Source organism: Numenius arquata, chromosome 10, assembly GCF_964106895.1.
Source record: "Numenius arquata chromosome 10, bNumArq3.hap1.1, whole genome shotgun sequence".
NCBI lineage: Eukaryota > Metazoa > Chordata > Aves > Charadriiformes > Scolopacidae > Numenius > Numenius arquata.
The window spans coordinates 11,983,138-12,055,226 of NC_133585.1; the positions used below are offsets into that span (position 1 = coordinate 11,983,138).

At 43.1% G+C, this 72,089-nt stretch overlaps 3 protein-coding genes across 7 annotated transcripts in view; 2 read left to right on the forward strand and 1 right to left on the reverse strand.

The window, feature by feature from the left end:
• The first annotated feature begins 12,760 nt into the window (after positions 1–12,760).
• On the forward strand, positions 12,761–14,350 carry SLC18A3 (solute carrier family 18 member A3). The gene has a single exon (XM_074155156.1). It carries the CDS (start codon positions 12,761–12,763, stop codon positions 14,348–14,350), a length of 1,590 nt encoding a protein of 529 aa, XP_074011257.1.
• A 5,221-nt stretch (positions 14,351–19,571) lies between these two features.
• On the forward strand, positions 19,572–51,747 carry CHAT (choline O-acetyltransferase). Its single transcript, XM_074155014.1, has 14 exons — positions 19,572–19,634; positions 22,486–22,677; positions 24,880–24,998; positions 26,439–26,492; positions 29,226–29,406; positions 30,396–30,573; positions 35,301–35,470; positions 37,552–37,652; positions 37,843–37,971; positions 39,160–39,282; positions 40,788–40,929; positions 44,070–44,132; positions 49,632–49,769; positions 51,481–51,747. The coding sequence occupies exons 1-14, from the start codon at positions 19,572–19,574 to the stop codon at positions 51,745–51,747; spliced, it is 1,920 nt and encodes a 639-aa protein (XP_074011115.1).
• A 19,328-nt stretch (positions 51,748–71,075) lies between these two features.
• OGDHL (oxoglutarate dehydrogenase L) overlaps positions 71,076–72,089 on the reverse strand; it is a 51,067-nt gene continuing 50,053 nt past the window's right edge. For all 5 annotated transcript variants that reach the window (XM_074154358.1, XM_074154361.1, XM_074154360.1 and 2 more), the window contains 2 exons: positions 71,922–72,076; positions 71,076–71,199 (listed from right to left, as the gene is read on the reverse strand). In XM_074154358.1, the coding sequence (XP_074010459.1) occupies positions 71,076–71,199; positions 71,922–72,076 (279 nt within the window). The remainder of the gene's footprint in view (positions 71,200–71,921; positions 72,077–72,089) is intronic.

The following is a 72,089-nucleotide window of genomic DNA, read 5'->3' on the forward strand; positions in this document are numbered from 1 at the left end:
AAGTCTTCTCTTATTTTGTTCTAGTGTTACTCCACCCCACCAAAAAGAACACATTTGGGAGAAGAAATTGCTATTTGCTAAAAAGTACAACAGAAAAAAATAACTAGGCATCCAAAATTGCAAAACAGAAGGATCAACACTGAGGGTATTTCAACTCTAATGCAGGATAAGGTGACAAGGTGAATAATGGGACTTCCTTCGTTCTGCGATCACTTCCACAAAAACACAAAAGGAGACTCCAGCAAGGAAGAATCCAGGTGTTGGGATTACACTGTATTTACACAGAATGGGTAGTAATTCTCTCAGTAAGTTTTGAGATAAAGACAAAGCTCATTTGTAGCTCTGCTTGGGAAAGAAATAAAGAGAAAAATAGGATATTTTTTCCCTATTTCTTTCAGATAACTAATTCAGAGGTTTCTGAGTGTTTGAGGGGTTTTTTTGTTTTCAAGAGAAGGAAGGGGCTTCAGTGACAGACATTTAAAGAAGAAATCAGCTTTCCAACACCCCTGTGGCAGCCCAGACGTGTATGCAGAGGGGAAGGAAAGAAAATTCAGGGTTGGAAGAAGCATTACCATTTGAGTTGCCAGTCTTCTGGATCAGCACAGCCTCCCAACAGCCCACAAATCTGCATTTCCTTTGCATGGGACTTGGTGGTAGAGGGACAGAGAGGACAGACTGAGACCGACTCCCAGCATGATATGAATTAGATGTGGTCAAGAGCCATACCTGGACCTGCAATGTAAACATGGAGTGAGGGAGTATTTATGTATGAGCCCCGAGAAAACGTAAGGCAGGGAAAGGTTTGAAGTGAACAGGTAGTGGCAGGGAGCTCTGATCAAAAGCACAGTAATGCTCAGTCCGTAGCACGTGAAACTACAGAAAGATTGAGTGCTCAGAGAGACTGAGGGAAATGCAAACGGAGCCCTGGAGGGGAACCATATTTCAGCAGGTCATGAGCAAGCCAATAACGATTTCCACTTCATTTGTATGTGTGCTAAACACACTTGGCATTACTTCAGAGACCGGGGTCAAAAGTTCGATGATTATAGATCTTTGCTAAAGGCATTGTGCTAGAAGACACATCTGGATTGCTGCTAGGGGAGGGTCAGAGCTGGGTTTGCACTAATCCTTACCCCTGTCCTGGTAGGGTTTCCCAGCTGAGATCCATTATCTATGTAACTGGCACACTGAAAAGCATCACAAAGCTTATCTTGCATGTTACCTCCCCACCAGGATACTTCAAAACAGCAAACAGAGAGCAGAGCAAGCAAGGGAGCAAGCATTCATTTTGCATCTCCCAATAGCCTTTCCATGCTGCCAGTCTCCTCAGCCAACAAGAACCTTCTTTTGCTCCAGCATGTCCTCCAAAAACATATCTAAGTATGGCACATACAAAAATTAAGTCATGCATATATGAGCGAGGGGGGAGGATAGCCCTCTTCCCTATCAGCTGGCAGGGAAAGGTAGGTAATTACAAAAGGGCAAACTTGAGCACTTTGAATTAGCCGGGGCCTAACACAGAGAATGCTCCCCCTCGCAATAAGTCAGCGTACAGAATCTTGCTGCCTCCACACTGATGCCTGCACTGCAGTTGTGGCCCTTTTACACATTTCAACACCCACTGCTTTCTCACCACACAGTAGGACACACATTTTCCAGGTACAAACACAGCACCTGGTCTGGAGGATGTCCTTCTGGGGCTTAAACTGTCTGCTGCTAAGGAAATCTTTGGACCACACTCATTCCCCCAGGGGAAGTAGTAGCAGATGCCTATTCCCAACCCCCCAACCCCAGGGCAGCTCTGCAGCAAGCCAGCATCCCTCTGAGCACCCCAGCCCCCAGAGCAGCACCAGCAGGCAGCTCCCTCATGACTATTGCTGCAGCCTCTCTGGAAACGGAGACACCGCTCCCTCACTCCTTCGCTGCTTGCCTCCCCGTAATGCAGCAGCAGCCAAGCGAGTCCCAGCCCTACCCGATTTGCCTTGGCCCAAGCAAAACACTTAACAAACGAAGGGTTGGACATCCAGTAACTTAGTTTCTTGGCAACACTGATAGCATTTTAACCTTGCCCTTTAGGCTTCGGTGGTCTGGTGGACTCACAGTGTCAACCCCACACACTCCAAGATACAGTGGAGTTCCTCCCACGCCTCCAAAGAGGTGGCTCTTATGTCACCCCTTATGGCCCCAGTAGCACTTGGCTGTTGCTGCTTGGGGATAAGCTGAAGAGAAGGTGACCTGCAAGCACAGGTTTCTCTGCCTGAGGAAGATAAGAGATGTACAGCAAAAAAGAGGGTCAAGTACACAGCCACAATGCTGGGAGTGTCCTTTTGCACCAGCTATTGATGTCTTGGCTCTCTTGCCTTTCTCCAAAGCACACCTGTGTGACAGAGACTCTCACGACTTACTGAGTTTCAGCACACAGTTTGACTTTCTTTACATTGAACTGGCAGGAAAGGAGGAGATTTCTGTTGACTCCAGGGGTATTATACTGACTGCACTTTCCAGCTATGAGTATCCTCACAGAAAAAAAAAAATCTTCCAGGGAAACTTGAAGCGGATTCAAGGGAAATGGAGGACTAGAGGCTTTCATTAATTCGCACAGAGATTGATTGAACTGGATTCAGGTAATGAATACTGGTTGGGGAAGACATGGTCCATTTTTCAAGGACTCCTGTGCAATTCCCTTGAACTTTAACAGGAGCTTACAATGCATATTGTAAAGGTATAAGTCTGATCAGCACACATTGTCAATTTGACTTTTCACAGGTGGGAGAAAAAAACCCTAAGGAAAACAAACCAAATACTTTTCTTTAGAAACTTCCTCCCCCCCCCCTTTTTTTTTTGTAATTAAATTCACCATAATGACCCCTGCAATGTAAATCTAATAAGAAGTCAGAGTTTCTGTTTTCCATTGGTAGCCATTTGCACTGCTCGATTTAGGCAACTCACTAAAGCATAGAACGATATTGCAAGACAACCTTCTTGAGTCAGTGGGTAAGAAAAGCTTACCTCGACAGTATTAAATCACTAAAATTGATTGCACCCTATTGCTTATGCTCCGATTCCACTGGCAGGAAAGGTACAAGCTCACTTATTTACACACACACACTAGTAAACTCATTCACACACAGCTGCTTTCCATCTCAGAGCAATAAAAGTTAATAATAAAAATAATTAAACCTCATCAGCCTTCAAGCATTTGGAAGCCCCAGAGCCCCATCACCAGATCCTCTGAAAATGCGTCAGCCTCCTCATGAGAGAGATTGGGGCTTGGTTCCTGCAGGGACTGGCTGCCAGAATTATCACGGCGCCTGGTCGTCACACTCCAGCAACAGATTATTCCGGGGTATCGACCCTCCTGCTCTGGGTTAATTCTTTTAATTGTCTCGCCACATCTTTTCCCATTAGGCTGATGTAACTTGTTTAAGCATACACAGATTGATTTATGATAGCACTAGGGATGTTAATCAGATGCCTGCTCTCCAGTTAATGCATGCTCTGCAAGAGATGCGGGACAACAGTCTCCCATATGGGAGCTCTAGCCTTTTGCCTTGAAATCAAAGGCAGCCTCACAGCAAGAGCAGAATTACACCGTGCTAAGAATAGGCGGCTTCCACTGGCGTTGTGGGTAAGGCAAGGTCATTGCCTCCTGCTCTCAATTCTCAAGTGCCATCTTTTTTAAATACAGCTGCAATCAAGGAAATGGAAAATCTCTTTAAAAGTTCACTGCTAGGAACTTATTGGAGCCCACTGAAATTCTAAAACCTCATCAGGAGGTAAAAGGTTTCTTTCAAATGCAACCTCATTTGTCTCCATTTAAAGAGACGCTTTCCTTCACAGTTTATGTCCAACATCCTTTAGTTCACTGCTGCATGTTCCCTGCACTTCCCTTTTCACAGAATCACAGAATTGTATGGGTTGGAAGGGACCTTTGGAGATCATGTAGTCTACTCCCCCTGCCAAAGCAGGTTCACCTAGAGCAGGCTGGATAGGAATGCATCCAGGCAGGTTTTGAGTATCTCCAGAGAAGGAGACTCCACAACCTCTCTGGGCAGCCTGTTCCAGTGCTCTGTCACACTCAAAGTAAAGAAGTTTTTCCTCATGTTAAGAGCGAACTTCCTGTGTTCCAGCTTGTGTCTGTTGCCCCTTGTCCTGTCACTGGGCACCAGTGAGAAGAGCCTGACCCCATCCTCTTGACACCCATCCTTTAGATACTTACAAGTGTTGATAAGATCCCCTCTCAGTCTTCTCTTCTCCAGGCTAAACAGACCAAGGTCTTTCAGCCTTTCCTCATCAGAGAGGTGCTCCATTCCCTTGATCATCTTTGTAGCCCTCCACTGGGCTCTTTCTCATCATACACTGTCCTTGAACTGGGGAGCCCAAAACTGGACACAGTACTCCAGATGCGGCCTCACCAGGGCAGAGTAGAGGAGGGCCTCTACTGACTGACCTCCCTCGATCTGCTGGCCATGGTCTTTTTAATGCACTTTTACTGAAGTGATGTGCGTAGTGCAGAAGCCTGAATAAAACAGCCTTCTTTTCCATACATACAGTTTAGGTCATTGCATTAGGTCATGCAATGCACAGAAGACATAATGTTCAGATACTATGGAGATAGTAAAAAAAAAAAAAACAGAGTTCTCAATAATACCAATAAAAATTTGAAAACTCTTTAGATCCAAGGTACTTTTCATTCTATTGCTGTGTTCAAAATTAAATCAATTAGATACATTCAGTAAGAATGAAGTTCCTCTGCAGCTGCCACCATCTCACTGAAAGTCAAAGAAAATTTGTCCCCTACCTTTATGCTTCTAGAAAACAAACAAATAAATAAAGACTAACAAAACCCCACATCCACTTTGCCAAACTGCTAAAAAAACCTGAAGTTCTGATTCTGACTCTAACCTACATAACTAGACACTGTTTGGGATTACAACCAGGACACCACTAGTCCCATCACATTTTGACAGCAAGTCCCATGTATTTGCCCACTAGCAAGAGGGCTCAGAGCAGCAGCTCTCTCAGCTGATTCTCCCAGGTGCTCCTCCTGCTACCCAGCTGGTCCTGCCTTGGTTAGCAAACAGACTTCATCTCCTCAGATTTGCAAATCCTCCAGAGACCTTTCAGTACAATTTCTAGACCCAAAGTTACTGGATGTGCTGACAAATCTCAGTACTTCTTAAGAAATTTATTCTGCTTACAGCCTACTCTTCCCAGATTCAGAGGGGGGGGAGGGGGGTGTGAACTGGAGAAATGATCTCCTGAACTGAGTTCCAGACCCATCACAGACACTTTAAACACAGCAGAGAGGAAGCTGATTTGGATATAACCAAGAAAAGAGAAAGGCAAATACAACAAGGCCTAAAAGCGACCAAACTGATGTCAGCAGCAAAGGCTTTGGGGAGGAGAAACATTCACACAATCAGAGCAGGGACACACTTCCAAAACTAAATAACGATACATCTGCCCTTTCACAGTTTTCTTACCTCATGTGACTTTTTCTGCAGCCAGGCCATAGTCAGCAATGCCTCTCCATCAGTACTGTGCAGCCTGGTGTCTGCTAGCAGCGTCCGTGCAGCCCCTGAGCAGGGGCCAGGACCACCCTGGTCAGGGAGCAGGATACAGCCCCACAGCACCAGCCAGGCCAGCACTTCCTGCTGCTCCGCTGCCCAGCCCAGCTCTCATCCAGTAAGGGTCTTCGGAAGCATCAACCCCAAGAAAGGTTTCCCAAAGCTATGCATCAGGATAGACATGCTGAGGATGAGACACCAGGAAGGAGAGAGGAAACTGGCACTAACTCCCTCACTTCCAGCCCAGGCAGGGAGGCAATGTGAGGTGCACAGACCCTGAGAGCCAGTCAGTGCAGTCCAGGTTTCTAACGTCAGGTATCTTATATTTACAGCAAGTTCTTTGAGAACAACCTTCATGCTGAGAGCAACTCACAACAATTTCAAACAAAGTAAGTGAGACAATTGTAAAAGTACTTTCAGATGATTGATGAACAAAGACCCAAAAAACCTTATCTAATGTATTATTAATTATGGATTATTATTCAGCTCTATTCAAAAATACCAAGGGCTGCTTTGATAGATCTAAAAGCACCAGCAGGAGCCATTGCCCTTTGTACCTTGCTAAGAAGGGCACCCAGCTGACAAGGGCCACATGGACCATATGCTGCTCTGAAGCAGCACTAACAACAGAGATCCCAGAAAATACCCCAGGTGACAAAAAGCACTGTAAAATCACTACCTTCGCTCTTCTGCCTCTGCCCACAACCTATCCCAAGCCCTCACTCCAACAGCAGCTTCAAACCAGCACTGGTTTGTTCCAGCCCAGGATTGGCCTCACCTGTGGCCTGAGTCCATCGTCCCTAACAGGTTAAGATTCAGCCTTATACCTTCCTGAGGAACCAGCCCTGATGCACACCTAATGTCCCTTCCTAAATTTGTGTGGATACTAATTCTACACATTTGCAAGTACCTACAAGGTGGCTTTTCCATGCTGCAAAAGGGACCATTTTCTCTCCTTGTTCTCAAGGGTTTTCAATACTTTGAAATGCCAGAGCCATTCAAAATGTTAAGGCAAAGGATGAAAACTACAGAAATGTAACTTCTTATGAGCGAAAGAATGCAATGAGAAGAGATAGGCACGACCAGTGATAAATTCTGCCACAGCCACACCTAACATGCCTATAATGTATGCACACAAGTAAATATCTAAAGCACTATGTAATTATCTATGTTTATCTTTTCTGACTTTCATAAGTCACACGGAAAAGTAGGATACACTACAACATTGTTGTTTGTCTCCAGACACTAACGCCTATTTCACACTTTACTCAGAATTGTCTCCTTTGCAATAATTTTGTAGATAGGCATTACAAAATTGCCAGATGCCAGAGCTTTTCTTGACAGTGAAATTTCACGTAAATAGTATGAAGATACAGGCTGGCTATTTAAGTGAAATCCTGTCACTGGAATATGTCACATACAATATATCCTGCAAACACATTTTTAATTCTTTGCTGAGAGATTTGCCTCCCCATTTAAGTAAAACATTCATATTCAATTCATTCTGCTTGGGACAATGTTGATCGCTTTACAGATTACTAAACCAAAATATGTGACAGTATTTGAAATATCCTTCTTCTGTTGCCAGCATGAGGAGAATGCCCAGCATGATGGAAACCTACATTTAAACTGTCAGCAAATCAGATTGCCAATTTGATACTGCTTTTAAAGCCACAGAAACTATTTGTGAGTGTGTGGAAGATGTGTTTCCTGCTGTCTTAGTTCTGAGAGGCTGTTAAGCAAAGAAGAGCTAAAGAGGAATTTGGTTTGGGCTACAGCAAAGCCCCAAAAGGTGAGCCGACATGAAAGGCTAGCGGAGAAGCACGTTAAGAATCAGTAGCATCAAAACATTTCATCAGTTCCTGCTCTTTGCAAAATTGGATGAGAAATGAGTGCATGCACCAACTCGAGGGGTTTTGGAGCAAGGATGGATTGCGTACATTTACAATTGAAAAGCTGAAAAACAGGGTAACTTTGGAAAAAAGCAATATTTTTATCATTTGTTGGAGAACATTTTGACAGGCTTCCTCAAAAAAAAAACTAAGAAAGACATGATAGGACAAAAATGATGCTGAAGTACTAGGAAAAGAATCAGTCTTTGGGAGGAGCAGGATCTTCCCAGATCTTATAGCTGCTTCTTGCATCTCAAAGATGCAAGTCCTCGTCTAGTCTGGGACTGATGGAGCAAATGTTTGAAGGATGTAAAGAAGAGACAAGGGTGGCTTAAGGTGGCACACACAGTAGTTACAGGCATAGCAGGAAGAAAACAGGAAAAGAAATTTCAAACTGAACATCAGGAGACTACTCAAGCCGTTAATTTTATTGGACAGCTAAGTATTCTCCAAGGAGGGAAGTGGAAACTCCATTCGCTCAGCCATTTAAAAGTAGAGGCATGACTTTATTGTAAAGACTACCCTGTACTTCAGAGTTGGAAGACACGCTATAATTTAATAGCTCTTTTTAAGTCTAACTGCACAACTGTCTATTACAACTAACAAGAACGTCAACTATCGCTAGATCTAACATAAGCTTAGACACAAACCCTTGAATTACTTTCTCTTTTCTCTTTCTCATCTATTTTCCTGTCTCTCTCTAAACATTATTGCCAAAGAGTGAAGCAGCAAGAAGTATGGGTGCAACACTAAAAAAAACCACAAAACAAAAAACCCCAGATCATTTGCCATTCCTAAAAAAAAGGTTATGACAACCATTTTTAAAGAGCAGTTTTCCTTATTGAACACAGCTTTTACAGAAATAGGCACACTTTCATGTACAATCCCCATCCCTCGTCACACCTGTATCACACATGAAGCTTTGACAGAGAATTACAACAGTGTCTCCCCAGAAGTCTGTGCCTGGTGGCTATTCCCGCTAACGCCAAAAACTTGTACTGCCAGCCAGCCCTGCCCAGAGGGCACCCAAAGCAGGACCGAGCCCTGCCTGGCTTCCCTGCTTTCCCAGGGCCACTACATGCTCCCACCAGCCATGAGATTTGACAGCCCCTGGCAGGATTCCCTCTTTCCCTTGCTCTCCAAAGCTCCCATGTGTGCCTTTGTGTGCCTCTGCCTGCACCCATGTGTTTGCCTTGGGGACAAAGATTTTAGTGCCCAGCAGGAAGGGCAGGAAGTTCAACCACCACTGACATATGGGAATATGTTAATGACTAAGGCAAAAGAGCCAATGTTTTCTCAATAATTCCACTCATGGCAATAATTTATTGTTTTCTGCTTGACAGCCCCGCTATTTTGTGCACAAAAGTGATTTTGAAATTATGTTGTTGAAAATTGACTTTACCTTCTATCTCCTCCCTTTTCTTCCACCACACTTCTAAAGATTATAACATCCTTGTCAAACTAGGTGAGCCTCTCCTATTTGGCAGGATCAGATTAACGGGTCTTTTCATCAGAATTTAGATTAGAAAAGAAACACATAATTACTTTAGCACTAAGTGCTAAAAAGTATTGCCATATCCTTAAGAGGACAAGCTCTCTATTGCAGACATTAAGTACTTGGGCTATTAAGAAAATTAATATTTTGCAGACTTGAGGAACTCTAACTCTCTGACTCATTGTGTTTGGACTCCTCATAGCAAAAAGTTTTTCTCCTGTGGAAGAAAGACACCTAAGGATGCACTATTAACTTAAGTCCATTCCTGACAGCAGAGTGCATCACAGCAGTTGTTGCTTCTCTCTTTCCCTCTGTAAAATCACCCTCATACAGCATCAAAAACAACTGTCATTCCAAAGAGCAAGGACTATCAATTCAGTAGGTAGCAGGACAGGCAAGTGCAGATTGTACACAAGTCATTTTTTCTGTTTAACTACTCAGATATTTATTTTGATGTTTGGAAAGAAACCTGTCTCATTTTTCAAAAATTCCCAAGGTAGGTAGGTATTTCTTTTTAAACTAAAGTGAGCACTAGAACTGTGACCAACTGATCATACTAAACCCTACTTTCCCCTCATAGTCAACTTGAAGTGATACATACCATCACCAGATGTGCAGGTTTATATACTCATGTGTTACATATTTTCTGTTGTTTCTGAAATCTTGAAGACCCTAAATGCAATTCCCTTTCCTGGGCCCTGGGCTTTTTTTTTTGGACTCAAGAATAAATTCCTCTCTATGGCAAAACAGTCATCAGGAGCTGCATTTTCCTTCATCTACAGCCTCTAGAACAAAGTAAGTGGTAAGAAGTCCTGGCGCAGTCAACTCTTCTTTATACAGACCTAAAATCTTCTCCATCTCCTTGACATCAACAGTGGCTTTCCAAAACCGCGTGTTCTGCACTGGAGGACAAATGAAGTACATCACTTCCTCCGCATTCCTCCTCTCAAACCAAATAAGCGTCACATCTCCTGTGCTTTGGGATAAAAGTACAAAATTTTAAAAGTCGTCTCATCTCACACTGGAGTCCCTTCCCAAATATAATTATGAGTTTCTAAACCAAACACCGGGGAGACTTTTTTTTTTTAACTTTAATTTACTGTGGGTCCATCAACTTTGACCACATTTGAAGGTACATTTTCTCCCCATTAGTTCTGTCTAGTCAAAGAAGCTCACGTAGCGATGACGCATCTCTTGCAGATAAGGGTATCTGCTGATTTGATTTACTAAGAAGGCTAAATTTATTATGCAACATTTTACAAGTATAATTCTGCTTTCCCTTGATGGTAATAAATTCGATATCAGCTCCCCTGAGACGAGAAAACCAGTCCCTTTATTATCCAGACATGACCCCCAGAGCCAGATTCCATTTTAGAGACGGGAAATGGCCATATCTCTGATTAAAAGGGAAACTTTAATCAAATAAAGTGCCTCATCAAGCAAGAGCCAAGATTCCAATACTCCTGACTGCAGCACAGCAATGATCCAAAGTCATATCTGCCCCCAACCCATTACCGCTTACCGCAAACGTGATATCCATCCCAAACAGGAGGTACATCCTTCAGCAGCTTCCTTATCATCCTGGGAGCTGCTCCTCTTGTTCCCCTTGCCGAAGCAAGTTCTCAGGCTGCTACCCCACGGTCTGTTTGAGGATCCAGAGGAGAATGGGCTTTGTGAGGTTTGGGGATTTTTTTTTTCCGCCTTGCAGGTGACAAGTAGCCTGAACCATGCAGCTAAGTGCAGCAGCTATGGCCTTCAGTTCAATATTCTTTCAATAACACTCTTCTATTCTCTTAGACACCTTCCTTCTGCACTTTGAAGCATTTAGGATATGACCTTAATTTAGAGTCCCAGGTCATCAGCTTTGTCCCTATTGTCACTGGTGTATTTCTGCAATTTTACAGCGGGGTAGTAGATGAATAACAAATAATGATAACGATGACAATATGGATGTCTAGGGGTATTGTTATTTTAAGCGTGCTTTAAGACTCCACTTCTGTGTAAGCACAATTGGATCTGTATGCCACTCCATGCAGGGATCCATCTTAAAGTCTTTCTGGCCATCTAGACAGTTTTCTTGCTGTGGATTAACAGGATTGTGGAAGAAGCAAAGACCAGAAGAAGTAAAGACCAGAAGAAGGAATAGAATAAGCAGGAATACTGGCAGGGGACGGCCTGTGAGCAGCGCCTAACGACCCTACTGGTTGAGGGGAAATCTGCACATCCGGCAGTTGGGTGTTGCAAGGGGGTGTTGGCTGGGAAAGAAGATAACGCTGATGGACTTAGTGATCTGAAAGACTATATAAACTGAGTGTTTGTTGTAATAAACGATTCTGGTTGCAGCCCCGACCTGAGTCCGTGCTCTTCATATGCTACATCTTGCAACAGACCAAGATACAGCAACTGACAGATAAATCATCTCCCTTCCAGCCACAGAAGCCCAGCTACGCAAGCAAATGAAGGCGCCCAAACTCCACATCTACTCAGGAACCGCTCGGCTTAGAGATCCAGTAATTTCATACAGCCTTCTGCAGAGATCCTCCTTGATCAGCACACATCTCATTTCTGCTACAGGAAAAATGACATCTACTCTGTGCTTTATGCCAGGACTACCTTCCTAATACCAAAGCCTCTGCACCCAGTGAGGGCCCCTGCTCTGCAGAGCTTCCAGTTGCAGCACGGGCCCAGCAAAATGCGGGAAATATGCAATACCACCGCACTTCAAGATTATTTCCCTGCTATTTGTCTGCCTGCAGCACAGACACGCACGCACGCAGGAAGATGGTTACTGTGTTGCTCTCTGATTTCCAATGCACCTTCAGTGGCCTCCGAGGTGGGAGCGCTGTCCCTGGGGAGGAAACACCCCCGGGGAGGGGCAGGGCTCAGCCCCGTACCCGGTTAGCCCGAGCTCCCCCGGCCACCTCCACGCCTTGCCCTGGCCCGGCCACGCCGTCAGGGGGTGTACCAGGCGGCCGAGCGGCGCCGGTTGTTGGCGGCCTGCCCCCGGCGAGCAGCTCACGGGTTAGACGGGCTGCGCCGCGGAGGCACAGGGCGGCCGGGGAGGGGGCGGCGGTTCCCTGCGGTCCCGGCGCGGGGGCAGAATAGGCTTTTGCGGCCCGCACCGCTCAGGGTTTGAGCCGGTAATCGCTGACCGCCGCAGGCGAGCCGGGCACCGGACCGCCCCACCGGGGCAACGGCGGCGCAGGGCAGCTAAGACACGGGCGCTCAGCCCGTAGCACCGGCGGGCGCAAGTCGGACGCGGCCCGCTGTCCCGCGCCCTTCAGGCCCAGAGGGAAACGACGGAGCGAGGGCTCCGAGGGGCTGCCGGGGCAGCTGGTGCCGCTCCCAGCGCCGCCCGGGGGTCTGCGGGCAGCCGCACCGTCGGGGCGGCGAGGACTGCCGGCGGGCAGTCTGCCGGGGGGTGGGGCCGCCGCCCCCCCTTCCAGGCACCCCCCCAGGGCGGGCAGGCGACACCCCCGCCCCGCAGACCCCTTACCGCGGCCGGGCAGAGCTATCGCCGCCGGCGCGGTACAGCGGGGCGGGGCGCGGAGGGCGGGCGGGCGGCGGGGGGGCGCGGGGCCGGCGCGGTGGCGGGGGCGGGTGGGGTTTCCGTGCGCGGTGCTTATTAGTGTGGTGATGGAGGGCCGGCCCCTCGGAGCCGCCTCGCAGCGGCGGCGCGGGCTGGCGGCGGCCGCCGGGAGGTGAGCGGCGGCGGCGGCTCGGGCGGCGGAGGCGGCGGCGGCGGGGCCGCCCCCGCCGTGCCCCATGCGGGCAGCGGCGGGGCGGCGGCGGCACTGAGGACGATGTCGGAGGCGGAGGGCGCGGGCCGGGCGCGGGCCGCCGTGGCGCGGCTCTCGGAGGCGGTGGGCGAGCGGCGGCGGCGGCTCGGGACCGCCATGGGGGAGGCGCGGCGGCAGCGGCGGCTGCTGCTGGTGGTCGTGTGCGTGGCGCTGCTGCTGGACAACATGCTCTACATGGTCATCGTGCCCATCATCCCCGACTACATCGCGGCCATGCGCGGCGGGGGGGGTGCCGCCGGCTCGTCCGCGCGTGCAGGGGGCAACGAGAGCGGCGGCGGCGGCAACCGGACCCTCCTGCCGGCGCGGTACCCGCCGACCGCGGGAGGCAACGAGGACGTGCAGATCGGGGTGCTGTTCGCCTCCAAAGCCATCCTGCAGCTGCTGGTGAACCCTCTCAGCGGCACCCTCATCGACCGCGTGGGCTACGAGGCGCCGCTACTGGCCGGGCTGGCCGTCATGTTCCTCTCCACCACCACCTTCGCCTTCGCGGAGAACTACGCGACGCTCTTCGCGGCGCGCAGCCTGCAGGGGCTGGGCTCGGCCTTCGCCGACACGGCCGGCATCGCCCTCATCGCCGACCGCTACGCCGAGGAGCCGGCGCGGAGCCGCGCCCTGGGCACGGCGCTGGCCTGCATCTCCTTCGGCAGCCTGGCCGCCCCCCCCTTCGGCGGTGTCCTCTACGAGTTCGCTGGCAAGCGGGTGCCCTTCCTGGTGCTGGCCTGCGTCTGCCTCCTCGACGGGCTGCTGCTGCTGGCCCTGGCGCCACCCTGCGCCACCGGGGCACGGGCCAACATGCCCGTCGGCACCCCCATCCACCGCCTCATGGTCGACCCCTACATTGCCGTGGTGGCAGGGGCCCTGGCCACCTGCAACATTCCCCTGGCCTTCCTGGAGCCCACCATCGCCAACTGGATGAAGGACTCCATGGGGGCTAGCGAGTGGGAGGTGGGCCTCACCTGGCTGCCCGCCTTCTTCCCCCACGTGCTGGGCGTCTACGTCACCGTCCGGCTGGCTGCCGCGTACCCCCACCTCCAGTGGTTTTATGGGGCCCTGGGCATGGCCATCATTGGCGCCAGCTCCTGCCTGGTGCCAGCCTGCAGGAATTTCGGGCAGGTCATCGTTCCCCTCTGCGGCATCTGCTTTGGCATCGCCCTGGTGGACACGGCCCTGCTGCCCACCCTGGCCTTTCTGGTGGATGTGCGCCACGTCTCTGTCTACGGCAGCGTCTATGCCATCGCAGACATCTCCTACTCTGTGGCATACGCCCTGGGGCCCATTGTGGCTGGCCAGATTGTGCACACCATGGGCTTCGCGCAGCTCAACCTGGGCATGGGGCTCGCCAACGTGCTTTACGCCCCTGTCCTCCTCTTCCTCAAAAACGTCTGCCAAATGAAACCCTCTCACTCAGAGAGGAACATCCTCCTTGAAGAAGGACCTAAGGGACTCTACGACACCATCAAAATGGAGGAGTGCAAAGGCATGGGCAAAAGCCTCCGGCCAGCGGGCGAGATGGAGGAGAATGGCATGGACTCTTACCGCAGAGACCTGACAGGGGTGTCTGAGGAAGACTCGTCGGACTATGAGTACAGTTAGGTTCCCCCACACAGCCCAGCCCCAGGAGCAAGGAGGGGCATGTGGGAGAGAGGAAAAGGGGGGGATGAAAGCATTATTGCATTATGTTTCTGTACCGACATGCAATATATACAGTTTAACCTTTGTCATGATGTAATGGCTTTCTTCTTCTAGACTTATTTTTAATCGGTATTTTCTTCAGCATTCTGGCAAGGCGGAGGGCATGGGGAATGGAGAGGACAATCATGAAGAAAATTATCTGAATAATCATTGGCATAAATTGGGGGGGGAGGATCCTTCCAAAAAAATCACCAACAACAAAACAAAAAAACCCCAACAGCTCGCAGGTGGGGTATAATTGTGCAAAGTTTTCTCAAGCTGAAACTGTGTGTGACATACTGTATATCTCTGTAAAAAATATAAGAAAAGCAAAAAAGTCTGTGTAAAATTTCAAATGCATATTCAGGGACTTGGTAAATCTTGTGTACATATACTTAGATTTTCAGTTGGTTTCATATATTTAAGAAGAGCAACAACTATCACAACGTCTTATTCTTCCTTGGGAATAAACTGAAGTATTGTACTTTTTTTTTTTTTTCTCTCTCTCTTGTGCTGCTCTCTGGTAAGTGCAATATGCTGTATTATGTTGAAGTCCAAACTACAAGAATAATACGATCTGAATAAATGGAATTGAAGGGGATCGATTGTCTTTGTTTCATTGTTGAGGGCTGCTTGAGGGAGGGAGCTGGTTGTGCTCAGTGTAACCCCTACGGTAACAATTCCTCATAACACAAAGCTCATCGGTTACCAAAATCACCCAAGAGGAAAGCCCGGTACAAAATGTTCTCTTTCATTCTTCAAAACATATGTTAACAGGTCCGAGCAAACAACATTGCACTGCAAATATGCTATCGATCGCCTAAAAACAAATCCTTGTATTCTCATGCGAATTTAATTTTAATTCTCACAGTCATGAATTTCAATTTCCGAATATTCCAAAAATGACATTACCAACAGTTAGAGACACAACACTGGAAAATGCCTTTCTTGGTGCCGAATGCTGCCCCAATTGCAATGTGCCCACCTCAGTGTAGCCGACAGGGATTAAACAAAACAAAAGATAGGTGAAGTGATTAATTCAAACCTTTTCAAAAAGTGTAAACCTTTGTTCCAATCACAATGGAACCAGAGTGCATATTTTGCCATGTAAATTTATCTTGATATAAAATAAAATCGTTTGTTTAAATTCCTAGCTCATTAGGAAACAAAATAAATTATTTATAATCTCAAGAGGGGAAAAAAATTATACAAACGGCCACAGCAAATATTAAAGGGCTCCCACTCGTCCCTGGGGAGCTGGGCGCCGCGGAAAATACGTTTGTCGGTTCCGCCGAGCTGGGCGGGAGGCGCGGCGGAGCCGCGCCGCAGCTCCCGTCGAGGTAGCCCAGTCGCTGCTCAGGAGGCGCACATGTCACGACAGCACCGCGGCGGTGCTTTGGCACGGCGGGTTTCGCGAAGGAGCGATGTCCACCGCGGTAGGAACTGAGCCCCGCTTCCCTAAACCGCAACCGCCTTCCTTGCGGTAAACGGCATCGGCGGTGCCTCCGCTGGCCCGCCGCCCCGGGCTCGCTCCCGCCCGCTGCCGGCCCCAGGGCAGCTCCCGCAGAGTCCGGGCCCCTGCCGGGACCGCTGCCGCCCTTCCCAGCCACCGTGCCGGCAGCCCGCTGGCAGCACCGCTCGCCCTGTTCGGCTGCAGAGCTTTCAGCAGCCGCAGATGCCCCGCGGCGACACTGCTCGACACTGGCGACAACCCCCGTGGCAACGCGGGTCACCGAGAGCCGTAACCCTCAGGGGCTCCCTTTGCCGCCGCCGGGGAGCCTCTCGCCTGACCCCGACGGCGGTTCGGGCGCAGGTGATCCCGGCTCTGCCCGGCGCCGCCCGCCCGCCCCCCCTGGACACAGCCGACACGGGGCGAGCCGGTGCCGGTGCCACCGCCAGGCACAGCCTGCAGAAGGGGCCGGACAAGAGTGGCGGCCCGGGCGCGGAAGGAGGGCGGCGGCGCCTGTTGCGCGCAGCGGGCGGGGCGGGCAGGGCCGGGCCGGGCCGGGCCGGGCGGGGAGGAGCCAGGCGGCGGCGGGGACGAGCCGCGCTCCGCACGCCCCCGCCCAGAGGGGACCTGGCCGCCGAGGAGGCGGCGGTACCTTGGACAGAGCCGCCGCGACGCGCGGAGCCCGTCCGGCAGCCGCTCCGGAGCGCCCCGACGAGCAGGTACGGGCGGGCGGGCTGCGCGCCCCGACGGCGCGGCTGAAAGTGCCGGGAGGGAAAACCGCGGGCTCGGAAGAGGGGGAGCGGGGGCGGCGGGTCCCGCCGAGCCGAACCGAGCCGGGTCCCCTCGCCAAACTCCGCGGCGCCGGCGGCACCCACGGGACCGCCCCGTTGTCGCCGCTCGCGGGTCCCACCGCGACGGGCGGCCCGGGAGGGAAGGGGCTCCCCCGGGGCTGGGGCGTGGGGAGGTCTCGGGGTGCGCCGGCAGCCTCCGGCGGAGCGAGAGCGCACCCCGACGGGCCGGGCCGCCACGGCGGCCCGCAGGGCGGCTCCCGGCTCTGCTCCTGACGACAACGGCCACAGCAGTGCGCCCTTCACACATCTGTCACTGATAATGCATACAACATCGCTCTTAACTTTAAACATAGATTCCTGAGAACTTTAAGCTTATCTTCCTTATAACAGGGAGAATGAATAGATGGGGGCTGAGTGTGACGCCCCAACGATATTATATACTGCAAGCTGCCTCCCGAGTCCACAATGTATGGAGAACTCGAGTATAAGCACATGGGCTTATTTCAGTCCTCCTCTGCTATCTACTAACGGAGAGATCAGTGCCTTTTGTTGTGGATTTGAGCTGCTGCTTTGAGCTGTGGGGAAGACCACTCGGCTCCCCCGCCTGCCGTAACTCACAGCCACCCTGCTAAGCTGCTCACCCCGGCCCTCCAGCTAAGCCAGCTGTAAATAAAAACAACTAGGATTAATTTTTTTTTTTTTGCCTAATAACTTTGAAAATACACCTCACAGCTATCTGAGTGAGTAACTTTGAAGTCATCTTGAATTTCTGCAGGATTTTCTCTTGTGTCAGTTTCCTTGTCCTTTATTAAGCAAATAGAGGATTGGGTGTGATACTAAGCTGGCAGCGCTCGAACCGGAGACAAAGCCTCAGTTCATCCCCGTGACAGAGAAAAGTACAGTTCAGGCTACCATCCCAAAACCCTTTATCACACTGATTTTACAGATATGTGAGTCTGTTATTAATAGCATTTCCCACAGAGACAGATTTTTTCTTTAGGGGAATACAGTTTTAGGGGCTCTGTATTTAAACACAGGCGGGGAGCCGAGGCCAGCCCACAAACAACCGGGCAAGCCCCAGTCTTCCCAGAGTTACAGGACACAACCATTATTTGAAGTGCTTTGAAGCTGTGTTGTTAGCAGCAAAGCGCACAGCTAGAGCGATGAGACCGGGGTAGCACACGAGAGGGAGCGGAGCAGCGCAGCGGGTTAATGTGGCCTTTCCGTGAGGGAAATCGTCTCTCACCTGGGTTGAAATCATGAGCAGATGACAGATCAACATGAGTTTGCTGTGTGGCTCATTGTGGGGCCCCAGGGACATCTCTCAACCTTATCCAACCTACTTCACAGCACATGGCCCCACTGGCAGCCGATGCAGGACAGGGAGAGGACAGGATCAGCACAAGATGTCAGTGACCACATACTCATTGGCAGAGCCATGCTGAAGCCGCAAGGCTGAAATAGCCAAGCCGATTCCTCAGGAGAGGAATAATGCACAGCCATCCCTGCCCATTGCCAACCAAAACTCTTCATCTCACTTTCATACACTGTATGTTTTTATCCAAATTGTTTTCAAAAGCTGTTGTAGAAATAATTCAAGTGCTCTGAATGTATAATCCCAAGGGTTTCAGAAAATAAATATGACACTCTTTTCTACTTAGTCAACACACGTTATCTTTTATATTTTGCATGCACACAGTGCAAAGTAATTTAAAAACAAAAACAAAACCAACAACAAAAAAACCCAACCAAACAAAAAACCCCCGCAAAAACCAAAACAACAATGCCCCCCATGATCCATCAAGACCTGACTGAACACATAGAACTTACCCTGCTTTAGCTGTACCACTGTAATTGAAGGACACTGTGGGCACTATTATACTGGAAGAAATGCACCACATAGCTTATTCTTGTACAGAAAATGAATAAGAGGCATCTTTAGAAGTGAAAATCAAAATAAGCACAATACCAGAGAGACACAAGTGGAAGTATTTGCTCTGTTACAGATAACTTCAGTGACTTTTGGCAGGTTAAGCCGTCTCCCTGGATAGGTATATACTATTAGGAAAGGCTGCTGTGAGAAGCAGCTCAAATGCAGCGTATGCCACCCCTCCCAGTCCTCCCACAGCCAGCGTGCCAGTGTATGCCACCGCTCCTAGTCCTCACACAGCCAGCCTGCCAACCTAGGCAGGCTCATCTGGTTCCCCACCCAGAGCTATGCCCCAAAGCACTGGCACCCTGCGAGCTTCTAGCCTGCAGGGGGTAAAAGGCACATTTCCATCAGGCTCCTTTCCACATCTTTAACATGGAGATGACAGCACCTCACTGTGTCCACGGAACTGTGGAATGACAAATACATTTAAAGACTGTGGTGCTTTCATATAAAATGGTAAAGGGAGGACAAATAAGATCCTTAGCTGGAGGAAAGAGGTGACTTTTCTTTCAACGTACTTATGTTGACACGGGTAACACTGGTTGCAGTTTTCTATCTAACATCTAACATTAATACAAAGCATGCAGATCATGGCACAATGCATTGTGAAGTAAATTAGAGTGACAAAATAAACCATGCTGAGAAGGGACCATTTATGTGCATCAGATAGTTCTGGATAAAGAAATTTATAGCGAAATGAGACAACCAGAATGTCAGAGTGATCTCCACAGGGCTCAGTTCAGCTGCTTCTGAATGTTGTACTTCTATTTCTCTTCAGTTTTGCATTCTGAAGCTTTTGCGTATGCTTGTGCAGGGAATACTCCCCATGTACATTTTGGTTGTAAATAATGGGTACTGACTGGACTTTAAATCTTTTCTATTTCCAGAACTGAGGCGTGAGGCTCCATAAATGTCCCCAAGTGGCTTCAATTTCTGTACTCAACAATAGTTATCAAAAGAAATGCAGGAATGCCTGTCCTAGAAAAAAACATGCAGAAGAAAGAGAAAGATACACGCAGCAAAGATGAGACAGTAAGTGACTGCTTAGAGAAAAACAAAAAGAAAAAAAAAGGTTGTAGATGACTTAACAGCTTTTAATCCTGTAAACTAATGTAAATGAATATAATAATTGTAAACCAACCCCTGTTCCAGAGCTGATTTCTTCATTTCAGGGAACACTAGTTAGGGTGCAGCAGTTTATAATCCGGAACTTTGATCTAACATTAGTGCTTCTCATATCCAAGTGCATTCTTCCTTCGAACATCATGTGAAGAAGTGAAATATTATTACACAACAGCAGATGCGTTACTACACAGTCAGAGGTGGCATATAATTATTTCTTAATAATGGAGAACTATCAAACTATCACATATGATTCATTTTCAAGCTTGTTTAAAAAATGCCAGATGTTTATGCCTATAAATAGTCAACCCCTTGGGTTTCAAGCTTTTTTCCTAAGCAGAGTCATGGACTGTACTGTAACCTTACCCAGAAAGACGGGGCCAAAGCCAGGTATCCAAACGAAATACTATTTGGCACATCTATTTCCACTGACCAAGAAACCAATGACAGAAGAGATACACCCTGTCTAAACATAGCTTGAAACTGTAGAATTACCATTCTTTTATTTCTGAGATCCAGGGTACATTACTGGCTAAATTGGATTTGCATTTCCATTAATAACAGCTATTCCTGTGACACTTCTTATGAGTATCTGAAATTTTTGGTTTCTAGATAGGGAAACATAACGCAGCACTGACTTTTCTGTGGATGTCAAAAGGCAGAGCTGGTATTTTAGCTCAGAGGACCCTACTCCCTGCCTTCTGTTCAGAGCATTTCACCCCCCTCCCTCCCTGCATGCACTAGCAAAGCCTTGCTCCGAGCAGCAGGTGGGACTAGGTGACTGCTAGTCATTTCTTCCAATCAAAATCACACTATGGTCCTGCGATCCTGTGAAAACAAACGTCTTTACATCAAGAGCTATTAAACCTGAACTTTGTCTGCTTTAGGAGACAGACAAACGTCAAATTAGAGAAAGAAACCCTCCAAAAGTTTATGGTCTACACTAACCACTAATGGACAAGCACAGCTGAATTAGATGACAGTTTCTCAAGTGGGAGACATGTCCACCTCCCTGAGGAGCTATGCCTAGAACATCACAGCCTCTTGAATCTTCCAGGTCTTTCATGGATTACCTCCTTGCTTGATTTTCCCACTGCCCTCATAATTCCTCTGGCTTTTAAATGACTAATTTCACTTCACTTGGTTAATTTTACATTAAAAAACAAAGGAAGCTTAATTGCATGGACAGCATGAAATTACTTTCTTCCCAGATACTATTGGTTTCTTGCTTCAAACAGGATAAGGATAAAGCAAGTATAAACGGAAATATTTTATCAAGCCTTCTAGGAGGCTTCCGGACTGGCCAACAGCAGGGTAAAACACAGGTTTATTAGGGATTGTATGTAGTCAGTGCTAATAAACAAGTAGACCTGCACGTTTTCTATTTCTGCAATTTTATAACCAGTCACATTACCAATCAGACTAGCATTAACCCATGGTTTTACTAATCACAAGCTAAATGCACGTCTTTACTATTGAAATACCATCAGCATTATTTTATTATGCTTTAATGTATTTGAAAATTTCCTAGAGTCTAGCTCAGACTATATGCTTCCATCCTGCCTATCTGCCTGTTTGTCCTAGGATTTCTAGAATTTTTACCAAGGAATATTGTCCTCTTTTCCACTAGTTTCCTTGTCTATCCATTTGAAATCCTCATTGGCAAAAGGCCTACAAATAGAGCTACTAGACAGCTACCACTGCTTCAGTATTGCATACAACTGCATAATATGTCCTAAAATCCAGGCACTTTAAGACCCAATGAGAGTCCACTGGAGTCACTGTGACAAAACGGGAAAAAGGACTTCACTGAGAGGTTCAAATTAACAATTTATTTGGACTTCACTCATAGGTCCAATACGTAACTATTGTGAGTTCTATGTGTACAATGGCGATTACACTATTGCAATTTAAAAGCAATTCGCGGAATACACTATTGCAACCTACAAGTGATCCTGAAAAGTAACAACACAAACCACAAGCGCGCTAGATATTAATACCTTAAAAGAGTGCACAAATCACGATCTTAATAGCATGCCATATACCATACGTATGTTTCTTTATCACTTACCCTTTCTCTCAGGTAAGGTCGTTCAATCCCTGGGAAGTTACCCTGTACAGCATCCTGGACAAGGGGGGGGACGAATCTCCTACAGGCCAGCTGTATCGTTGGAAGATTACTCCCATTTTCCTCCTCAAACCTTGCGGTTTATATTTCCTGATTCTGTGGGGGTGCAGGATTATGCCTGAGTGGATTACACTATCTGGGATGTTTACCGCTGGTGGTGCGATGGCTAAGTCTCTGTTGCCAATTTTGTGATGTCTAGCACTCAAAGTCATGGGACTAGTGGTGGGATGGGATTCAGGGCATTTTATTTGTTAAGGGAGTTAAGGCTCCATTCGGTTTCGGTTCTTATTGTGATACAATCTTGAGACAACCCCGGGCTGAGCCGTTTTTGCAGCTCCCCCCAAGTTATCTCTGCATAGCCAAGGCAAGGCGGAGATGAAGCTGAGTCGGATGACAACTCCCTGCATCTCACCTATTGTGCTCTGAAACCGGTTTGGCTGCGTGCTCCCATACAGTCACACAATTTCATTTGCAGTAATGGGGCATCTCAACTGCTAAAACAGAATAAATGGATTAATAAGGGATGCAATATATTACCCAGAAACAGAAGAGAAAAAAAAAGAAGAAAAAAAGAGAGGGTACTTTAGAAACAAGTAGAACTACTTGCTAATCTCTTTTTTTTTTTATGACTAGGCAGTGCCAAAACTTCCACTCCCACCACTGCAACAGACCTTACACATGTACCTACAGTGCATGAAACACTTGGTGCCAGAAGAGCAATTTAGAAAGACCAAGGTCATCGTGGAACAGTTTGGAATTGCAGGAGGCCTGGGGGAATCCTTGCAGCAAATCCTCGAGGAAAGAAGGGAAAAGACGACAAACTGGGTAAGCAAACGCAGATGAGAAAAATAATTGCTGTGTCAGATGATGACCATTCACAAACTCTTTGTGATGTTCTATGTGTGATCACTGCTTTCTTTCAGTGGGTCAATGCAAACAGGGGTCACATCAGATTCTAACAAAGGGAATGGATATTTCAGACATATTAGGCAAGAATTTTCAAACAATGTCAAAATCCATGTCATTATTACGTTTTCAGATCAATAGCTTGTTGACATAAATGAAGGAATTAATGCACATCAGGTGCATGCATGCAGGTGTCAGCTCTACCTGTAAGAAGCACTACATTACATCCTTTTTGGATGCAATTTCTTCCTTTCACTTTAATAATGGGATTTAGAGTTCTTATTAAAATGAAAAATGCTTACTTATAGGGCTATAAAAAGTGCCTTGCATGCCCATCTAGCCAAAGCTCTGATCCAGTCAATTTATTCTGGAATTGAATACTTTAGGATAGGAATTACTTTTTTTAAATTAAATTATTATTTGCCATTCATTGTCACACCATACTAATGTAGCTACCCTGAAGTATTTACTTTGCTGAATATATATACACGTGTACATAAAAGTATATATCTATCACATAGACCATGCTGAGACCACAGCCTTTAAAAAAGTCCAGCTTTCTGCTTCCCAAGACAGGAAAATTAAATAAGGCCTAGGTAAAACAGATTTTATCATTCCACAAAGTCAGAGGTCATCCTGCCTGCATTAACCACATTAGAATATGGCAGCTGAAAAGCAGAAATGCTGATTTTATCAAAGTCCTTCCATCCCAGGAAGAAAGAGTGACAATGAATGCTTTCATAGATGCAGTGAAATCCTGCAGACTTGCTACCAATGTCAGTGAAGTGTGGTTCTCCCTTAACTTTTCAATTGTGTGACCCAGAAGAAAACTCCATGAAATTGCTGCTACAGGCAGAAAAAAAGTCTACAGTACTGGCAGTGCTTTTATTTTAAAAGCAGTGCTTAATTTCTGAACTACTTCTTGCCACAGTCTGAGGGCTCCGCTAAATGCTGCCCAATCTCGTTTCATTATTCTGATCATAGAACTTCATGGTTTTGGTGGCTAAATTAACCATCACTTAGTGTTCCCGGTAACGAATAGTGTTCCAGCAGACAACTGTTCATTTAACCACTTGCAGCCTGAAAATTACGGAGGACGGATGTATTTGTGTTTTCTGAAACAGCTCAACTTTAAATACTGGTTATTAAAATTAAATTCCTGAGTCTTAAGATAAACTAGAAATGTTTTTATTTGGAATTTAACTTGCCAGGAGTACAGCTCTGGCCTGTTCTCCTGAAGACTCCAGAGACTGTGGGGGAAGCATCTGTTCTAACAGCAATGAAATATCTCAGAGGAAAACTTTTTCAACTGATGCATGCATTCATAATTATTTTTGCATAATTTCATTGTTGTTTATAGTAACTATATGCAAAGCATGCCCACTAAACTCAGAAAGACCATTTGATCTTTTTATGAGAGCCTCCATTTTCCAAATAACGATTCTTCAAACTCTGCTCAGACATACAGGAATGGGGGGGTTACCATACATCTGTATTTTCAATAAAAATGGTTAGAGACGTGTGTCTGTGTGTCTGTCTGGGTCTAGCATCAGTAATCTGTATTTGTGTCAGTGGAAACAGAGGGAAGTCCCCAGGGGCCCTATCCACATGCCAGTATCTGCCGGACCGAACCATTAGGCTCGGGAAATTCTTTTCCCACTCTGTCTTGCTACAGGACAGTATCTGATGGCTAACAACAGAGCACCTTGGCACCATTAACAAATATTTGAAGCCCCCTAAGGAAAGCCATCACTAGTAAAGTTCTGTCCATCTCTTAATATATCCCAATCACTATTCAAGAGTCAGCAGTTAGCATTTTGTACTCCCAACATTTTTTTGTTGTAGAGAGAAGCAAACAACAAAATACCAAAACCACCACAATATGGTGCTTGTTTCCTTTTTAATGGAACACACTGCAAATTGCCATTGATTGAAAAATAGGATTATGGAATTGCGGCTGATTTCAGCTGAGGTCACAGAGCCCGGACTGAAAATGCTCAGCAGCTCCATTAATCAGAGCTCATACCTGACACCAGGAGCACCAAGCACTCTCCCCTCGCCCCCACACTGCCTTTCTGCTTGTTGTTTATAGCTTTAAAATTTCATGTCCCCTTTCTTCAGGTGTTTAACTACTGGCTGGATGATATGTACCTCAACAACCGGCTAGCTCTTCCAGTCAATTCCAGCCCAGCAATTATCTTTGCTCGTCAGTATTTCAAGGATGTAAATGACCAGCTGAGGTAATGCACTACGACTTTGCAGCTTTTGCTAAATGAACGGATATTTTAAATGCACTGCTTTTGCAAAAAGACAATCAACTTTCATTAAAAAGTAAGGGCTGTAACCATTAGATGATTTCCTACTAGGCCTGCTGACTGAGGGCAGTGTTTCTGGAGTTACTCATACTGATATTCAGAAATAAGTGTCATTACTATTATGTTTATTGCATGAAAACAAAATGCCATGTGATTTATAATTTTTAAAGGAATATTTGCAAAGCTTTTCATTGTGTAATTCAAGTAAACCACTGTGCGATAGAAAAAAGAAATACTAATTTCTGACACATGGTTTAAAGAAAAACAATCTTTTACATGCCATCACTATGACTTGTATCTACCGTGCAAACTGAAAAGGCCATGCTGGCATTAAATTGTCCCTCTCAGGTACCCAAAAGGGCACCAGAAACCCAGGGGATCTAAGAATAAGAATTCAGAAATCATTCCTCCCCAAGAACACTTTTTTCTTCAGGCCCATCCTTCCCAGTCCTGAACTGACCTTTCTCCTTTGAGCTGTTGTGGGCAATTACAATATTTTAAAAAGTGAAAAGGTAAACAAGCAGCCAAGCACAAAATATACCTCTCCAGACACCCTTAAAACAGGATTCCATTCTTCAGCCTTTGCCAAAACATCTTATCCTTTTAAAACAGTAAACCAGATCAAATCTACCTTCATATAGTGCAATTTTCCTCTTTGCTTTTAGCACTCTCTAGCTGCTCATTACTGAAAGAATTAACTGCATGTGAATTTATGCTATTATTGAACAGCCAGAATGCTGAAGCTGATATGTATTATTTTAACATTTTGCATAGACAGCCAATGTATCTTTTCACTTTATTTTAAACATAACTATAAATGCTTCCATTCATTACTGACCAAATTTATTGTGCACACTGCTTTCGAAAAACCTCTACTTTGCATTTTCTAATGTACGTGCTTTAACAAAGAAATATTTTTCTCAGAGCATCCCATTCAGACACAGTGCAAATGGGCAGTGTCAGGAAATAATACACCTGTCCACAGCTCTGCAGAAACAGTATCTGCTTAGGACAGGAAGTACTCTAATAAATTGGACAGCTTATGAGTATTTATATTGAAACCCATGTTAAGGATTCTATTAAATATTCAGCCTCTGCTCCCACTCTCTAAATAAATGCTTTCAGACTTCCTCCTGTGGTAGTCCGTTTAACCATTTGAAGGGACCATCTCTAGGATTTCATATTTCTCTTGACATGCATTAATTCAGATTTTGGGTGGGGGCAGGGGATTCTTCTTGCCAAGACAGAAGACTTTCTCTCCTTATGCTGTGTCATCAATCATTCAGGCTCTCCTCTGTCTCTCAGAAACAGCCCAGTGTTGCCGAATGACAAAAGACTGATGTCACTTCTATCTGCTACTTGCAGGTTTGCTGCCAATCTCATTTCAGGAGTGCAAGACTATAAAGCTTTACTGGACACGTAAGTAGCATGTAAGGAGAGCTGCTGCTTGCGTATTTGCAGGGCTTCTGATTCAAGGGTGCTCTAACATGCGCAAAGTCAGGCTGCATTGCACCTCTCCACTGTTTGGAAGGGCTGGGGCTCCAGCATGCTTCAGGCCAAGCACTTCAGCAATTTTTTATATGCTTTCTGCTTTATTACTGCAATCTAACAGTTTTTGATGCCTGGTAGTCATCTCTCTTGCACACGCAGTGCAGCCCAAAGGACATGTACAATCTACCGAAGAGAGCTATTGAGAACACACCAGGAAGTCTGTGCTCCCCAGACCCAAAGAGCGGCGGCACTGCGGCTACGCAGCCTGCACGCCTTCCCTGGCACCGAACCCCTGCTGGGGTGCTGCACCCCTTCCATGTACTGCACCTTCCATTTAGAATATCTACCTCCTGGCCTCCCTCCCACCAAAAAAGAAGTAACACATCACACCAGGAGAAGGAGGCCTCATCACAGACAGGCTGGTTCATTGGCTAGTAAAAATAAGTTACTTATGCCATTGTTACTTTCTGTATATAAACACAGGGGAAATCCTGGATTCATGGTCAGGTATGAGGTAGCTCATAATAGCATTTTACACAGCACTTCTTAACCTCACCTAGTATGTTCCAAGTTTACTGCTAAAATCACTATTCCCCAAAGAATAGCAACAGTGGAGAGCCAAGCACGATGGGTACCACACCATAGTGGGAAAGGGGTCCTTTTCCTGTCTAGAAATACAAGAGGCCTACGTGATATGCTTTAACCACCACTTATTTGGATGAGGAAGGCAAAGTCCATATTCAAACAACAAAGTCCCTATCATCTATGAATTAGATAAAAGAAAGAGGAAGGGGCTGTTTAATTTTTCACTTCAAAAGTCTGACAGCTACTCAGAAGGTATAGAAGAGGTACTTATTTAAGAACACGTGCTTTTGTCCAAGATATGCCACGCAACTGCATACACCAGCACTGACGTGATGTGAAGTACTACTGCATACTAATGTAGTTCATTCCATCTTTATATGCAAGCATCTGAGATAAGCTAAAGAAACCATATTGCTCTAACATGGTTAATTTAAATTCTTGTTATTTTGACCTCTCTACTCTAAATCCAAAGAATCCTGTGATCAGATTTGCTTGCCTTAAATCAATAATTATTAAAAACCTCACTACTGTGTCCTTATATTGTTATTATTGCTTGCTTATCACCCCTCCTGTATAATTACGAGGACACCATAATTGTAACATTTTCAGTTGCTTGTTTCTGCTAAGGACTTCTACCAGATACTGGCAGAAGTCTAGAATTCTAGCTTCTAGAGTTCTAGAAGCTAGAATACTGCTAGCTTTTCTTGATCATTCCACATGCAGATGCACAATATTCCAACCCAAACCCAGGCATTTAAACTGTGCAAATATTCCATGCAGTTGACAGGACTAAATTTTTCAAACAAGCCTAACTTGCTCACACAAGAGAGTTATAAGATCTACACAAACTTCTCCTAAATCAGTACAAAATTTTCTGGTGCCATCAGGGTTAATAACTCCTTTCTTAATTACTATAATTATAGATTGTCTTAAATATATCTACCATGCTATTCCAATATTTTGGATCATCATAGATGCTCTTTAAAACTCTGCTAAATGTAAGGATTTCGGCATTATGCAAAATGTGAGAGAATGATAACACTAATAACCCTGTTCTGCTGATAAGGAACAACAACAAAAAAAAAGTATTAAGCACCTGTAAAAGGAAATAAGTGGTACACAGAGTTTGAAAGCCAGGAACTAAAGTGAATATCCCTGTTTTAGAATTTCAACAGTTCTTAAGAGACAAACAAGTTAAACAAGATAAACTAGCATAAAACGTTACCCCATATCTGCTGTACGACAGTAACCCTCCTTGTGTGCTTCCTTGCCCCTGCCCCTCTCTGGCAGGCTGGAAGCTTAGTCCTTTTTTGCTGAGGGAAAACCTCTGCACAAGATCATCTTCCTCCTGCGGTCTCTGCAGCCTCTCCCGAGCATTATTTCCTGCTGCAGTGCCAGTGGGATATTTTACAATCCATAATCATAATTTTGATAACTTCTCTTTTTTTTCTGGCCACTAAAGAAGCCTTTTCAGAGGTGTTGCTTTCATATGCCTTGCAATAAAAAGGGAATAGGTTTTCAGCACTTATTCCCCCATAGGCCTAAGCAAGGATTAGCACTTAAGCGAGGCTCTGTGGAAAACAGAAATGTCCTCTGTATTGCCCCAGTCATTCCTGTTCATCAGGCAAGGCCCTCTCACACACTCTGTAGCCACTCTGCACAGTACAGGGCCACTGTAATTTGCCATGAATTTCATCAGTACTTTTTTTTCAAGGTGGTATGTCTTTTCCAGCTGTTCTGCTGACTTCCATCCTGGCAAGTTTCCAGGGTCCCATCTAGGCAGGCTTCCCATGCACAGTGCAAAGCTGCTTCTGACCTGCTATTCTTTCCATTTCCACTAGATGATAATGCAATTGCTTAACGAATATGCATGAAGCTGCCAGGAATGATGTATTTAACTTTGGTATGGGAATTCATCTATTATTTCCCTTATACTGTAATCTCGTTTTATTATTCAATTTGTGTTATACCTGATCTAATTGTAACAGAACAAAGGACAGATTAGATTTCTTTTCCTTTCTGTCTCTCTCTCCCCTCTTTTCCTCTGGCTTTGTTTTTCTCCTTCTCTCTCTCCAGCCGTGCTTTACCTGTTGATTTTGCTCGTGGACAGCTGTCTGGTCATCCTCTCTGTATGAAGCAATACTATGGACTCTTTTCTTCCTATCGTCTTCCAGGACATACCAAAGATACCCTCGTGGCTCAGAAAAGCAGTGTAATGCCAGAACCAGAGCACATCATTGTTGCTTGTAACAATCAGGTAAATGGGTGTTCTTTTTTTATACCTTTCTATATTTCTTAGTTTGTTTAAATTCACTCAAGAAGAGCCTAATCTAATCACTGTTCAGAAACACAGCAGAGTGCTAAATATGAGCTCACTTCTTACCAAGCATTCACTGTCAGTATTTCCAAAAGATGCTTATGCAGCATTTTTGTTCTCAGCCCACATTATGTTTTAAGTACAGTGATGCAGAAAGGAGGAATGTGGCAGAATTCATTTGCTTTCTCATTCAAACAAAAATGTTTATTAAACAGATGAAACCACAGAGAAAAAAATATCTTACTAGAGTGCATTTGCTGGAAATGCTCTTCTCTTGACAGTCAAGTATTAGCACACAACACATGGCATATATACCATCATCCCATGTAGGGGGGCCTAAGCTATGCCTGAAGAAGTTAGCACAGATGCAGGCAGAAATATTGAAGCATTAGAGTGAATCTGTACCAACCAGTAAATGCTGTCAAGCAGCAGAGTATATTGACTGGGCAGAGTACCTTATAGCCCAGCTCGACTATTTGTAGTACTGGAGCCATGCCTGCTGGCCCCTTGCAGTGAAAGGGCAGACCCCTGCGGTCCCTTTTCCAGGAAGTCCTGTTCTTCACCTCAATGGGAAGTTCTCTAGATTCTCTAGGTCATTTTTAAACAAATAATACCATGAAAATTATTTACATACTTCCTGATTTTATCTATTCAGGCTTTTATTTAAGCTTATTCAAGTAACAAGTTTTATTTGAGCCCAACACACAATTTAAGTCCCCTATAGCAACTGGCATTACACTGGTGTAAAAACACAGGAGGGGTGAGCCCAAGGCCAGTCCCTAGTGTTTTTGAGCTCCATTGCTCACATGTCTGTCTCTCCAGGCAGGACTTCATCATCTTAACATCACCCAGGCGAAAGCAAAATGTTGGACCAGTAAGGGTCCAACCCATCTGTGACTGTTCTTCTGACTTCTGTCATTTTTTTGCAGTTTTTTGTTTTGGATGTTGTCATTAATTTCCGTCGTCTCAGTGAGGGAGATCTTTTCACTCAGTTACGAAAGATAGCCAAAATGGCAGAGAATGAAGAGGAAATGCTGCCTCCAATTGGCCTGCTGACAACAGATGGAAGAACAGAGTGGGCAGAGGCCAGGACGATCCTTATGAAAGGTTAGCAGCAGCAATCCCAGCTTTCTCTTCTTCATCATCTTCCTCCTCTTCCTCCTCATCATCGTTGCCTTTCTTTGCTGGGAGTGAACGTTACAGCAAATATAGGACTGAATGTGCAACCTCACTGCTGAATTTTTCTAGCAGGAGGAAACTCAATACCTGTAAGTGTTCAGACGTGTTACCAGGGAAGCAGCATATATGGTTTGACCCTTTGACTGTATATGTTTAAGTGTTTTGCCATGTAAATAGCTCTCACTCCATTCTCTGTCTTTCATCACATAAATTACATTGCATCAGATTTTGTGATTTGTCTCCTTCATATCCATTTTGTACTAATAGGAATGATGTATCCTCTTAGCTTTTGGCAACTATTAGACATTTTTCATCTTATCTAACAGAGGCATCTACAAGTTAAATACCTATTGAATCTAGCTGTGTACTCTATCTAGTCAATGGAGAAAACCAGAAAGTACCAGGGCCGATTCATCCAAATCTTTAGTAAATATCTAGGAAAGGTGGCACCAGTTATTATCTGAGGATAGTTCTCTCTCTCTTCCAACAACAGGCAGCATTTAGCTGTCTTGGATTCTGGACTCAAATGCCTAACTTTAAAACAGATGAAAATAAAGGGTGGGATTAGTCACCAGTTTCACTTTGCACCTTAGATACTTTACCTTGATGCTAAGTGATGTAAACACCCTCTTTTTGCCATTTTAGATGAATTAGGGATTCATTTCCCCACCTTGAAAAAAATGTTAACTCATCTCTTTATCCTCAGTTTAGCAATGCTACAGAAAATATTGCTGTTTTACCAATGCTCTGGAATATACAAGAGTTGCCAATAACCTCAAAATATTAGATTTACCATCCGAAGGAAGATCTTCCTTTTTCTTATTCAAGTTTATCTGTGCTTGTAATAACTTTATATAGATACAAACACACCCCTCCTGCCCCGAGTCCTGGTCGTTATTACAGCATTATTACTTGGTACCAGTCTCATCTTCAGGCTTCCCTCTCCCCTCCCTATCTTTTGTTTTTAAAGCAGAAGGAAAAAAGATGCCTTAGTTTAATGAAAATGAGATAAACACCTAATTGTTTACTTTCATGCCACTTTAAAGTAAAAGAGTGAACGCCTTGAAACCTGCAGCAAAATCAACTATGTAAACCTACACCACTCTAAAGAAAAAAAGAGAAATCAACGAAAACTAGCAGAACCATCTCTACGTTGTTTCTAGATTGCCTGGCATTTGCTGAAATTTTAATGAGGAAGTAATCCATCTCAGTTATGCAGCTGAAAAAAACAGATTTTGCACTAGCAAATATTACAGCACTGTGATGTGAGCCTTCTCTAGTTTAGAGCAGGAATCCCATCCTCTGAATCCCATTCATATTAGCACAGCTCGTCTATATAGTATAATGCATTACTGTTACATGTGGATACGATTATTAACAGCCCTTTTTTCTTTCTTATATGCTGTGAAATATTCATGCAACAATAATTAAGAGAGGAAGAGAAAAGCCTCTAGTGAAGCAGTGCGAGGTGGAAGAGGTCACTCCACAACTGTTCTGTATTGGGCAGGGAAAGATGATCCTTTGGGACAGAGAAGACCTATACAGCACATTACAGAGGTTATGAAGGAGATATACACATGGACCTCTATAGAAACACAAGTAGGGGATAGGTCTTCTAGGTTAGCAAATTTCAAAGAAATTGTAATAAATCCAGTAATCACTGATTTATAAACACATTCAGTATTTTAACTGCATTCAGGCTGCAGAACAAACTCACTCATCTAAGTAAAGGAAGTGAATTCTTACTGCTATACAGGCTGCTGTTCTATGCACACTATATCTGAATTTGATTCAGAACTGTCTTCTCATATTTTTCCTTTTAAAACAAAACCCCAAAACCCCAACTAACCAAAAGCTGACTGGCCAATTCAATGCAATTGTGTAGATAGGAAAGAAGGAAGGAAAGAAGGAAAGAAGGAAAGAAGGAAAGAAGGAAAGAAGGAAAGAAGGAAAGAAGGAAAGAAGGAAAGAAGGAAAGAAGGAAAGAAGGAAAGAAGGAAAGAAGGAAAGAAGGAAAGAAGGAAAGAAGGAAAGAAGGAAAGAAGGAAAGAAGGAAAGAAGGAAAGAAGGAAAGAAGGAAAGAAGGAAAGAAGGAAAGAAGGAAAGAAGGAAATGTCTTGCAGGGCTTCAGGCTTGTTCTCACCCTTCTCCTCTGTTGCAGCTCCTCTGGAAATATTTACTTTCCATCCCAAGTCATGGTTCATGAGTTCTTGTGCAGTTCATTGCCTGCTTTATATGATAATTGCTTCAGTGTTTGATCAGCTCTCTGGACATGTCTGTTTCTTTTTGTTAGGGCATCTTTCCCCTACTTTTCTGTTTCTAGCAGAGCTTAATTTTTATTCACTCTAACACCTAGACTCAAGACACCTTGAAGCCATATGTCAGAATAAGGGCCTCGTATCTGTCAAAGATGTGTGGGCAGCAGCCCCAATGAAATACACATATATATATATAAAAACCTATCAGACAACATAAAGCAGAATGCTGAGCAAGCTGTGAGCAGTTTGTAAATCACTATCAAACCAGTTTTCCCTTGAAGGTGCCTGTCCGCAAATACCAACAGCTGGTGTATACGGGGCAACTTCCATTCACAAGGATCTTTTCAGCCTTTGCATTGATATACCCAGACCACCAACGGAATAAAGACCACAATTACAGTTAGCCTTGCAAATGTCAGATACTAGAAGAGTTTTACAGCCAAGAGGACAGGGACATAGTATTCTCCCTTATAAAGCTTCTGCATGCTTTTGAAGACAATTCATAGGGACATCAGTGTTTCACATGTTGCAGAGCAGCACAGATCAGTGGCAAAAAGCTCAGCCTATCTGCATGCCCCATCGATTACAATCTCTCAGCTCAAGTCTTTGTAGGAGCTGGCAGGAACACCAGGTGCCTTCCCTAGGACTCTGCTTCTGTGTGCAAGGGAAGACAACGCACTATGTGCTCCACCAAGTCCCCACACAGCCTGCAAGAAGTCAGGCTGGCTACCTCTCTCACTCGGGACTATGGCTGCCAGCGCTCCCTCGCCGTGGCTGCCAGACAGCAACACACAGTACCTTACCATAACCTGCTAGAGGCCACATCTCCCTCTCTTCCTTCTCAGCCACTGCTGGCACTTGACTCTTCTCTTGACATCTTTTTTATTTCTTGCAAGTTTTCACTCTTTTTTATTACACAGCATCTGGAGAATGAACCTGGATGATAACAAGCACCTGTATTTTTTTCTAGCTCCTCACTAACCTATGTTACTCATTGTGGGAAGGTACATTTTTCTTTGAAAAATGCTGTTCTTTCAGAGGATCAAACTACTTTTCATATTTGCAAACATTTAAAACATACACATTTGGTTCCATATTTCAATTGCAAATCACTATTGTTTAATTTGAATTTTATTTTCCATCCTTTCAGCTAAAATCATCTCCTGAATTGAGCACAGATTTGTTGAACTTAGCATAGACTTGCAAGAAGTTTTGATCAATCTGAATTTATATCTTTAGTTAAGAACATTCTGAAACAAAAGCATTTTCACCAAAGTCTAGCAAAATCTAGCAGATGAAATCTGATCTGTTAAGAATGGAAGGAATTTAAAGTTGATGTTTGAAAACTCTTTTTCCTTTGATCTTGTTAACAAACATTTAACAGCAATTAATGATGTTATATGCTTTTAAATAAAACAGATTCTTATTATAGGTTCCACACTTTTATCCTTTCAATTAAGAGCTGTATTAAGTGCTCACAATTAAATATTTCCTATGCCTCAAGATGGCCCTCAGAAGCAAACAAAATTTTATATTTCTGAGTTAAAAAAACTGAGAAAAAAAACCTGCATAAATACACTATAAAATTAGGATCAAAGCACTGAGGTCAACGTAAAAATAGCCTTTGCAGTCCATCTGTAGAAGCAAGACTGACAGAATAGGAAAAAGAAACAGAGAGCCAGACAAGGCATGTTTTATCCAGCAGTACACTGGTGATTAAGAGGGAAGTAGAATGTGGCAACCCATGATTTTGGCAATACCACGTTCGAAAACTAAACCTCACAACCTCATCCACAGATGTTTCCTCATGACATAGGCAATATACCCAATCCAGGGCTTTCTTCTCTAAAGTACAAGAAATGACCAAGGACAGGAGAGAGAAGAGGGTTTTTAATACTAGAACACAAAACCAACATGAGCCCTGTTGTTCCTTGTCCAGTAAAGGATTTTAATGGGAGAACGGCACAAAACCAGTATAGGCTGTGCTGTTCCAGAGCAGAATACTGCAGCACTGCAGCAAGTGTGAGCTCTGAAATTGTCTATTTGCCACCTGTCCTCTCTGTAACTGTTACATGTAAAATAAGTAAGCATTGCTGGCTCTAAAATAAATCTGGTTTGTAACATAATTACTTCAGGATATGAAAGGCAGAAAAAGAAAGTGGACATTGCTGAATCACATGAAAGATACACAGAGATATTGCAAAAGTTAAAACATGAATGAATGCCTTGGTGTAACTTTTCCTGGCATTGAGATGTTCTGCTGTTGAGAGCTCTGCAGACACCAGCTCATCGCAGAGTCAGGGTCAGATCTTCAGTGCTCTCTAAGGCAGCAGGGTTCCCCAGCCAGTCCTGTACTACAGGTAAGAGGATGTGAACATTTCACTCTTTTATCCCCAGACTCTACTAACCGCGACTCTCTTGACATGATTGAACGGTGCATATGCCTGGTGTGCCTGGACAGCCCAAGTGAGGTGGAACTCAACGATACAAACATGGCATTGCAACTGCTACATGGAGGAGGCTACCATAAAAATGGGGCCAATCGTTGGTATGACAAACCTATGCAGGTAAAAACCTTACGGTACTATGATATTACTCGCACATGGCAAAGGACTCCAGTTGCCCTTGTGGCAGGGACCACTTAGTGGCAGGGACCACTCAAATGGGAGAAAGAGGGGAAGGTGGTGTCAGTGTCTGCCAAGGCAGGGTTCCTTGCATTCTGTGATTCTGTGATTCTGTGAACAGCAGCGCTGTTCCTTGCAAGGCAGGGGAAGCAGTGGGGGGGCGCTTCTCCAACACAGGTACGCTTTCACCTTCCCTGAAGTTGCCCGTTGCACTTGAGGAGGAAGACAGATACACAGGCACACAGGTAGGTAGACATCTGACTAAGAAAAAACAAATCCAACCACAATACAGTACGCATTTAGTTATACTCAATCAAATGCTGGGCTAGCATTCTAGAACAAAAAAGTACAGTAACTTTGTTTTCTCACACATTTTCCTGACATCCTAGAAATACTACTGCTTATAGTTTAGCATGTGTTTAAGTTAGTATTAAGTTCTCACTTAACAGACTGTTTACTCATTTAATGACGTTCTTGTTGAGACTTTCCTGGAAGTACTGATTTCTCCAGCCTTTTTCCCAATTGGATTTTGATTGTCATATTTGAAAGTGTCACACTGTGAGTTTCACTTTTTGCAACAGACCCAGGGTGAAGCAATGTATTAATCTCCAACTGTCAACAATGCTGACACCTCATGAAAAATTGAAGAACCCCTGACTGATACATTGCTTGTGCAATGCTTGTTGCTCTTGCCATATCTAAGAACAGCAACATGAAAAGAGAAACCACTAATTTCACTTGCACTGACCTACCCCAGTGCAAATACATTTCAATAGTCATTCCTGATTTATGCCACTGTAAATGACATTATTACCCGATGCCAGTGCTGTGTTTTTAAAGAACAAACCATTTGCTTTAGTTAGAATCCTCTGTTATTTGCAAGGCCACTAGTTGAGATGTTTCAAGCAGATGAGAATAAACATAATTTTCTTTTTGTTTACTATCAGAAGGTAGCAGAAAGCAAATAAATCCGTATAGTATATGGGCGAGCTTCCTCTGTTGAGATGTATTCAGGCCAGAAGTAGTTTAAAAGCAAAGCAAAATTCTTAGGGGAAAAAAGATGCCATTTTCTTTCATGAAAACGCAGATTACATAGGGACTAATTCTCACAGTTGAACTTGTTCTTTCCCTCTGCATTCTTCTTCAACTTTGCAGCAAGGCATCAGAAAATACCCAAGTAAACTTTTTGCATCACACACTTATTCAGTGAAAACCTCATGGGAACCAGAGAGGCAGGATGTGTACGTACGGTACAAATGTGCAGAGTAAGCTGAATGGGAAAAGTCCAGCCAAAGACACTTCAAAAGAAGTGGGGGAAATAGTCCAGAAAAAGGACAGAAAATATATGGGATAAGTTGCAGTTTTGTCTTAGACTTCTGCTTTTGTCTGAGATGCAGAAGTAACCAACTGAATGGGGGTATCACAGAACTACAGTACAGCAGGTTAAGCATCACCAGTTATACCATATGTATGCAATGAAACCAGGAATGAAGACAAGTATGAGGGAAATAAAGAAAACACCAAAAAAAAAAAAAAAAAAAGGTAAAAAGGAAGCAGGGCAGTAAAACAAGTTATAAGAAAGCTATCAAATAAGGATGAATTTGTTCATTTGATATGATATTTATAAAACCAAAAAGTGATCCTAACAGACTTCCCAGATTGCAGTTGCATTGCCCGCAAATGTAGGCCTGTCTTTCTATTGATGGGTTTTTCTCTACCATAAAGAAGATGCTAAATCCAATTTCTGGAGTCCAATGGGAATTGCTAAAATTTGCATTTTCACAGGACTTAGTCCAAAATAGCAGCATGAAAGGGATCAAATGCAACACCATTCACAGGACAAGAAAGTCTCCTGCAATAAGTCTGTAAGTCGCTCACTGATCTGTAAGTCAAGGAAGTTCCTGATATGAGCAATAGGAAAACCACAGAGAACAACATCTTTTGTTAGGTTGACATCATGGGTAACTTACACAGAACATGGTTTGTTCTATATTTATCTTGCACTTGTTCTTTTCCTTGCTTAGTTTGTGGTAGGAAGAGACGGAGTCTGCGGTACCGTGTGTGAACATTCCCCTTTCGATGGCATCGTACTGGTGCAGTGCACTGAACACTTGCTCAAGCACATGTGAGTCCCCTTTCAGTACACCTATCGTACCCAGGCCAGCCACTGCCAGTGGCAAATTCCCCCTGATGCACAGGGGGCCACTAAGACCCATACAGCTGTTGGAAACCAGTCATTTACATGATAAAAAAGCAGTGTTTAACAAATAGATTATTCTTGTGATCTTAGCAACTTTTTTCTCACATACTAACAGGAAAGAAAGCTCCAAGAAATTAGTCCGAGCCGATTCAGTGAGCGAGCTTCCTGCCCCACGGAGACTGAGATGGAAATGTTCCCCTGAAATTCAGGCACATCTGGCATCATCAGCAGAAAAGCTCCAAAGGTAGAATGGATGCCTCATTTTTCTCAGCAATGACTACAAGCTGGGAACTACCCAGCACAGTGAGAGCAGGCATGGGTTTCCTCCTGGAAGGCTCGCCCTGCCCTCCCGCTCCTCCTCATCTTCCCAAGCTGGACATACCTAGCATCTCTTTGCAGGATGGCACCCTTATGGGCTGGAGCTACTTCACTGTATTCAGGAATTGCATTACTACTGTTTTCCTTCCATGTAGATATTAGGAAAGCTAAAGACCACTGGAAAAACAGATGAGTCCTATTTGCACAGGATGCAAACAGTACAGGTCCTCCTTTTTCATGGATGCACTTTATGGGTTTGACCTGCCTAAAGCCAAAGCCAGGGCAATGAGGATACATATATGGGAAAGTAGAATACAACTGGTTTGAATAAACAATTTGAATTCAGGAATGTAATTTGTTTACACTCACATTGCTCCTACAAAGGTTAGTTCTTCTGACTGTGTTTCCAGACTGTAAAAGATTTGCATGATCTTTGGGGGTGGGGATGGCAAGGAGAGGCTTTTTTTCAATTTATTTCATCTCAACACACAGGCCTGGGATCTTTCTGTAGAGAACTAACACATTGTCTGCATGATCAGCTGTAACTATGCCCAGTATGATTGCATTAGATCAGACCTTAAAGTGGCTAGGAGCATACATGAGAGTATGAAAACATTCAGGATGCAGAGTAATTCCTTTTTGGTTTTAAACAAAGGTAGTAGTCCTCTGAATTGAAACTTGCAAGGAGCTTACAGCCTTCATTAGGTTCTAAGTCCACCCATTTCTCACACAAGTCAATCTCACAGAAATTTGTTGAGAACAAAGGAGGCCCTGGTTTAGGCTTCAGGAGTGGAAACACTATGGGTTTGTTTCTGGTTTGTTTTGTTTTAAAAAAAAAAAAAAAAAAGGCTTTTGACTGAAATGAATAGAATTACCTGAGTGCCACAGCTCATGTGAAGGCTGCAGGTAACAAGCACAGTCTAGAACCTGCATGAGTAAAAGTTGCAGACTAGGAGCGAGTTACCAAAGGCCAGGACTGTCTGCAGAACAGGAGCCCACTCACCTCCGAGTGGGTACAAGCAGGAAATGATCTCTGGGTTTTATTAGCAAATGGAAATGGAACACGAGATTCTTGCATCTTACCCCACAGTAACTGCCTCTGCTTGTTTTCCAGGATAGTAACAAATCTGGATTTTATTGCCTACAAGTTTGAGAACTATGGAAAGGAATTTATCAAGAAACAAAAGATTAGTCCAGATGCCTACATTCAAGTAGCACTTCAGCTGGCATTTTACAGGTAAGGTTAATTAAAATCATAGGAACAAGGTAGCACAAGAGGAGATTTACAATTTGGTTTTTTATACAGAGGGTCCTTTTTTTTTGCCTCAGCACCCAAACAAATGCCTCCTGCATGGAAATGACTAATCTTGTCTAGTGACTGTAGGTCAGACAAGAAAGAAGTTACCACCCAGTTCTGACAAAGTACTCCATTCTCTCACTCCCTTTTCTTTTCCTTACTCTACCTTCCCATCCCTGTGTCCCACACATGCCATTCCCAGTCTGTACCCTCCCCACAGCTGTCCCTCCGCTTGGCATAGAGAAGCAGGTGAGGGGACATGGCAGGGAGCAGCAGACAACCCTGCCACCCACAGCAGCAGAAGCAGATAGGGAGTCCAAGTTCCTGGGGCAGAACTGCGGGTAGCTTGGGAGGAACCGTGGCAATAACCCATAGTTCACCACATATGCATCTCCTGCACCACAGGGGGAAATACATTCACAGGGGAAAATACTACAGCAGCATATCAGATCAGAGTTCCTGCACAGGGCAGTAACTACTGCTGCTTCCTTTTTCAAAGGCATCCAAAGATTTGATAATATCATCTAATTTCCATGGTATTATCAAAGTTAAAAGCTCCTTTCCATGTTGACAGAAGACCTAACGCACCAGGCTAGAAATCGGTTGCATGGTTTCCTGCAAAACAGCCTATTACATGAATAACTCTTTATCATGTCAAATTAAACCCTGAAGTGATCTTTACCTAGTCAAAGCCAGAGATGCCTAACATATTTTGCGTACTCCATTAACTTCTGTTAAACATCCATTTTGTATTCCATTCACCAAACTCCAACAATGACCTGGTCCAAGATTTTCATCTGCATCCCAGCTGTAATGTAAATCCCATGTATGCAACAAAAACCTTAGGGGATAGTTACATCCTGAGACCCCTGCTTCAACTGGAAGGCACAGTAGGTCTCCTGAAGCAAGGAATGGTAGCTACATACCTGGACTCAAATTAAACAATAGTCTTCAAAGCCTGGTCTATTTGCTATGTGCGTTTTCAATCCAGCTCACAGCCTCAAATAGCACCCTTTTCCCCTCTTAGTTTTCTATTTTTCATTCACACAGAGTGCATTTTTTCTTGTTTCAAATAAAACATATTTCACGCCCATAAGTAAATGATTAATTACACAATTATTTTATGGTGCAGTACAAATAAAACATTCCTTGAGATCTTTCAGTAAATTTTAGTTTTACTAGCCTTGTTTTTACACAGCAAGTCATTTTTTACTGGCAATGCATAACTAAAATGTATACAGCTGTATGCAGCTCCTCATATAAGGAAGGAGTGAACATCCATCTTTTTTAAGTTTCTTATAGAATTCTATCAACATTAAGATGAATACTATGCAAAAAATAAAATCATGGCTGTAACAATAAAATGTACCAAGCCTATATTTCTTTTATTCTTTATGAGTCCTTGAAAATCATTATTCTTTGCTTTTATTACTTCATTCTCTTAGATGCCACAGGAGACTTGTCCCTACCTACGAAAGTGCTTCCATACGCCGATTTGATGAGGGCAGAGTTGACAATATTAGGTCTGCTACCTCAGAAGCATTTGCTTTTGTAAAAGCAATGACTGATGACAAGACAGCTCTATCGGTATGTTGGTCTGGCTTCCTCTGCCTTCTTTGACAAAACACTAAGCAAATAATGCATTCATGATCTCAAATCTCTCACTTGTTAATGTTAACAGAGAATATAAAGGCATTGGGGGGGGGAAGGGGGTAGCAAGCCTTACAGGATTTTACTTTTTGTGCAAACCAACCATTAAGCTAAATAGAAATATTTATTTTTATTTAAGCATCCAAAAGTTTCACAGGTGCCTAAACATGACATTATAAGAAACAAAACATCTGATTTTAGACTTAGTACTGTCTTCTGAATGATCTATCATCAGATCCAAATTCTTCTCCCTGTAGAGATCTAGGCTGAACATGCTAAGTTCAGGATCATTATACAGCCACAGCAGGGGAATTACCTGGCAGGTCCCCTGCAGTAGATAGCTCTGCTGCAGATTGCAATGTTCAAAGTGATATAATTCACATGCTTTAATTTCTGGATAAGGTGGATATATTCTGGCTGATCTTTTTGGTTTTAAAGGTATGTTTCTACCAAATAGAGTTAGTTTTATAGGATCCTCGAGGGGGCTGAGCCTTCATGATGAAGAGTTCATCAAGCTAATGAAACAACTCTCCTAACTGTCTTGACATCATCCTGCAAAAAGAAAAATTAAATTGCCTTTCTTTGAGACACCACCATCTGTTTGCCAGAAGCATGAGTACTGTCAATGGGGATGCAAAGAGGTACAGCTGAGAGAGCTGAGACTGTAACTGCACAGACAGCTTTGTGCAATGTCCTGCCCGCCATCCCTGGAGAGCCTCCCTCAACGCCTCTCTGTGTGCCACTTCCACCCACTGCACTTCGCTGCTGTACAGGGAATTTCCAGGTGGCTGTTGAGATGCAAAACACTGCCACAATATAGATTATTTTGCACAGTAAGCCCACTCCAGTGGCAACAGCCCACAAGGCTGTTCTTTAGAATCTAGTACAGCATTGCTAGAAGCATTGCTGGGCTGTAGATTAAGTCTAAATTAATAAAATATTTTAAACCAAGCTCTAATGATCCAGAGGATGAGGAAAATTTGCCCAGAGAAGTGCTCTGTTCCTCCACTGCTTCCTCCAGCTCCTTAAGGTTAAGCTCATGATGAACAAGGCTCAAATAAGTTCCACGTTAAACTCAAAGGAAACCTGAAGTAATCACCTATGCTAAGCGGGTAATTCAAGGTGGATTATGACGATACTGACCATATTGACATAATAGTGACTACCATGCAATAGACAAGAAGAGGCTGTTGCTATTTGCTATCAGTGTCCTGTCTGCACAACATGGTTCTTAATCATATTTCATTAGAAGCTGCTGTCATGTCTGCACACCGTCCCCTCCACACTTGGGTGCTCGTATATCCCCAGCTCTGACAAACACTGCTGCAGGCTAACTGTACTCCTAGGAGAAGCCAGCCTGCTCCTGGCACATTGTTTTGCCAGATCCTCCTTGTTCCCTTCAACAATCTATTCCTACCTTCCTTACTCCAACACTGACTGACTTCTGCAGTTCTCCCAAAGCTTCAGCATTTCTCAACATTTTACTACCCAAATTTGAGACTGTTCCCACCTTTCACAGCATCCTAAACTGAACTGCTTCCCACAGGCAAGCAGAATGCCATGCATGTCTAGAGTGAGCTCAGTCTCAGCCCCCAAATCTTTATATCGCATGTTTTGGCTGCACCAAATAGGGAGAATAATGGTATCGTTAGCTCTGAAAAATCTGCCGTCATAATGCAACGCAATCCACTGAGTTTTCCTGGCTTCTTGCCCACTGAGATGCAAAGGACATTTAAACTGATCTGTGATTCTTTCCTACAAACTTTTAGAAATCTCAGTTTTGATGTGAACATCTTTATCTTTCAGTTCAAAAGTAGATATAGGATTATCACAGAATCATTAGAAACAAAATGCACTTAACACAACCCTATTCCAAGGTGATTTCTTTAGACCTACAGATTGCCTCTGGATGTGAAGGGATTAATTCTATTTTTTGGGCAAAGAGATGAAGAGATGCATCACTTGGTTTAAGTAGCCTTGAGCTCCCCAAAATATTGTTTGTTAATAGCCATTAATCCAAATCAAATTAAAAACAATTTTCTATCTGACGCTAATAAAAATTATTTTCAAACGACAGTTTGAACAGTCACCAAAGATTGATTGAGTTGGATTGATTCTCTAGCAGGAGAAATATCTCACACATTTGACACTTGCTGTAAAAGAAGCAGCAACTGACACTGCAGAGATTGCTTGAATAGCTGTAAATTAATCAGATTTAAAGACTGCATTTTGTAATTTAATCTGTATAAGGGAACTAAGGCCTAGCTCTAGCCCTATTAAAAAATAACAGACTGTACTTTGAAGGTCCCTGATGGTGGCCCTGAATTGCTTCCAAAATGAATTCTTTGTTCAAAAGATCATTCATCGTCCATAGGAGCTGAAGGTTTCCTGTTTATCTGGAGATCCAGTAATTTCTGGCTGCTTCAGGGTCTCCCAAAGTTGCAGTGTTGGACTTGATGTACAGCAGGGCAGTACTTCTTAGGATCATCCCCTTAATATAAAAGGCTGCCATTTGACAGGAGTCAAAATTTACTAGCTTTTTATCTGAAATGTGAGGCATCTGTGGAGGGCAGAGCAGCCCTGGAAAATTCTAGATAGCCCTTTCACACAGGGGAGTAATTTTTTGACTGGCTAGTAAAATATCAGTAATGGCTTTTATTAATATCACTGTCATTGTCTAGATAAACCATTCTGGAGAAGATATACTGCCTGGCTGTTTTGAAAACACTGAATTATACTAGGCAATTATTTTCCCTACTTCAAATGGAACAATTCAATTAATAATAATCTACACCCCCAAAATCCATGGAAGGAATCCATGAAAGGAACTGCAAGTCTTTCCTTGACCTGAAACAAACCACCACCAATAAACCTGTTCAATCCTTGCACAACCAGGCACCGTTGCTGATCAGGACACTGAATCCCTATGGCTTTTCATTTATAAAGAGTACTTACACCTGTGCCAGGAGCAAAGGACATTTGAGAGTGCATGCTGTTTGGCTGCTGGTTAATTGATGGAAGATGCTATTTCTTTGAGAGTTTATTCAATAATAAATATATTTTGATTTCCCCAACAGGATTCTGAGAAGATGCAGAGATTTAAGGATGCAATTGCAGCTCAGACTAATTACACTCTTCTGGTAAGTAAAACATTGCTTTGCTTGAATAAGGACTAGTTGTTTTTTCAAGAAAAGTACGAAGATACAATCATTAACTACTTAATCACCAGAAAATGTAGGCATCTCTAAATAGGTAAGTACCTGCTATGACACACTTATGAAAATTTCTAATGACCTAAACACCCTCCAAATACCCATATTCAACTAACCTCAACTTCAAAAATACTTCTTGGAAAGCATGATTACAAAACTCTGCATTAGACATGAGTAGCAAGACCATCACTCTTGGGCACTAGCTCTCTTACCTAGAACTGTCACAGAACATGCCACCCTGTATTCAACATATTCACAGGGAATGTGCATCTGTGAATCATGGAATTGTCAGAGTTGGAAGGGACCTCTAGAGATCATCTAGTCCAACTCCCCTTCTAAAGCAGGATTGCCTAGAGCACATTGCTCAGGACTGCATCACAGAATCACAGAATAACAGAATATTTTTGGTTGGATGGGACCTTTGAGATCATCGAGTCCAACCAACAAACAAACAAAAAAAACCCAAAACACCAAAAACAAACAAACAAAAAAAAAATCCCAGAACACCAAACACCAAAACCAAACCAAACAACCAACCAAAACAAAACAAACAACCACACACCACACCCACCCACAAACAGACACAACCCAACAATCTCGGGCACTAGAGCATGCCCTGAAGTGCCACGTCTACACGTTTCTTAAATACCTCCAGGGATGGCGACTCCACCACCTCCCTGGGCAGGCTGTTCCAGTGCCTGACCACTCTCCCAGTAAAGTAATTCTTCCTAACATCTAATCTAAACCTCCCCTGCCGCAACTTTACACCACTTCCTCTGGTCCTGCCATAATTCCCTTGGGAGAAGAGGCCAACAACCACCTCTCTACAACCTCCTTTCAGGTAGGTGCAGAGGGCAATGAGGTCTCCCCTCAGCCTCCTCTTCTCCAAACTAAACATGCCCAGTTCCCTCAGCCTCTCCTCATATGACTTGTTCTCTAGACCCCTCACCAGCTTGGTGGCTCTCCTCTGGACACGCTCCAGCACTTCAATGTCCTTCCTGTAGTGAGGGGCCCAGAACTGAACACAGTACTCGAGGTGAGGCCTCACCAGGGCTGAGTACAGAGGCACAATCACTTCCCTACTCCTGCTGGCCACGCTATTCCTGATACAGGCCAGGATGCCATTGGCCTTCTTGGCCACCTGGGCACACTGCTGGTTCATGTTAAGCCAGCTGTCTACCAATACCCCCAGGTCCTTTTCTGCTGGGCAGCTTTCCAGCCACTCTTCCCCAAGCCTGTAGCGTTGCCTGGGGTTGTTGTGACCGAAATGCAGGACCCGGCACTTGGCCTTATGAAACCTCATCTCATTGGCCTTGGCCCATTGATCCAACCTGTCCAGGTCCCTCTGTAGAGCCTGCCGACCCTCAAGCAGATCAACACTCCCACCTAGTTTGGTGTCATCTGCAAACTTACTGAGGGTACACCCAATCCCCTTATCCAGATCATCAGTAAAGATATTAAACAAGACTGGCCCCAAAACTGAGCCCTGAGGGACACCACTGGTGACTGGCCACCAACTGGATTTCACCCCATTAATTAAAACTCTCTGGGCACAGCCATCCAGCCAGTTTTTTACCCAGTGAAGAGTACACTTGTCTATTCCAAGATTCGCCAGCTTCTCCAGGAGAACGCTGTGGGGGACGGTGTCAAAGGCCTCAAGGAGGGTCTTGAAAATCACCAGAGAAGGGGACTCCACAACCTCCCTGGGAAGCCTGTGAAACATTTATTATTTGTATCTGTCTCATAATTAGGCATCCTAGCCACAAATTAGGATTCCACTAAGCTTGGTGTTGTACAAACTAACAATTCAAAAATGGCCTCCATCTTAAAGAGCTTGCAATCAAGATTTAGTAGAGATTTATTTTTTTTTATAAATATTGAAAGGTTTGCAAGGGAGAACAGTAGCCAGATGAAATAAGCCTTTATTCAGTGCGCTCTGTGATCAACATGAAATGTTAGCCATGAAGATAGCCAAGAAAAGTGGTAATGGGGGATTCTAATGGGGTATGGCAAATGGACAGCTGAGAGCCTTATCAGGTTGAGAAGGAAGGCTTAAAAGCAACCAACTTAACTGCTGTGTAACGTGCATGAAAAATAAAACTCCAATTGCAAAATCCAGATACCCCAAATTTACAGGTATTTAGACCCATAAACTATATACAGATAAGCTCAGACAGCTGTAACGCATCAGGGACTTCCCCCGCCTCCCTTAAAAGGCTTGCACATTTGTGCATTTTCTTACATGTCTCTTCCCTAGAGGAGAGAGGTCCCTATCTGGGACCTGATCCTCAGATGGACTGGTATTCTGGGAAATGTATTCTGGTATTTCAAAGTGCCATTTCTAATAAAGGTCATTAACAATGAGGAAATGATTATAGTAAGTTCTCTTTTAAAGACCTAAATGCAGTGTCTAATAAAAGGAAGAGATGCCCTCCAGTGAAGAAATCAGTTTAGTATCAAATACAACTCATTTTCTGTTGATTAAAAATTAGACAATTCAGCCTGGGTAATGCTCTACATCCCACTGTGCCAAGATAAAGCATAGACTTACTCTACAAAAAACTTAGTCAAACCACTCATGAAATTAATAAATGTTAATAACCAGCTATGTTAAGTGAACTTGCTACCTATGGTTTTGCCTCAGACCATTGCCTAACAAACCCACGTTGCTGATTAATGTTTAAATAGTCATAATATTCAAGAAACCATTCAATTTCAGAGGCGGTTTCAAAGGTAAACTCAGAGCACTGGAGAGGTGAAGTGTTACTTTCAGGCAGGATTTGTTCCTAAGACTGTGAAACTAAAGCAGCTGGGAAGAAAAACAGTTTTGTTTCAAGACTTGTGCTGGGAATCCACATCTTACAAGCTGAGACTCCACATCATCTCTAAAGCAGAGGCAAGTCTTTCTTCAGGGCAACTGTCTCATCTGAACCACATCAGGGTAACCTCATATTAAACACAACATACAACCAATGGAATTTCTGTACAACAGCTCTTTAAAAAAAAAAAAGAAAAAAAGGAAAAATTTCCATAAAATCACCCCTCCAAGTCATTTCAGCTCCAGAAAATGTTACAAAATTCAGCCTTCAGTGTAGCTCCTGGGAAAATATTAAAATTGCCATTGGAAAATTAATTTAGCTTTAAATTTAAAAAGGTCTCCAGGTATTTCTACTCTCCAAGCTCCCCTTTCTTTCTCAGAATAGCAGAATGTAATTGTTGTGTCTTTAAACTATGGGCCAGACTTACACAGTCTGACTAAATCATGTGTAACAGACTGAAATGTAATAGCTCCCAAGAAAAACAAAAAAAATTCACTTCATAAAACAAAAAGCAATTTAATGATTTTATTTCCCCTTGTTAGGGCTTACTAGTAGCATTGCTATCTTAAATGTGGAGCTCTAAAATTCAATTTAGTGCAGTTTTTTCCTATGCGTTGACTCACAGTTTATTTCGTTAGCCTGTCTCGGCCTCTCTTCAGACATGACATTGATCTATGTTGCAAAAATGTCATTGCTAACAGCCTTATAAATCTTGTGTGATAGCAAAATATTTCCTTTGATTATCAAGTCAGTTTCCCTCTATCAGAAAAACAATGTAAACACTGCCCTGATGTATGCTACTTTTTTGCAAGCATCCTTGCTCCATCTGGGCTGATGAACAAATGGCCACTTTACCAATGGGTGCCTACTCCTTAATAAGCTAAACAAGATTATGCACTCCCGGGCCCCTGCTTCACCCACTTATTAGTGCTTAAAATTATTCTCCTCTTAAGAGGAAAAGCAAAGTTGTACTTTTTTTTTTTTTTTTCTTCCCACTGTTTTTTTTTTTTGTTGTTGTTGTTGTTTTTTTTAATTCTCCCCCGAAGAGGAAAACCAAGATTGTGCTCTTTTTTAAATCCTGACTTCTCTCAGGTTGCTCGTTCCCCTTGTTACAAGGGGATCCTGTGCCATGGATATATCAGTTCTGCTCAGTGTTGTACAATGTACTTTGTTCACCATTCCTTTCCTACATGACTTCAGCCTGTTACCAGGGATGAGCTACAGCTCAGTCCTCATAATCAGTGCTCTCACTAGCTAGAATAAACCTAGCCTGAAGGTCTTTAAATGTATTTTTTAATCTGAGGCAATTCCTGCCTAGTTGGAACAAATTTTGATTTGGTTTCCTAAAGAAACAAAACTCTATAACTATCCTGTCTGCCCATCTCCTACTACTGACTTTCGATCTTATTAACCATCTTCAATCACATTTTCTAGCAGGGCAAAGATCTTAAAGCTAATAAATTCCATAAGTCCATAACATTAGGTAGCTGGACAGAGCAGAGATCCAAGCACAGCAAGCGCATGACAGAAAGACCTACTGCAGGCTCAGCAGTAGTTCTTGCGAGCTGGCTAGCTGGCCACGAGCATGCCCCTGCTGCTAACAATCAGCCACTGCACACACTGCCAGGCACCTCGCCTGTAACCATGAGACAGGAGAGAATACTGGGGTCAAGCACGGCTGCTTCTGCACTGGGGATGATAGTGAGCAGAGACACGGGCAAGCAGGATGGCAAGTGGACAGCTCTAGGTCTCTTGCTTGTCAAACACATTATTCTCCGTTGTTAAACCCTGTTTTATTTGATTCTAGATTCATGGTGCCTCAACTCCAGTACCATCCACCTGTGCTGTCCTACACTTACTGTTTCAAATTGCCTCATTAGAGTGAGGGCTGTCCTTGAGATAATACAGCTTTGCAATGAAGCCAGCACAGGGAGTGGGGGGGGGGAACTGGGATATTTGGGCAGTGAATTAAATTGAGAAGGAATCTGTGTCCCTAAACCCCAGTCTTCTCAAGTGGTGGGGTATGATAGTAGATCTGTGATAGATCACTGGCAAATCTGTCTGTTATTCTGTGATCACTGTGAAATCTCTTGCAGACATCTACCAGCTCTTTGGATCTAAATTCTATGGAATGACACATGCTTTACCTGCCAGAGTGAGACACAGGCAGCAAGGCAATGAAAGATTAATTCGTTCCAATTTGGAGGTGTTTGGGAACCTCCCATCTTGAAATATAATCCAAGTGACACACTGGAAATTCCAAAACACACTTAGAGATTTCTAGTGTCCCATATGTTCCCCTCAGCAGTTCTGGAAGCCCAGCCCATGATATTCAGCTCTGAGAGATGATGAACACCCAGAAGGCCAGATAACATCAGCACATAATACACCTCAAGAGCATCTCCTTCCTACTTTTTCTATCTTTAGAGCACCACATGAATTTCTAGTTACTGATAATCAGCAAAGTACATACTCAGAAGACTATCTGAACTTTACAGGCATTACATTACTTAAACCAAGTTCGACTCCGACCAGAAAATAAGGCAGTAACAGCCGAGAAAATGTCTATACGCAGTTAAATGCTGGTGTCTGATTGTGTTGTATACAGGCTATTACCGGAATGGCAATAGACAATCATCTGCTAGGGCTCAGAGAGGTGGCACGGGAACACTTCAAGGAACTGCCAGAAATATTTACGGATGAGACATATTTGACAAGCAATCGATTCATCCTCTCGACCAGCCAGGTGAGTTTCTCCTGTTCACTGGTCTTGCTAAGCAAAGGCTAATTCATTCAGGTTCTGCCAGACCTTGTAGCTCACAGTGAGAAAGAACTATTAAAAACAAAACAAACAAACAAGCCAACCCCAAAAAAACAACAAAGCTGATACCATCAAGTCCACAAAATTCTCCCAGTTTTTAATCCAGTTTTGGTTCATTCCACAAAATCAGCACAATAAATACTGACTGAAGTTACCTTGCAACATCCAAAGCCTTTCCTGGAAATTCTGGAAATGCACACAAACAAACTCAGTAAAATTTGTATGTGGGCTCAGAGTTTCCTCACTTTCCAAACTACGTATCTTTCCATTCCCTTTCTTTTCCTCCTCCCCTAAGGTGACAGCTCTCATGGGAATTCTTTACTCCAGTGACAGTACAGCCACAAGCCAGACAAGCTGCCACTCTGAGAAACAAATGCCAAGAGGCATGAGGAAATTTTACTCCTAAAAGTAGCTGTGTTTGAAATCTTCAAGAGCATCAGTTATTCAGTGTAAGACTGTAACCCCTGTAGGCACACCTCTTGGACTTACAGACATTTTAGACATGTACAGACATTTACAGATTTACATTTATCTGCAACTATACTAAGATACTCTAAGAGTCAGCACTTCCTACATTTAATCTTCTGGTTAAGGAAACATCTTTATAATATACAGCCTAAAAATTAAATGTTTCATTGCATATAGTAGCAGTCATAATGAAAGAAGAAATCTATGTCGGAATTCATTTACTGAAACACTAACCTAACTGCACAGATTGGAACTATGCAACAAAAGAGACTTATAATATTCTGCTACAGCATAAAACCTTAATAAGTAATTTGATCTTGTCATAATGTTTGTAGGCTTTCAGACGTGAGTGAATGTAACCAACATACTACTACATAAATTCTCCAAGAAACTATCCATGGGCAAAGAGTGCTTCTGAATAGCTTTATGGCCTTCGGCTGTTGCACAACAAATTTATCTGACGATTCTATGGCTCTATTAGCAGGACTAATGGCTTGTTCTACACCATTAAAAAGCCAAATGTCATTTGTGAAGGCCCATGTACACAAAGTCTGAAACATATAGATTTCTAACACATCTTTTATTTTCTGCAGGAGGAAGTGTTTCACTCTTGTATTATACTATGATTAAACTGAGGTGTAATAGAAACACAGCACCTAGATGCATTAAAATATGTTTTTATACAGCATCAAAATTATAAATGACTATTAGAAATAGACAATACTACTTTCTATAATTGATTGCAGCCTTCACATTACAAGTTTAACATAACCTCAAAATAACCTTAAGAAATTAAAAACCTTGGAGAAATTTTATGATTCATAATTTTATGTATCAGAATTACATACAGCCTTAAAAAATTCCCTATCAATAACAAAGCTTATAGCTGTTAAAGAGCTACATAAAGTAAACAAAGAAATGCATTATACCCACTTCAAATAATACCAGTTTTCAAACGCTAGCAAACAAACAGAGCAACCAAATTCTAAACTGAGATCAGCTTTTACCTTCTAAGAGTCAGCTCCAGGACTGAGCTTCTGAAGGAAGTGATATCCTATTCATTTCCAGAATTTGTAGCATTTGTTTATCTTTTTCCTCATTCCTAACCAGCTGATTTCAGGTGCCCTGATTAATCAGAGATCACTCCTTACCTTCTCCCTGCATCCAGGTTCCCACTACTATGGAAATGTTCTGCTGCTATGGGCCTGTGGTGCCCAATGGTTATGGGGCATGTTATAACCCTCAGCCAGAGCATATATTATTCTGCATCTCAAGCTTCAAAGACTGTAAAGAAACCTCCTCAGACATGTTTGCAAAAGCTGTGGAAGAAAGTCTCCTAGAAATGAGAGATCTGTGCAGCAAATGCAATGCTACTATGGCAAAGCCACTTGCTAAAGAAGCAGCCACACAGCTACAGAGTGACCGCAAACTTTAAGAGGCTGTGGGAATTATTCTCTTCACTCCACCTTATGAAGAAACAATGACATAGTTGCTCAAAGGCAAGATAGTACTAGTAGTATGTATTAGTGTAGAACCAAAATGTCATTTGTTTTACGTTGTTGCCAACATTTAAAACCCTGTAACTATTAAGTCTACCATTTCTTGCTTGAGAGTCAGCAAAAAAAGTTTGTTCTCGCTGGCTGAAATGAAGGAGGAAGTAATACAGGTATGTGTTGTACTATCATTTCTAACCATAATCAACTTATGCCATTTTACCACCTAAAAAAATTGAGTTTGTATATAACAAATTAAATACTAAGGCACACCAATTAATTAATATCCCCTGCAAGTAGTTCTAAAATATTCATATCTATTCCTGCAAGATTTGCATGTAAAGGGGAAAAAAAAAGAAAAAAGAAATTTCCCCTGTCAGGAATACTGAGTGTAATGTTGTAAATAATAGGCTGATGCCACTGAATCTTGAAAATTTGCATGAAGAGTACTTACTACCACCATGCTACTTCCTACAAAAGAAACACAGATTATTTTTAAGAGTGGCTGCTGTGTATTTCCACAAAGAGAGTTTAGGAAGATTACACTGGTGTTTGCATGTTCCCCAATTCAAAAATGCTGCAGGAATAATTTAGCCTTTATTCTGGTTTGCACTGGCCTCAAGCACAGTCCTACTCTAAAAGCAGCATATTGGAGATAAGATCCATCAACAGAGAACTGGGATAATTTTGTCCGTAATTAATTGACTTAATTATTTCTTTCTGTCAGTGAGCAAAATCCAGTCTGAAAGAGAGGCAAAGCACAAAGCATAAATGCAATTCAATCCTTCTTAAGACCTTTTCTGTTTGCATAGGAATGAATTTAGTCACTGTGAGTAGCAGGAAAGCGTATGCAACCACACAAACTCAAAGAGCAATAAGTAACTAGAATGAAGAGGTAAACTTGCAATATAAGGAAGTCTCCAAGCTAGAGCTACAAATACCAGTTTAAGAGTACTGGTACTCGTTATCAGCTTTGCATCATTCCACTTGGGAGGGATTTATATTTTATATTATTTAATAGTAAATGCAGAGTATCATATTTGCAATGTATAGTAAATTCAGTTGGGAAAATACTACAGTATCTGGTAATTTCCATATTCTGTGAGTGTTATCCTGAGGGTTTTCTCATTATCTCTTTCATTCCCTACAAATCCTTCCAAGGACTGATATTTTCAGTTACCTTCTCTCAAGCTGAAATGTGTTGCCTTGCTTAGAGGTGTTCAGTCATCGTTGTTAGAACACAACTTACTCGCTGACTAAAGACACTTACCTTACTAACTCCAGTGCAGATCGTTTGCTAGGCAAACTGGAGCACACTGGGAAGCCTGGCCAGGGACTGCTTACTTGCCTGTGGAGAACTGGAGATGTTTTTTCTTCCTCTGTAGACTGAACAATCACGTGTTTAAGTGCTCTCAAGCCTAAAAGCAGAATAGATTTATTACAATAAACTAGAAAGGCAGATTCATTTCTGTCTAAGAATCTAGATACAGATACAGTAGATTATATATCTCCATGCTTATTTTACTGCCTCTTTGGAGTTGCATCGTGCAATTGAGCAGTCTGCTGGATAAAGGCTATCCGCAGCCCAATATATGAAAGCACACTGAGCCTGATGATCAATTGGATCAAGTCAGCTACGTTGGCGTAAATCAACTATGTTGATTTACAGTGATTGAGAGCTGGCCTCATTTTTTTTAAAGTTAATGCATTCATTTAGAAATCTGTATGTTTCATTACTCCATGAGCTGCGGTTCAAACCAAAGATGAAATCTATTTTTAGATTATATAAATAATATTATGGCATAAAAGCTGCCCCAAAGTTAAAATGTTAAAAAAAAAAAATAATCAAGAAAACTGTTAGTGAAACCAAATACTCACTTAATGTTCACTGTTGAAAATATGACTTTAAATTGTTCCTATACTATAATTATGAAAATTACTTTGAAACATTCCCAGTAATTTTGCTTTGTTCTGTCTCTTGTAAGGCATTCTGCATTTTTAACACTACAATCTCAAGATATTTTCATAGATTTGTATGTTTAAAATTATAACCATATTTTAAGTGTATAAAAATGCTGCAAATAGTTATTTGATTATTTATTAATTTGCTTCTATTGAAATATGTAATTTTATTTTGTATTCCTCGTTCCATAGGTACTGATGTTTATTCACAAATGTTACCTGTGTTTTCATTTTACTTTCTCGGCTGGAATTTTAACAGTAGCTCAGACACTGTACTTGACAACACAGTCACTGAGAATTCAGGCAGAAACTATAACCACATCTGAAATTTTATACCAACTTATCATTAAGAGCCCCTTGTCTACAGCTGCCCTAACAGGTGTTTTGGGTTCTCCAACACTGGAAAATACTGGTGTTGGAAAGCAATGACACCGTATTTTTACTTGAGGAAGAAACCAGTGACCACACATACTTTCTACTTATTTAGCTAGCCATTCCATACTTGTATCTTAGATACTTACTGATCTGGTTTTAGTGCTCAGTCCGAATACCTGAAATGAGCAGCTTGAATGAACTCAGTCCCTCCAGAAAGCAGCATTTGCATACATACTTAACCTTAGCCATTACCTATGCTAGAAGTAGTATCTGCAAAGTACCTCACTTCATACTCACTTCAGGTGTGTTTAATTGGAGGCTCCTGATTAAATTACAGATGGATAAAATTCACAGCAAAGGGTGTTACAAACTTCACAGTTTCCCAGCAGGAGCTTCATGAGGGACTGTGCTTCTTCTCAGTTAACAGAATCCTCTATGTCTTTGTTGTATGATCCCACACTGCAGCTGCATCTATTAAGGATTTCAGGAAATAGGTAGTTTTCTTAGGTACTTATTTAAAATTGTTTGTGTTCTACAAATGAAGTTCTCTTCTGAAGTTTAAAAATATACAATCTGTGCACATGCACTTATGGAAATCAAATGTGAAGTTTTCAAAATGTTTCCAACCAGAAAACTATGGAATAGGTTGTTCATTATAAAAAGGGAGGAAATCTTGATTGACAGAGTAAGTGTAATTATGTTAATGTAACAAGTGGCAATGATTTAATAATACCTCTTGGTGAGATCGGGGACATACAAACCCCCTGCAAGAGAATTTTAAGAAGGCAATTGTTTCGCTCTCTCCGTAGGTGTACACCCACATACACACAGTACTGGGATATAGAAATTAAAAAGCCAGTTATTGTTAACTTCTATATTTGCAGTGAGCAAAAGCAAGAGACCCTGGACTTCCAACCAGTGGTGGCTGAAGGGTGTGAGGGCCTGATCCCCCTCCGTGGTGCTGTCATTAGTCAGGCCACGGCCAGGGCAACACAGCCCAGCTTCTTCTGGTGTACTAGTTGCAGAAGACATAAAAATATTTTAGTGATACTTTTATTTTTATAAAATAGTATAGATTTATGACAAATGTAAATGTGTATTTATAGGACTTTGTTTCTGTTTTGTGCTCTATCAAAATATATTTATCTGCCTATATTAATATATGCAACCTGAAGTGTACGCTTATTTAAATTCACCTTATTTAAAGACGGCGTCCCACACAGCCAATAAAAACTACAAGAGGAAAGATCTTGTCGCCTATGTTTTTATGCCAGGCAGCCCCTTAACCCTGCCAGCACCCCTCGCCAGGCCGCGGCCCCTCAGAGAGCGCCGCCAACGGCTCCTAACGGCTCCCAACGGCTCCCGGGCGGCGCGCGCCTCCCGCCTCACGGCCGGCGTGGTGCGCGGGAATGTGTGTGTGGGGGGGGGGGGGTGTGGTGTGTGGAGGGGGCGCGTCCCTCAGCAGCCGGCTCATCCGGCAGCACCGGCCGAAGCCCCAAACCGCCCCGCAGGGCTGGAAATGGCCGCCCGGCTGCGCTCCGTGCCCGTCGCCTGAGGGAGGGGAGGCCCAGCAGGCGGGTGTTCCCCTGGTTGTGCCCGGTCACGCTGTAGCGAAGGGTCTCGGGCCTGCTGTGCTGGCGGGCTGCAGGGAGAGATTCTAGCGATTGTGTGTGAGAAAGTGAAGAGCTGGTCCGTAAATATTCTTCAGAAAGCACAAGCACTTCCAGCGCTTACGTGTGCTACAATAAGCTTGTATTACAGTGTGTATATATTTCTCTTTTCCAATTACACAAACCTCATTAATAACACAGGCTTTTCAGTCAGCAAGAAATGGCCCTGCCGCAGATCCAACAGAGGAGCAGTGCTTCAGGGTATCACGGAGCTAGCGAGTCCTCCAGAAGTTTACTATCCAAACCTAACGTCACCCACAGAAGAAGGGGTAGCTATTTATTTCTGATTCCTCATGAATTACGGACTGGCATAGTCTAGTAGTCTTCTGTTTGCTAGGGAACGAGCAACAGTTTTCCTCTGTTCTGGTGCTCTCCAACTGTAAGAGGATACATAATAAAAATTTCTGCCTAGCAAAATTAATCTAAGGTTGCAAGATAAATCAAATTGTGTGTGATCTAAAGTATTCCAGTAAGTAAAATTTTGTGATTATAAAGGCTTTAGATCACATAGATACATACAAATAAAAGAAGGATAAACTCGGTATCAGACAAATCACTATTTTACTCAACGCTGGAAACTTACAAAGAGCAGAAATTAATGCAATTCATTCCAATTATCTTACTAGAGTTGCTACATCATTGCAATGTACCTGAGGCAGACCAAGAGAGACCAGGCCTTAAGCTAGGCAAACTAGTGAGGGTTTGTTGGGATTTTTTTTTTAATGTAGAGCAAACAGTGTAGAGATGTCATATCTTTCATCCATTTTATAAATGTGAATTAATTGTCAGATATTGCCATTAAAGCTTCCTAGAAAGCAGGGAGAGCTGTCTGATGAGGATGACAAAATAGCAGCTGTGGCTAAAAGCATGCTGCTTTAGGAACTGGGCTCCTGCCTCAGCCATTTTCTGTAGTTTTTCAATAAGTTGAATTAAAATGCTGCAAAGAGCTGTCACAGGTGGACACAGTTAGGTTAAATGTTTGAGAAACACTGACCCTTGCAAGTCACACAGCTACAGTGGAACTGGGGTAGAAGCAGCAGTTCCTCTACCTGCCTTTACCTTTGTAAGACAGACCAAAGCAACTGATGTGTATTGGGCAGTATGTTGTCTCAGCCTTAACATATAGCTGATAAAAGCCTGAAAAGGTGAGTGCCTAAATGTTTGGCTGTACAGGAGTCTGCTTCTGCCTCGTAAAACAAGTCAATAGAATAAGATGAATGAAAAAAAAAATTAAATCTAGGGGGGGGCGCAGACAGAAGCACGTGGCATTTCCATGTTGCTGGAATTGCATTATCAGTCAGTTGTGTATTTCTCCGGTTCTGATTAATTTACAACAACACTATACAATGTACCATAATAAACCCAAAATGCACCTAATTAATCTAAACAAATATGTAGGTCAAGAGAGGATTTTGTCCCTGCTTCTGGTTTCATTCTCAGCTTCACAAAATCTCAAGTCTTTAACATCCTGAGGAATTACTCTTTCAGCAGAAGTGAAATGAATTATGCGTCAATGAACAATTGGGTTATCAAGGTTGTTCACTTAATGTTCCAGCTGTTCTATAGCACCATCTTAACGCTTATTGGAGATTTCTTTTGAATTTAGTCTTATTCCATGGTACTTACAAATAAATACGTTGCATTTCTTACAGCTGCTGTGCCGGTTAATAGCAAATACAAGTACATAATGAATTTGTTGCCTTTTACTGCTAGAACTAGAAATGACGGAGGGTGGAGGCTTCATTCAAAGGAGATCCATTAATGTAATAATAGTGAAGCCAGAGATTAAAGCTGATAGGATTTGTGGGGAGTTTTGTACAGCACTTTTTGTACAGCACTTAACTACATTAACACTGTTATTTGCTCCTTGCCCTCCTAAGTGCTAAAACTTAGATATACTGAGAGTTCACAGGAAACCAAGCAAATGCAGTACTGGTCACTGCTGCTTTGCCCCTTTACAGCTGTCCTGCAGGCAGATGGACATCAGCGTATTCTGGAAGAGACACCAGAGTGGAACGCTGTAGAGCTGGTGGTCAGTGGGGAGACTGTATTTCACTGCAACATCAATGACCTGAATATTGGCAAGTACAAAGCTTAATTCATCACAGTCTTTCACTGAAAGCACTTGCATTTTGAAACGAGCGCTTCCTAAGGCATAAACAGTCCGAATTCTGTCAACATTAACACTTTTAAGCTCTGCACTCCTTTATGTTTGAAGTAGTTTGAAGGGCACAGTCAGAAAGAGAGGATGGTTTGGGAGGTAAGGCCATGCTCAGGAGAGCACCGTTTGGGGCCTTCCTGCATGCACCAGCACACAATCACAAGCAAACCTGCTAGGCTTCAGTCCACAGAGATATTAGGACATCCTTTTGCTTTCCAAATAGAAAATATTTTTCTCTGCTTGGGCCTTAGTTTCATTGGGTTTTTTGTCTTCCCCTTTTCCCTCCCAGCAAAACATAGAAGCCTCAGAGAGTTATTTTTTTATCATTTTTTGCTGCAGGTGAGACAAGGAGTTCAGGGCTCAAGTTTTCTCATCTCCTGTGCAAGTGGCTTCCAGAGAAAGGCTGAAAGCCATTGCTTCTCACCTCCCCACTTTTTAACAGCCTCTCTAGGGCTGGGAACGGGAGTTGTGGAGCAAAAGCAGAAAACTGACCAAGGGTAATGACATTTCCAGCACCACAGCTTGGTTGGTTTCATGTTCCTGCAAGGAAGGCAGACAGGCCAGGAATCAGGAAAATCCTGGGTATCTTGCATTCTTTCAACTTTTAGAAAGTTTTCTGTGTAAAAGATAATAATTTCAAAGTCATTAATGGCTGATAATCAAGCCATACATATTCATACAGATGAGCCAGTTCTGCTCTTGGCCACAAATGTCCCAGAGAACATTCGTGCATCATTAGACACAGCTCAGGGGTACAGAGAGAAACAAATGGCATAGCCGTAAGGACAGGATTAAAGCTGATTGAGTGTTACCACAACTGATATTCCAAGTATCTCAGAAGTAATGCTGCCAATGCTGCCTTCCTCTCTCTATTCCACTCCCACTCCCTCCTCCCCCAATAACCAGAGTATGAAGCTTTTATTTTTCTCCTTGTTTGTCAACACCTACTTTCAACCTCAATTTTAAAACTGCTTCTGACTCAGGTAAATTCAGCAGTTTGCAAATAATCCTATGCCAGAATGCTGGTACTCGGAGCAATTTTCAGTTTGGCCCATAATTAGGTGTGAAAGAAAGAAGTGGTTTGTCTTTGCATCCCAACAGAGTGGTGTGGCCAAAGAAGCAGCATTTGTTGAGGTTCAGTGCTGGGCCCCAAAGCTGCAGTTTCTAGTGTGACTGCAGGAGAGACAGGCTGTCCAGCATAAAACCAAAGACAAATCCTATCAGTCGGTATCTCCTGTCAGCAGTCACCTGCGGGAAGATATCTGCAGTTACAAATAACCAAACCACGTTCACAGTGATACTCATCCAACACAAAAGTGTTATCAAAGTAACACTATTGCTGTGCCCAAATATGGTCCCCTTACCAATGACCTATAGATGACAGAGGCATTAAAACAATATCCTTTAGTGAGAAAAAAAATTAAGTCGAGTGAAGCAGAAACTATGTTGTCCCTTTAGAAGACTGAAATATTTTTGCTTTCTACAACTCTGATATAACAAGATTAGAAAGTGGAAACATTCAGACTGAACCATGTTGAGAAGGTCAATGAAATGAAGCTTGGCGCAGATAACAGAGGTACTTTCTGCAGCAGACATTCGCAGAGAGAGCAGACAGGTTCCAGCATCTGCCCCGGACAGCAGTGAGTCGGTTCACACCTCGCTTTGACCAACTTGTACCTAGAGAGCAGGCTGCCCTGCACCACAGCCGAGCTCCAGCCCCAGCTCTAGTGAAGCCCTCGGCAGAGGGAGGGGCTTTCAAAACACCCACCCTACCGCATTTGTCAGTGGGACACCAACAAAGGGCTTTCTGCTTTGGCAGTAAATTGTTTGTTGGCCTCTTAGGTAAATGCAAATTAATTAGACTAAGTTAGTTTAAATAATGTTAGTTCTGGGCAGAATGTACTCCCGCAAATAGAAGACTAAATTCCCCAGACGTCTTGAGCATGGAATGCCCTGAACATCAATGGAAACAGTCCAGTCAGATGAAGTTACCAGTGTGACTAGCTTGTTTTTTTTAAGAAAGTTTTAGTTTTACTGTGTTCGGTGCCCTCTGTAACATCACCCTGAGGACATTTCTAACATACCTCCAAGTTAGAAGGACAGCAGTTTTGTAGAAAGATATTAAGCCTTAATAGATCAACTTGTTTAGCTGAAATAAATAAATACAAGCTCTGAGGAACACAAAGCTTCAGGTCTGAAAGAGAAGCAGCAAACTTCAAGACAAGTATGGATTCAAAACAACTGCTCTGATTTTCCTTTAGAGTAATACTGTGACCAAATTGTGAAAGACCAGAAACAGATGAGGCAGATGACAGTGTGGTACCTTACAGTGAGATAAAAAATTAGCTCCATCAGACATTTTGAACACAGCTGGCTAGAATGTACAAAGAGATCTCAGGCCCCGATATTGTGCTTTTGTTACATAAGGGAAAAATAAATACAAGTTTGAAGCAGCCCTTTCAGTTTGGTACCCGTCCCCAAACACTACCTGCGATTAGTTGCCATGGCGCTAGCAAGCAGCTGGATATTTGAAGGCACGGTAGTAGCCAGTTGGACAAAGGCATTTAATTTTTTTTTATATGTGAAATAAACACTTTTTTCCTCCAAGTCTCCCTCATTTTTAAGGGGATTATCTGCCCCACAGATAATCACGGCCATTTGAAAACTGAACCCAGGCTGCAAGTCCTCTCTGCAGTGACTTTCATCCAGACTATTGTGATAAAGTCAAATCAGGAGGAAGAAAACAGCAGCAGCAAATTATTCCAGTAGTAACACCAACTAAATTGCTGTGCAGCTTTTATGGTTTGACTAATTGTCTCATTAAGACGCATTTCTGATCACTGAAATGGATCTCAAGTATTTTTAATCACTGAAAAAAACTGTAGCGCTAAGAGCCTCTCTCCCTCCTGTCCCTGGCACTATTTGCAATGGAAAACACACAAAGGCTCCTGTTGATTGGAGCCCCGCTGCTGCACAGTTGGCAGTCAAACGGTACTAATGGCACAGTAACACAATATGACTAAAATAGTTTGCCTTTTAGAGTAACAATCTCTTATAACATGATTAAGCTCTATCCTGCGCGTTTCCTTATGTTTTGCAAATGGCTCAAAAAAATCTGACAATTTTTCCAGTAATTTCTTCCAAAGGGGAGGGAAAATAAAAAATCATTAGCTATCAAGGAACAAATTAACAGCACTTGATACATTTAAAAAAGATGAAAACAACTGCACCAAGCACGGACTGCACAGCAGCATGATTGTGTGACACCTAGTCCACTCCCCCTTGCAGGACGCACCTCCAAAGACCAAGTTCATCACATTTAATTGCAGATACTTTACTGAAGCACTTAATTTAGGAGCTGGCTTGCCCTAGGTTACCTCTGTAACCAATGGAGAGAGGCATCTCCACAGAGCAATGCAGATCCCTACTGAGCATAGACTGTAGGATCTCTGGGCTCCTAATTTAGGCACTTTTTTAATGTTTGGTTTTAAACGATATTAAAAGAGATGAAGCTTCTTCCTCATATGAGGAGCGCATTTCAAAAGGAGCAAGCTGGCATTATCCAACACACCACTGATGTGCTCTTTACACTCTCAGCAAATGGGAAGATCTTGCTCTTGACCATCACTCCCAGTGGTTGCACAAGCCATACATTGCAACGAGACATTCCCCCTTACAAGAGTTGTGTTTATCCCATATGTTACAGTATTAAAGACAGCAGCCGCTTAATTTTCAAGTAGCTTATTCTCAGAAGCCTAATGCCAAAGTGGCACAGCTATTGCTAAGAGAGACATACACTTTCATAGTGGTCAGGCCAGCCTGATCCAGAAAACCTGCAAAGGCCTAGGAGCTCTTTCATGGAGATGGAGGTGATGCGTGGGAAGGAAATCACTCCATACAAATACTCCAGAAGAGTTGAAAAGATCCATTTTATTCTCAGACATGTTTTTCTAGTTTTGAAGTGACTGTACAATGGTAATCATCAACTTCCCATGGGTGCAATTCTCATTGATACTTGGAAAAATAAAGCAACATACAGCTGATATCAACACAGTTCTCAGAAAAGAGTTTAAACCTCATTAGAAGAACAAAGTTGAATTATTTTAATAGCTTTTTTTTTTAAAAAAAAAAAAGATATCGATGATACTATAGATAGTTAAATTTTCTTCCTTTTCTTTTTGCATATTGGCCATCCAGTAATGTGATATTAAACGTGGCAGCACTAAGAACTTCCATGTATCATTTTTACACATTAAGATAAAGCCTGTGACAGATTCACTTTGCAGTCTCTGGGAAATCACTTCTCCATAACAGCTTTGAGTCACAAAGATCCTGTGCTCCCTGAACTATTTTCCATTTCTCCAGTAAAACGTGCTGTTTTGTGCAGTGTGGCACTCCACAATTACTGCAACGAAATGCTTCATCCCAGTAAATTCTTTCTTTAATTCTTTTTTTCAGCTTAAAAGAGAGGGGAAAAAGTGATACTTCTGTTTTTAACAGTTGCTTTAAACTGTCCAGATTTCTTTTGGTTATTTTAAGGCATTTTTGTTTAAAATACTGAAAACATTCCCTATCAATGCCCACAGTGTTATGAGTGGAAAGCATCCCAAGAGAATACATGCGGGATTCTTCTGCTCTGTCAATGCACATATTTACAAGACTCATAACTCAGTATAGACTCACTCAAGTGAGAGACAAGATGCATTACTAATTTAAGATGAATCTGAAATATGGCCATTTAGTTGCTACAACTTTCACTTTTGATCAATTTTGTAAGGCAGTTTTAAAAAAAAGACAGGGTTGTTTTGCACCCACACAAAGGCACTATTCTGACACATAAATATTTGCTCACATGCATGTGTACATGTGTATACGCACCCAGGAAGACATTACAAATTAGTGGTCTTTGTCATAGGCTTTGTTATTAATTCTGAGGAACAGAATATGCTACTGTACTCTGTACTTCCCTTTGGGCTTTGTTTGGGCTTTGTTAAAGACGCAGCTACCACAAAGTCACAAAGTTCTGCATAAATCTGTTGAGGTCAGGAGTTGCACAATATTGTGCTCACTACGGAAAAATACAATTTTACTGATAAGTCTAATGAGGGGCCTGAGGGCTGTGATAAAGGCCCAAGGAAAAAAAAATGGAAGAAAAAAAAAAAACCCAATTCATATAGCACGTAAATATCAGAACAGTGATGCTGAAGCGAAAGGAAAAATACTATTTAATTTTTTTTTACTGACAGTCCCTGCAGAAACTATTTATGTGCAGTCCTATACTGGTGTGTGTACTCAGATATATTTTCCTGAAGCCTGTAGAGTTTTGTCTCAACAAGAGCTTCAGAACATGTGTGTAAATAAATTAAAGAATGTCTGTTTTATAATGAGAAGGGTGTATTGTGGTATAAATATTGCAGAGTACATTAAATAAACATGGTCACATATGACCAGGTATCTATTAAATGAGCACATCACAGGAGAAGTTAATTATCTAAGAGTGTAACTAGGAACCATTTAGAATCACTGGAGATTAAGTTGCTTTATTTCTGTTTATCTTTCCTTCTGAATAGGCAGTGGGTTGTTGCAATGAAGAGTCCCAAAGCAACACAAAGCTTCAGCTCTTCATCAACTCTAAGATGACAGAGTTTTGTCAACAATACTTTGAAGTTCTGACAGACCAAAAATTTTCCTCAAAGTAATTCTGTGCAAAATATGCTGGCACAAAACAGTATTTAAGATGTAAAGGTGCAAAATATTTATGGTTCTTTTGATATCTTAAGCTGCTCAGGGGAAGGAAGAAGACTTACATGGTGTAGTTTATGTATATATATTTCTCTCATATATTGCATCCAAAAAAACCAGTATGCGCAGACTTCTTCAAAACTGAATGTTGGTGTCAGAGACCAACACCCCAGCAGTAATGTGTAACTTCACATATTAGTAAGATTTTTCTAGACTTGGAAGAGCTATAGTGTTTCAGTCCACAGGCAAAAATGTTAATTCTGATGGAATTTGATTTCACTTGAGCCATGAATTCATGAAGAGAACTGTCCGCTGTTCTTCCTCTACAACATAATCAGCATTGCAAACACTGTTTAGGTAAGGATGTGTTTGTGCAAACCACTCTGGCACAAAGACCAACTGATGAAGAAGGACTTAATCACATAAGATTCTTGTAATCAAGATGATGTCAATCCCTTTAAATTACTTAAGTACTGCTTAAACCCTGTAATTAAAATATAGTAATAAATATTTCCTCTTTAACAAGCCTACTGGGAGCAGTTTGTCAAGACATTTATTTCTAGTCACGGGGAATTATGCAAGATCATTTTATCATGTTCTATATTAGACAATTTTATTTTATCCTCTTTATTTTATCCACAGCAGTGGAGACACTCATTTGGGGAAAGATACTCTTTCCTCAAGTGTGGGGAAACACACTCTTTCTTCAAATGTGTTTTGCTTTTTTCTAATTAAATTTACCCTTGCAGAGTCCTGGCCAGCACATGGGGATGATTCACATGTAATTGATGGCCTCTCCTGTGGAACTGACTTACTACAGAAAGGGGAGCTTTAGGAAACCCCAGTAAGACTACCCAAGGTGTCGCTGCAGAAGTAACCGCGCTACCTGGGCAAGGTCATTTTGGGAGACTAGCAAGAAGAACCAAGGTCTCCTCTACGGCACAGCCAAGCCCCAGGCAGAAGGTACCGTGGGTACCTTTTCAGGCACCTTCGAACATTGACTTGCACTTTTTCCTCTGCCCCAGGTAGCATCGCAGGTGCAGGGAGAAATCTGTGAGAGCACTAAACCCTTCAGTCACGTCCTTGTCCCAACAGCTGCTGTTCCACTGCAAGGCCAACCGAAATGCCGTCACCAAAACCACTGGTAAAACCAACCCATTATGTCCCTTGGATTGATATTAGCCACTAATAGGCAGCCAAGCTGAGCTCTTACACAAGCTTCTTCACTTGTGATAAGTCTCAGCACACCCTCCACCCTGAAGGGGAGGAGAATGTAAAGCTTGCTGGGTATGACATGGGCAGAAAGTTTCTCTGTGCTCCTTTATGAGAGCGTCAGTGAATTTATGGGCTATTGAATAGGAAGCAATGATTTCTGCAACAGAAATTGCAACTCAGTGTTTCATGTGGCATCTTTAGCGATGGCTACAATTTTTTTCCCCTCTAAACAAATTATATTTCCATTTGCCATTAATGACTGCATCGCTTAAATATCACAAAGGAACCGCCTGGTGCACTTATTAATAATTGGAAACTTTGAAGAAGTCTGTGAAACATTTTCAATCAAAGCTAATAAATCTCTAAAATATCCTTTTTCCTGAATAACTTTTCCTTTTGGATAATAGGCTATGTTTTAAATAATGGCATTAAGAAAAGCAGAATCTGAAATAACAGTTGAGAAGTATCTAAAATCAGAAGTGGTTCCAACAGTTTAAAAAAAAAAAAAAAAAGGCAAGAATTGGAAAAGAGGCAATATTAATCTGTTTTCTTCTTGCAAGTATGTTGAATTTCCATTTCAGTCTGCATGCTGTTTCCTGGTATCCTACACTGATGATTAAGAAAATGTACCCACTTAATCTCTGTCCTTTTTCTGCATAAACATGAAGAAAAACTTCAATAATAATTTTTTAATCAGTCGAGTCCATCAAATCAAGACTCCTGTTGCTACTCAGTAGTTCTGCAAAGTCCAACTAAGTGACCAAACAGAACAAAAAAAAAATACCCAAAACTTTTTGGTCAGAGCTAATAGAAATCTCGAATGCCTTTTTGCCACTTAAAGCCTCACGTTGGCGTTATTCTACTTGGTAACCTTTACTACCCAAGAACAAGGGCAGAAAGATTCAAGCAAAATTACCCTCATCCGCAGAGATCTTTTTGGTGTGCTGTAACGGTCCATGTTTCCATGAGCACAGCAAGGTTGTATGACAGGTACCGACTGAAGCTCCAAGACCTGCAGACTCGTCCACAGGACGTGGGAAGAGCAGCGGTCCAGTGTCTGTCCCTCCCAGCAGACCTTGGTGGCTGCAGCCTGGCAAAAGGCAGGTCATTCTTCACCTCTACCCGGGGAAGGACAGGGGATTTTTAAAGGGTTTGTTTTGTAGTGGGTTTTTTGTTGTTGTTTTTAAAAAAAGCCATATGCATTTCTCTACCATCTTTCACTCAAAGGTTTCCTCATCTTTTCCAAACAGACCTCATTGCAAGCAGCAGTAGTTATACACCCTGAGCAGCCAGTGGTTTGCATCAGAAATCCCTGGCCACACTGTGAGTTTTTCACTAGGCCTTGAAGTCCTCAGAACCCTGATAACAATTCAAGGGACTGTGTTCCATTCACCCCGAGGGCAGGATGAGGCACCCCTACCTAGTTCCCACCAGCCATGTCTCCTACCTGCCCAGAGGAGGCACCAGCAGCCGGGAGCCTGTGGCCCCCTTTCCTTCCCGAGCCTTGCCCAGCAGCCAGCTTCAGCCTCCTTCACCACGCTTTAACTCCGTAACTCTTGTCCTTCCTCAGCGGGAATGGCTGGCAGTGCCCCACAGAGGCCCATGCAGGGACCCACTGCCGGGGCACAGCTGCAGCCCTCTAATTCTGAGGAGAACAAGGTATTTAGAGGGTGATGCAAAAGAGGTAAAGATGGGCCAGCTGCAACCAAACCCTGGGCTTTAATCAGTTACCCACAGGCAGCGTTTGCCTGCCCACCCCCACAGAGGTCAGTCCCATCAGCCATAATTAAGCAATCACCTGTGCTGGGTAACTCATTAGCCTCACTCAGGTGCCCCGGCAGACCCCTATGGCCCAGCACCAACCTGAGCGGTTGCCTGTAAAATTAAAATATACTGAATTCACCAAACCAACACACAAGACAACATCAGACTTTTTTTCCTCTGCCTTTGACCAGACTTGTTAACTTTACAAAGATATTTCATCTGCTTTTAGGGATTTTCTGGCTTCACGTGTTTTTTTAATGCGCCTCTATTTCATGTTTTAAGCAATGTTCAAAGTCATCTGTGCTACTGGCAAAAAGCTAAACTGAGCAACAATAGTCTGTGACACCTGCGTGAAGTTAAGAGCAATCAAAAAGACTGATTTTTTGACATAAGTGTGTGTGTGCACACGCAGAGGTTCCCATTCATTTTGTTGTTATTCCCAGCGGTGGTTATTCCCAATGCTGTGTCAGAGCCCGCTGGGCTGCTGTTTCTGCACCAAGCTAAGAGCTACCAGAGCTTGTAAGACAGCGGCCAGAAAGTCCAGCCAAGGGGTTCTTCAAAAAAAACCCCAAACAAAACCAAAAAAGAAACAATCAACACCAGCCCCCCACCACACACACTTTCATCTACTGGGCTCAAACAATGCACACACGTTCGTGTTTGTTCTCTAGTCTCATACCTTAATTTTTACATCCTGGAACAAGCAGAGTGGCTCCTTTTCCAGGGAACGGTCTGCTCCAGCAGACTGACGGCAGCTGTACCAGGGGCCGAGCAAAGGTTTCCACCACGCACACCCCCGCTGCTAGCACAGTTCACCAGCTAGCTACTGGGAAACAAAAATGATTCTGTGACAGAAGCTGTTTGTCTCGGCAAGACTTCTGCTGTTGCGGGCACGCGTGGTGCAGGATCTCACCCCCAAACACGATGAAGTCAATTGATTCTAACATTTGCTGTTTCTTCCTTCTGAGCTACAAAGCTGTGACTTGACTTTCAGTGCATACTGCTTGCAGAAGAGGCTCATACAATACTTCAGTCCTCTTCAAGCACTCTACAAAGGTTAATTGATTGCTATTTACTTTTAGTATGTAAAAAGTATTTAACTTGTCAGGTAGTTCTAACGGTATTTGTTTTCTGTGAGACCAGAGAGATATTCTTAACCTGGTCTAAAGAAACCTGCATTCATTCTTGATAAGGCACCCCTCATGTGCATCTGTTTAAGAACTCTCTGTAAGAGTTTTTTATTCAAGGGGCCTTGCTGAAGAAAAGCGGCAGAATTCCGCAAGTAAGTACAATCTATGCATTTAGCAATTTGTAATGCTTTAGTAGGTTTTGAACATTCACTATGTGAAAGTGCAGGCAGCAGGAAAAGTAATTCAAGAGAAACATATGTTGAGCCAACATCTTTAGAGAAATGAATTCCAGCTTTTAGAAATTAGAGAACCTAATTGCAGTCTAGTTCCAGTATTTTAAAAATTCTGCTTGAAATAGAAGTGTGTTCATTTATTACTTAAAAAAAATTAGAATGGAATCAAACAAAATATTTTAATATAATCTCAATGCTATTACTACTTTTAACCCAATGGTTTTGAATAATTATCTTTTTCTAATCCAAATGCTGTCTCTCTCACTGCTCCTATATTTAAATAAGCCACTACTGAGGAAACAAACAGAAAACAGAAAAATGAGCTGCCCTAGCGCTCTTACGAATGGGATGCTAATGCCAGCACTCAAAGGAGAAACTGTCAAAAAGAACAGCCATAACAGAGAATGTCGTTCTTACGTATTTTTATTTTATTGGGTTTTTTACATTCTTTGATGGAATTTTTATGCAACTATTGTGCCACAATCTATGATACACAATGAAAATGGAAAGCTGTCATTTACCACTTACATTTCTATGTCGATTTTGTTTTCTACCTCTGCATATACTGTGGCATAAGTGCATTTATCATATTTCATGCAGAACTGACCTGCCTGATGCAAACTGAGAATACAATAAACGGTGCCAGCAATATTTAGCTGCACTCAATTCTCGCCACAGAAACAAGCATTCATAAAAGCATTAAAATACTTTGGGTGATGGTTACTGCCTATCAGCTTAATGTTTTGAGCTACAGAAACGGACAGTAGACAATCTTCGCTGCTGTCGACTGCAGTACTTTCCAAGTTCATTAGTTTCAAAAGACTGAATTAGCTTCACTGTTTCAATGAGAGAAAAAGCCCAAGGCAACCGGCCTGATTTAAAAGGATGCTACTGAGTTTCACGAACGTTAGACCAAGTTTGGTTCTGGATCCCGTGGTAAGTATCTTAACACATCAATTTTATGCTCTGACAGAAGGATTGTTTTTTCCACCATCGTGTAGTCTCCAGGCCAAGTAAAGGGACAGCATAAGGCACACATCCCACCTTTCTGGTAACCTGCTTGGACAAGTAGTACCTGATCGTAGCTAAAAGTTTTTGATACAGCTTTTTATTTGGATGAGACAAGCAGCTTTCCAGCATCACCTGACTCTCTGAAGGAGGCATAAACTGTCAAGCCTTATTATGTCTCAGCCAATACAGCAGCAGCCAGGGTAAAACTTACTGCCAAGAGCACAACTGTGTCCCAGGAGCACGCTCAGGACAGGGAACTGGAGCTGGGAGTGAAGCCTCATCTGTGTGTTTTCCAGTCACTTGTTATGACGCATCAAGGTGGCTGCTGGGGGCGTCTAGCACAACCCTCCAGGCACTGCGGGGGCACAGGGTCTTCGTGCAGGGAGTTACTGCCTCTTGCTTCAACACAGGCACGGCCATTCCTCTGCCTCCTACTACACCACCTACTCTGTTAACTGAGAGGTTCCCTCCGCCAGCCAGCGGAAAGAAAGGAAGAAGTCTCCTGCCACTACATAGTCTAGTGGTACAGAAACCTGTAGCCACAAGGTCCACCCAGGCCCAAGTTCTCCAGGGGCAGGGGGAACAGGACTTCTGACAACACTAGTTCTTATATTAAGAGGAGAGAGGAAATCTGTGCCCACCTGCCTTCTAGCACTGCGGAGGAAGCACAAGCAGTGGCACTCCGAGACCACCCTGCTGCGCTGTGTTCCCCCCGAAGCCAGGCACTATCTCCTGAGAAGAGAAACAACCCCTGCTGTTCCCTCCCCTCCAGCACCTGCTGTACATCAGCTGCCTTACACAGAGACAGCTCTTGGAGGCGGTTCACTTTTATGTCCATACTGAACGTACATGGCAATTGATATCCTAATTGACAAGTAAACACAAGGGACAAAAAAAAAATCAATTACTACTTGTACAAAACCACAGCATGTGCCTTTGGTCAATCAGCAACTGCTTCTTGCCCACTTTCCTCCTAACACAGAAAAAGGGTGACTAAATCAGGAACTGCCACTTCAGAGTTGAATTAATTAAGGAGATGTAAGGCAGGGATTAGCACTGGACAAAGCAGAGAACCCACTACTTGCTGCACAAATACAGGTTTCTCATCCAAACACAATCTTTTTATGGGTGCTACCAGGTCATAGAAAAGCAGAACCACGTAGTCTGTTGAGGGAAAGAGTGTTTATCCAAAACGAGGATGTTCACCAAACCCCACAGTTCCCTAATTCCACTGATCCTGCTGATGACCCACTGCTCTGTCAGCTCTGGTCTTGCGTAGACTTCTTCCCTCATCAGCAACCCCCCAACAACCCTTTTCTTGGTCCCTTTTATATCTGCCTTCATCACCCTCCTCCACCTCATACCTAAGTGGTCTGCACCACTTCTGCTATCACCCATAGCTACCGTGTAACCTGCCTCCCTATGTCCAGCCTCCTCCCCACATCCCCAGGCTACCTTACCATCTCCTTCCAACAACCACAGCCTGGGCATTTCTCTACCAAAGTAACCAACTCTTTGCTTTTTAGTTTCATTACTCCTCTCCAACATATCTAGAAATAACTGTCAACCATTTTCCTTGTAGCAATGCATCTTGTTTCCTTAGTGCCTCCCAAACGTAGTTGTTTCTTTTTCAGGGATGTGCTATAACTGTCATGCTGTCCGTGCCTGCTCTACCTACTTACAGTAATTAGACAGTGCCCACAGACTCAGACTGGAGCCTCACTGAGCTGACACTGCATCCTTGGACAGGAGACTCTCCTTGTGCCAAAGAGGTCCCAATCTAAATGGAGAAGTGACAAAAAATGGTGGAAGATAAGTTGGAATATAATTTTTTTTTTCCCTTATAAACTGCGAAGCAAGGTGCAGATTAATGAAGTCAGCTACTGGGTCGTTTTATCTGGTAAAGTAAAAAATAAATAATTTGCAGTATTTTCCCCACTTTTATTTCCTCTTTTGGCTGCAGTGATTTGAGAGACTACTAGTCAGAGATGGGTCGGTGGTCTGCAGTTAGAATGTCTTTCCCTCAAAGGCCTCCAGGTTGAAAGCTGTGTCCAAGAACCTCCTGAGCGACACCAGATGCGTGTTCTTGTTGCCTGTGGCAGCAGCAGCCGCTGGCTCTCGGCCAACATACCTTTGTGACAAAAAGAATTGGGCAGATAAATGAGGTGGGAAGAGAGACTATTTTGACACTAACAAGCATGAGAACATGTTGCTAAATGCATTCAAGTCAGCTTGGCAGATTTGGACATTTAATCATCAATCTTTCTTAAATAAAAATCAATCTAAGTTGCACCATCCCCTTTGCTTCCCCCCTTCTGTGTCTTCTCCCCAACCCCTCCCAGGGCAGCCACCTACACTGTCTTATAATTAGATAACTTGCTTTTGGCGATGAAGACTCTCATTCCTCTGACGGCTGCATGGGCAGATCCAAGAGTCAATCATCTAAAATAAATGCAAAGGTTCCTGGACTGAGCTCTTACAACTATTTCCTCCAGAAACATAATATTTGGAGTGAAATATTTAAAAAAAAAAAATACCATCTTAGACAGCAAGTGAGAAAAATCCAGGAAAGCTATGTGCTGTGCTAAGTAGAAATAAATATAGAGCTTGTTGCTACTGGTTTTCTTTTAGAACTACAAGGATGAGCAAGATATGCATGATGTATATGAGAAACGGTCATCTTGACTTTTCTCTCTTTCACTCAAGAACGCAGACTCAGAGGTTTTGATTTGTGAAGAACATGACCTCCCCATCCTCAAATCAAACACAAATTTAAAAAGGAAAAAAAAAAAAGCAAATTTGAAAGCAAACAAATCAGCCCAGAAGATAGAGCAATTATTTAAAGTCTCATACCATATAGGTCGAGTGTGGTTCACAATAGTGCGGAAACGAGGTTTGACATAATCATAATATCCACTGTTTTTGTGTTCCTCCTGACACCAAACTAGATCAGCACCTGGATACTTCTCAAGTTCTTCTTTCAGCAGGTCAAAGGGGAATGGTGAGATCTGGAAAGAGCGG

Coding starts and splice junctions, on each gene's coding strand:
- SLC18A3 (XM_074155156.1), top strand. CDS start 12,761: ATGTCGGAGGCGGAGGGCGCGGGCCGGGCGCGGGCCGCCGTGGCGCGG.
- CHAT (XM_074155014.1), top strand. CDS start 19,572: ATGCCTGTCCTAGAAAAAAACATGCAGAAGAAAGAGAAAGATACACGC. Junction 37,972..39,159: donor TCAGCAGAAAAGCTCCAAAG/GTAGAATGGATG, acceptor CTTGTTTTCCAG/GATAGTAACAAATCTGGATT. Junction 40,930..44,069: donor ATGACAAGACAGCTCTATCG/GTATGTTGGTCT, acceptor TTTCCCCAACAG/GATTCTGAGAAGATGCAGAG.